This window comes from Dipteris shenzhenensis, chromosome 3, assembly GCF_047967505.1.
Source record: "Dipteris shenzhenensis isolate YYH24624 ecotype China chromosome 3, Dip_SZ_1.0, whole genome shotgun sequence".
In the NCBI taxonomy this organism is placed as follows: domain Eukaryota; kingdom Viridiplantae; phylum Streptophyta; class Polypodiopsida; order Gleicheniales; family Dipteridaceae; genus Dipteris; species Dipteris shenzhenensis.
This window is the reverse complement of record NC_141598.1, coordinates 19,478,495-19,550,583: the sequence shown is the minus strand read 5'-3', so window position 1 is coordinate 19,550,583 and position 72,089 is coordinate 19,478,495. Positions and strand designations below refer to the sequence as shown.

Below are 72,089 nucleotides of genomic sequence, written 5' to 3'. Positions count from 1 at the left end.
ATCGAGAAGGCTAGGGTGGAATCTATTGAAGCCGTATGCTTGCTTGAGAAGCACTTTCCCTCGAGCATTATGACAACTCAAGTCCACTTGCTTGTGCACATAGTTGATGAGGTGGCTATTGCAGGTACCGTTCATAGTCGATGGATGTTTTTTCTCGAGCGGTTTATGAAAACTTTAAAGGGATTTGTAAGACAAAGAGCAAGACCAGAAGCAAGCATGGCAGATGGATGGCTTGTGCAAGAGTCATTAGTATATATCAGAGAGTTTCTTGCATCCACGGATCACGATATGGTGCAAGCTTGGCATAACAAGGATGATGATCACATCGTTGGCGAGGTTCCCCAAGCAAAAGGGATTGAAAGAAAGATGAGCGAAGAGCAAATGGAGAAATTCAATAAGTTTTGTATCCTCAATAGCCCTGAGATGCATAAGTGGATTGAGAGATATGAAGTGGCCAAAGCAGAAAGAATAAATGCAAGGACGAGATTCAGAGTAATGTACAGGCGATCGCAACCATATCCATGGGATCTGGCTCTTCTCCCCACTCACATGTCACTTGATTGGCTACAACTGGCTCTACGTAAAGCCGAACGTGATGGAGAGACAATAAACGAGCGCGAGCGAGAGTTATCATTTGGATGTATGGTGCATGTAAGTTTCTTAACTCTTGATGTAATTAAGTAATTATTTGTGGCAATATGCGCTATAAAATAGATGCATCTTCATTGTTTTAATGATGCTCTTTTATAGTACAAAAAGTACAGTGCATTATGGTCATATGGACGACATTTTTGTGTGGAATGCATCGATTAAAAGAGAGTCACGTATAATTGTGGAGTCATGGCTAACTTCACACAAGATAGTCGAGCAAGTGCTTCGGATACCAATCTTCTCTCCTTAGAGTTGGATTATTGTGGAACCATACGCAACATCTGTGAAGTTGATTTCGGGCAATTTAGTATTTTCATTCTTGATGTAAAATGGTTTAGAACTATTTACAACGGTCCCCATGCAATAGTAAGAAAAGATAGTAGCGGTTTCTTTGCAATAGACTCCACCAAACATTGGACCAATGAAAGTGATACTTTTGTTCTTCCCGAGCACTGTGAGTAGGTGCATACTAATGATTTAATTAATCGAAGCTTTCGTTTTTAAAGATCCATTGATACATGTACTTGAGCATAATTATATATATATAATTGACGACATTTGGCACCCATCTTCAATATAGGTGGTTTTTCATCCGGATCTTTCTGATCCAAGATGGTGGTACGTGATCCAAGTTGCACCACGAAGTAAGAAAATTTTTGAAGATAGAGATGTGGATATGGAGATGCCACTACCAATGCCGGATCCAATTGATCCTGATGAATCTAGCGAAGAAGATGAAGATCACAATATGAGCCAAGTGGAAGATGCGCATAATGACATCGCACGGGAGGAAGATGGAGATCACGATATTGAGGAAGAAGACAATGATCATCAAGAATCACCACACTTTATTGAAGAAGATGATCAAGTACTTTTAGGTGAACGTACGATGCTAGAGTACAATGATCATATAGGAGATCAACTCAGTATAGAGTTGGAGATAAACTTGTTTGGCACCTTAGACTTGGCTCAAGATGAAACAGTTGATGTAAATGCTCTTAGTTGATTTTTTTTCATCTCAAACTTGGACATGAATATATGAGCTTCAAAGGCTTGATGTACATGCTCTCATATTTTTATTCTCTATGAGATCAAACATGTATGAAAATTTAAAAAAATGTCATTAGAAAAAACTAACTTTTAAGGCCTATATGAGTAAAAAACCTCTCTGGAAAACGTCGCTATAAAATAGTACATCAGTGTCACTATATAGCGACACTTAAAAGTCGCTATATAGCGACTTTTATAATAGTCGCTATATAGCGACGTTTACCTAATGTCACTATATAGCGACGCTTTATGGGATGCGCTTTTCATACCGATGATTAGCGCCCCGCACGTGCTAAATGTCAGTACGTAAACATCACACTAGGATCCGTGTGTAGTAGTGTTTGTAATTGAGACTATGTTTCTTTCTAGTATATCCCGAACAACCACCATGCTGGTTTTATTAAATTATTTTTCTAAATCCCAAATGGTAAATCCCATGCTTGTTTTTAGTATATCCCAACAGCCATAACGAATCCACACATCCTACAAATCCATTCATCTTATAATAATAGAAGCAAACCACTGCATTGGTGGCTGTCAATATCCTACTAATAACCAACCATCATGCTGGCAATAACTTATCCTGCACTACTACCATGCTATCCATACACTACTACCATGCTATCCTAAAATTGGTTGCACAGTGCTATACTAAAATAGTCCCCTTTAGACTGTTTATCATTTCGTTAACCATTAGATTTCATCCCATGCTTGTTTTTAGTATATCGCAACAACCACCGCACTGGTTTCCTATAGCAAATCTACACATCCTACAAATCCATTCATCTTGTAATAATACAAGCAAACCACCATGCTGGTGGTTGTTAATATCCTAGTGCAACCAACCACCGCACTAGTGATAACTTATCCTGCTATACTACCGTGCTATCCCTACACTACCACCATGCTATCCTAACATTTGTTGCACTTTAGACTAGTTATCATTAACCATCATATTTCAACCACCGGGCTATTTAAAAAATTTAAGTACTAACATGGAAGCAGGTCGATACAAAATTAGGTATTACGATCACCATGAGAAAGTCCACAAGTCCAAGAAATGTCTATAAGATTTTGTGGCTGAAGGAAATTCCAAGCTCCCAACTATCTTCTCAGCCCTCGAGGGGTGCACTACTCAGAAACCTTATGTATCATGTGCGTTCAAGAGGTATTTAAAAAACCCCTCAACTAAAATTTTTGACTCAATAAAGACACCCTCTTTACTTGTGAACTAGGTGGTTTTTTTCTAAAGTTGAATTAAAAAACCCCTTGTTCTTGTAATTCTGTTAAAATTTTAAAAAAAGTTAAATTAAAATACCCCTCCTTTTGAATGCACGTAGTACACTAAAATTTATGACATGAACAGTATCAATCTCTCTATAGAAAGCATCTCCCAGTTCTTTAGGCTAGTCTGATGCATAATGGTAGACCTCTTCACACCCTCGAATTACACACTGCTTGCTTGACTCTATTGACTTATATGCCCATAGTAACTCCTCCTTTCACTGGGGGTCCTCTTCATCCTGGTCTTTGTGCTCTATACATCTTCATGTGCCTCTATCATATCATGCCAAAAGAAACCTACACCATGATCTTGACAAGTATCTTAAAGGAGCATGAAAAAAATAGCTAGGGAAATTAAAATTCACCGTCTCTGCTAGCTACTCCAACTAATGCATCCACCACTAAAGCATGTCCTCCTTGCAGTAGCTATTTTCCTCCTTCTCTGAGACTATTTCTGTGAGGATGCCATCCAACATCATTTTTAGATAGAATAAAAGCATTCCAAAAGTATTTGGGTATGCCATATATTCGTTGTATGTGGATCGATAGTGGGTGGATCAGTGTACAGAGTTTTAGGGCGAGATTTCATAATGGGCTCTTAGTTGTGTCTACACTGAACTTAAATAGGGAGAGAGTTCATTGAGCCAGAACTTCTTAATATTCAGTCTCATGTTAGTTTGGTAATCAAAATCTTTGAGTTCATTGAGCCCGACCTTCTCAATATTCAATCTCATGTTAGTTTGGTAATCAAAATCTTTGAGTTCATTGAGCTCGACCTTCTCATTCTTCAGTCTCATGTTAGTTGTCCTAATTGAAATATTTCGTCTCACATTAGTTGTCTAATCAAAATCTTTCATCTCACATTAGTTGACTAATTGAAATCTTCACATTAGTGATCTAATCACAATCTTTCATCTCACATTACTTGTCAAATTAAAATCTTTTGTCTCATTATTGTCAACGCGTTGGTGTGGATCAAAGGACAATATCTAGCCACATAGCTGAGAAAACATTGCCCAAGTAAACTCTGAAGAATATTAACAATTCAATAGATTACACATAGATTACATAGATTATATCTCAAAGACCCCTTTCCTTCAGATTATATATCAAGGACTCGTTGTTGAGATCCTTGATTGCAGGCTCAGCCCTCCTTGCTCCTTTCCAGAATGGGACTAGTTCCTTCCTGTAGGGGCCCGACCCCTCCCTTCATGCCGCTTCCTCTTTCCTTGATTTGAGCTTCTTGGTTGTAGGCTCGACCTTTCTTGCTCCTTCCTATAAGGGGCTAGTTCCTCCCTTTAGGCTCCTTTTTCTTGTAGTCAGGCTCGGTCTTATCCTTCTTCAATTTGAGCTCCTTGTCTTTTGTATCTTTTGCCTAAATGGCAAATTGAGTTGCAGCATCTACTTTTTTTTCGTAGATAGCTATAGTAGCAAGCAGGCACATTTGATCTATCCATGACTTGGGCAATGGCAAATAGCATTCTCTACATAGTGATTTTGCATGCACAAACACCCGGGTGGTAGCACATAGGCCATCGGATATAGCAGCCATCTATGATGGGGGTATGGCAGACCATGAATGTCAGACGTTGCTGCATAGTAAGACAGGCATGCAATTTAATTATTGCGGTCATCAATACCATAGTCTTGCTTTGTACATGATGAAGTTGCTTCTTGATTCCTTCCTCATCCTAAGGCTGCGGATATTCTCCTCCACTTTTGCTCATCTTCAAGAATCCCTCAACATCTATTGAAGCTGCTTAAATTGCTCAAAAACATCTTCATGGGCAGTTTCCAAGACTTCCACTTTAGATTGGAAATCTCTCAAGATGACAGATTGCTTTTCATAACTGTCAAAAGCCACGGTAAGTTCGTGCATAGCCCTATCGTAATCTTCTTGTAGGGTCTTGTAGCTTACTCTTTAGACTTCCCATAGTGTTTTGAAAAAACAAGATGACAGCTATCCTTATCTACACTAGTTCGTGGCTAAGTTAGTATGCCACCTTAGTTAGTTGAGTTTGGTTTGAGACCCACATATAGGGTTCTTCTATTTCTTTGTACTAGTGTTCTTTTGGCTTTCACAACTAAGAAGAGGAAAACTGTTTTCAGCCTCCACCTTTGTGTGTATTCCCCCATTGTGCTTGTGAGAAAGCCTCAAGTGAGACTTCCCTCTCTCCCACTATCTTCACATGGTATCAGAGCCTTGTTCGTGGTAAGGAGCTCAAGAAAGAAAACCAAGTTCGCAGTGTCCTGGTAAGAGGACTAGTGTTGCTTTCCTTTTTCGAGTTTGGGAGCAAATCTCCGCAGGTAGCACAGCCGGAAGTGCAAGAGTGCACTGTCTCAGATTGAGATGCCCTTCGCGGTGTGGCGAGAGGGCATTATATGCTCTGGGATTAGGCGAAGCCCTCGGTGACTTTGTTTTTTTGATTCGAGGTCATTTCGGGGCCCGTTTTGGAGGCGGAAGTTCTCCGCAGGCACTCAGAAAAAGGCCCTGTTTTTGCTGTGCGACCACTGTTCTGCAGGTCGGTGAAAAGTTGCTGCAAAAATTGCATCGTATGCCTATGCGCAAAGATATTAGGAGTTGCAGAATCATCCTTATTGCCTGTTGATGCAAAATCGTCACTAGGAAGTGACTGTGTGGTCAAAAAAAAAAAACCACTTTCGTCAGGTTTGCAGATTTGCCCTTGGGAGGCAAAAGCTGTGTTTTTTGCAGTGACAGAATATTTTGCAGTGTTTTGTAATGGCGTCTGATTCTCTTTCATAGATTGTAACTGAAAAGCTTGACAAGAACAACTTCCAAGCATGGAAGTTTAGAATGACAAATTTCCTTATGGGAAAAGGCTACTGGCAGTTCATTACAGGAAATGAAGAAGAACCAGTTCTTCCTAATGTTCCCAATCAACAGGAAATGCACGCATTTAAAGGATGGCATGAGAGAGCCAGAAAAGTTATGTAGTGGCTGTCTATCAGTATTTCAGATTCAATGATTGTGCATATTCAGGATGCAAGTACGCCAAAGGTGGCATGGGATACTTTGGCTAAAATGTACAGCACAAATACGCAGGCCAGGAAAATGCAGGCCAGGAAAATGCAGCTCAAGCAGGAGCTGCACAATGTGCAGAGAGAAAATATGAGCATCAATGACTACCACATGAAGGTGAAGAAAATTGCAGATGCACTTGCTTCCATTGGGTCACCAGTGGATGATGATGATTTAGTTTCTGTGACCTCGAATGGTCTAGGAAAGGATTATGCACAGTTCCGGACATCCATTGCCGTCCGTGAAAAATTTCCTGATTTTGAGGAGTTGATTGCTCTTCTAATTTCTGAAGAGCAGAGAAATGGTGGTGCATCTTCTTCAAGAGGAACCTCAAAAGAAACTGTCTTCTACTCAAATGCTAGAAGGGGTAGAGGCAGAGGTAGAGGAGGCCGATCTGGAGGCCGTGGTAGAAATCAGAATATGCAGCAAACTTAAGAAAACCAGTCCTATGCAGGAGGACATGGTAACTCTAGAGGCAGGGGGAGCCAAAGAGGTCGTGGTGGATGGCAGAGAGGCCAAAATGAAAACAGCAATGTTGAATGCTACTACTATGGTAAAATGGGGCATATGGCTAAAGACTGCTACAAAAAGTAGAATGACATTATGAATGGAAAATTGTAGCAAGGCAATTATGCATCCTCTAGTAGACAGGGTGATGACAGAAATGAACATTTATTTATGGTACAGCATATGACAAATTTTGTGACAAGTGCAGAAGAAAGCAATGATGTGTGGTATGTTGACTCAGGTGCATCAAACCACATGACAGGTCATGCTGAATGGATGCAGGATGCAAGGAAAATGGAAAAACCAGGATTTGTGGAGACTGGTGATGATACTGCACATCCTATTGTGCAGATTGGCAAAATTCCTTTGTCTATGCAGGATGGGAAAAAGAAATACTTGTCTGATGTATTTCATGTCCCGAACATCACCAAGAACCTGGTTTCTGTTGGTCAAATGGTTGAGCAGGGCTTGCAAGTCAGATTCAATCCTCATGGATGTTTTGTTGAGGATATGAAAAATAATGGTCGCTTGATAGCAAAAGGAAAGAAGAAAGGCAGGATGTTTACGCTGGATGCGGACATGCCTGAATTGAGTGCAGCAATGTTTGCACATGGGACCGATGTAGTTGCAGATATTGATATCTGGCATAAACGCATTGGTCATGTTAATGTACGACTTAAATCAATGCAAGCCCAAAATATTGTTGCAGGATTGCCTAAATTCAAGGTTGCAAAAATGCATAAGGTGTGTGAAGCCTGTCAATTTGGAAAACAGGCAAGGAAACCATTTCCTAAGGATGTTCAAGAGAGTAAAAAGCCATTGGAATTAATCCACTCTGATGTGTGGACTACTAAAGCTGCATATATTGGAGGTTGTCACTATTTTGTCACATTTATTGATGACTTCAACAGAAAACTTTGGGTGTATTTTATGAAAAAGAAAAGTGAAGTGTTTGGGCACTTCAAAGCTTTTAAAGCTATGGTTGAAAAAGAAACAGGCCTGCAAATAAAATGCCTAAGGTCAGATGGAGGGGGAGAGTACCTCTCAAATGAGTTTGCAAGGTTCTTGCAGGAGCATGGCATAAAGCAGCAATATTCATGCAGTCATACTCCACAGCCAAATGGAACTACAGAAAGGAAAAACATGCATATTGGAGAGGTATCTCGGGCCATGCTAAATGAAAAAGATCTACCAGATTATTATTGGGCTGAAGCAGTTGCTACAGCAGTTTATATAATGAACAGGACTCCCACTGTAGCAATACATGGCATGACGCCAGAGGAGATGTATACTGGTAGGAAACCAGACATTTCTCATTTGAAAATTTTTGGTTGCATTGCCTATGTTCATGTGCCAGATGAGTTGAGGTCCAAGTTGGATCAAAAGGCTGAGAAGTGCGTCTTTATTGGTTATTCTCTACAGCAGAAAGGGTATAGATGCTATAACCCTTCTACACATAAGTTCACAGTGAGCAGAGATGTTGTTTTTGATGAGATGAGCAGCTGGTATAAACCAGTAAATGTGATGATTGATGTAGATGCACAAAATGGTAATGCTACACAAAATTCATAGCAACAATCACAAAATATCAGTGGACCTGCAGTGTCCTCTAGCAGTGGTTCACATACTTCGCCATGGACAGGTAGATTGAGATCAGGAGAATCTCCTCAAAGCAATGCAGATAGTGGTATGCAGGTATCACAAAAAGGAAAAGAGAAGGTAGATCAGCCCATGTTTGATGTGAATGCAGGTCACTCTTATGTGGATGGTGAATCCAGTGGCTCAGAGCAGAGCATTGATGATGAGTTGGGTATTCCTTCTGTTGTTACACCTGGAGTAAGGAAGACCAGGGATGTTTTGAGAGCACCTGGAAGTGAGCCTATTTTGCGCAAGTCTACCAGGGTTAGGTATCCTTTGGATAGGCTGAAATATGATGGATTTACAGCAGCCATTCACTATGTCTATATGGTCAAAGTGATACAGGAACCAGAACCCACTTCTTTTGAGCAAGCCATGGGAAATGAAAAATGGGAGGAAGCCATGGATGAAGAAATGGATGCCTAGGATGCAAATGCTACATATGGGAATTGGTGCCTTTGCCTAAAGACAAGAATGCAATTGGCTGTAAGTGGGTTTATAAGATCAAGCACAATGCAGATGGTTCTGTTAATAGATACAAGGCAAGATTAGTTGTCAAGGGGTATGCACAGACATATGGAATTGATTATGAAGAAACTTTCAGCCCGGTTGCAAGGACGGCAACCGTAAGAGCAGCCATTGCTATGGCTGCATCAAAGGGATGGTCTTTACATCAGATGGATGTAAAGAATGCCTTCTTGCATGGTGATTTGCAAGAAGAGGTCTTTATGGAGCAGCCAGCAGGTTATGTTCATGCTATTCATCCTAAGTTTGTTTGCAGGTTGAAGAAAGCCTTGTATGGCTTGAAGCAAGCACCTAGAGCATGGTCTGACAAGATAGGACAGTATCTTGTCACTATTGGCTTTCAGATTTCCAAGGCAGATTTCTCACTCTATGTGAGAAAAACAGAGAAAGGGATTATGCTGCTTGTCATTTATGTTGATGATTTGATCATCACAGGTGATAGTGATGAAGATATCCTTCATGTGAAAATGCTATTGAGACAGAAGTTTGAGATGAAGGATTTGGGAGAGCTGCGTTATTTCTTGGGCATTGAGGTGATTAGATCACCAAGTGGGATATAGCTCTTACAGAGGCAGTATGGACTGGACATGCTGTCCAAATATGGGATGACAGGCTATAAGCCTATTTCAGTTCCTTTGGAGCAGAATGTGAAGCTGAGCACAGATGCACGTGAGCTTCTGGAAGACCCTACTATGAACACTTATTTCATTAATTTTGGACTTGTCAATGTACAAATTCATTTTTACATATACTTTTGGACTAGTTTTCAGATAAAATTTAAGAAAAACCCAATCTTCAAAGCACATATAAAAACATAAAAACAAGCATTTTTTTATATATTTTTTAAGAACATGAAACTAAAATTATAAAATTTAACGCAGCCTACATAAGTTACATGAAAAAATAAGATTCGGTTGTTGTAAACTCTCTTAATATTTAATGGTGTTAATAAACACCTTCAAAAGTTAAGCCTGAGATTTTCAAGACTACATAAGTTACATGAAAAAATAAGATTCGGTTGTTGTAAACTCTCTTAATATTTAATGGTGTTAATAAACACCTTCAAAAGTTAAGCCTGAGATTTTCAAGACTACAGCCATTCAATTTGATGAATTTTCTATTGTCAAGTCCTTAGCCTAAATTCAACCCATTCAAGAGCTGAGCTCATCTCTTCCTCATCGATGTAGTTAAAATTATAGAAGAGAAGTAAGGATTGATGAATTTTCTCCTGCATAACACTTTGTTTGTTCCGAATGGCTTGCGCTTCCTCGGGGGAAAATCTTCCATAACGAGCCACACGCGAAGATATCTCACTTTGAAAGTCTATCAACTCTCTCCTATATGACTGCAATTTATCTATTTCAGTAGTAGCCATACTTATTTTTCTTTTCTCTTCCTTCTCTAAGCCCTTCTGACAAGCAAAGTCATCCTTCTCGTACTGGGTTAATGGAGCTGGATTTTGCTTTCTCTCCTCTCTCTTTCCTTGGTTCTCGGCAATCCATTCTTTGAGGCTGCTAATGGCTTGCTCGACAGAATCGATTACCTTAAAAAGATCCATAATGGCTGCAAGATGAAAGGAGTATGCTTGAGAAGAGGAGGTAAGGTTGCGGGCAAGATGGAAGGAGCAAGCTTGAGGAGAGGAGTAAGGTAAGAAGAGTAAAGTGGAAGAAGTGTGGAGAGGAGTAAGGTAAGAAGAGTAAAGTGGAAGAAGTTTTTGCTGCGGGTGAGATATAGAAGACGAACGAGGTGAGGAAGGTAACGAGAGTGAGGAAAGATATAGAAGACGAACGAGGTGAGGAAGGTAACGAGAGTGAGGAAGGTAACTAGAGGAGGTAAGGCAAGATGAAAGGAGTATGCTTGAGAAGAGGAGGCAAGGGTGCGGGCAAGATGGAAGGAGCAAGCTTGAGGAGAGGAAGGAGCAAGCTTGAGGAGAGGAGTAAGGTAAGAAGAGCAAAGTGGAAGAAGTGTCTGCTGCGGGTGAGATATAGAAGATGAACGACTACTAGGGAATTTATAGAACTACAGATGCAAGACCGTAATGCGAGATGACTAGATGCAAGATCGTAATGCGAGACATTATAAAATAAAATGATGGGATGCAAGACCGTAATGGGAGACATTTGAGACATATAAGATAGTGATAGTACATTGAAATCTATAAAATAAAATGATGGAACACAAGAATGATATAATTAATAGAATCTCATCATGAGATATTCTTTTAATATAATATAAGTTAGTAATTATTAGAATCTCATCATGAGATAAATTCTTTTAATATAATATAAGTTAGACTTGTTGTACATAATAAATGATAGATTTTGAGTACATTGAAATCTATAAAATAAAGTGATGGAACATAAGAATGAATTCTTTTAATATAATATAAGTTAGACTTGCTGTACATAATAAATGATAGATTTTGAGTACATTGAAATCTATAAAATAAAGTGATGGAACATAAGAATGATATAATTATTAGATTCTCATCATAAGATATTTATTGTACATAATAAATTAGACTTTCAAAAAAGTAAAACCTAATGTATTGTAATGAATAAATATCATAAAATATCCTAATGTATTGCAACATTTAACATAAGTTTTAAAAACACTATCATTAATCAATACAAACAAGATAAAAATCTTCAAGGACTCACGTTTCTTTCTACATGTTTTACAACTGAATAGAGTCTGATGAGTCCTCTTGAGGCTGTGATTCTCTAAGAGTACATTGAGTCTCTACTTGTGTGGATGGTGTACATTGAGATTCTACTTCTGGTGCAATCGGGATAGACTTAATCTCTTCCTCCTTTACAAGATGTGATGTTGTAGATGCACATTGAGTCTCCACTTCTTGTGTAGGAAGAATGCATTGAGTCTCTAATTCAAGTGTAGACTGTAATGCTTCTACTTGAGGCTGTGATACAGAAGGAGACTGAATTGTCTCTTCTTTTTCTTTGGCTCCCTCAGGTTCTTTATTGAGTCCATCATGTTGTTTCCCAATGATAGCAGTTAGATAGTGAACAGTCTTAGCCACAAAATCTTGTAGCTCGAGCTTGGTATATGCTTCTATGGAGACATGTTCAAAAATTTCATTGAGATACAACATGAAGTTGTAGGCAATTCTCCACCCACTACTAAACATGTCTTTTTGCTCCACTACGAGGCGTGTCTGGAAATTTGGTTGGTCTTGATGCTCCCTGATTTTCATAATCGCAGAAACTAACTTGTTTGCAGACCTGTCCATCATGACATATGACAAAGTGAATTTGTGTAGTAAATAGTAAAATGCATGTTCATAATGATATGATAAAAGAACACTTACCTGAACACCCCGTGAAAGCCTGTAATTGAGTTGACAAACCAACAATGGTTGTCATCAAGGTCCCATACTATCAGGCTCCAATGTGAACTACATCACCAATAAAGAGCGATAAGATTTATCACAATATTAAGTATTAATTGACACAATATTATAAATAAGAGAGTAAAAGAAAGATTGAGACCATGCTTACTTCTCATAATATGGCATAAAGACAAGTAGTATGCCATCCAAGTCTAAAGGTTATAGAATTGAACAAACATCATCTACTGTCTTCTTGGTATCACTAAGTACAGCTGAAAGAAGAGAATCGAGCATACAGATGCGATTCTGTACTGATCTAGGAAAATGAGATATAACCATACTGCAGCAATAAATAAACAAATGTTAGAAGCAGATTGAATCAAATGATTGAAGTATCAAGTCAAGAGATGTTCATATCAAACCTGAGGATGGCCATCATGACTTTGTCATTAGCCTCTTTCAAAGGGTCGGAGAGGATTGTAACTTCCTCGCTACCAAAAGTCAAAACACGAGGTTGCTTGCTAATGATGACCTTAACCTCAGAAGAGCTCCCCATTTCGTCCAATACAGCGGTTACATCAGGACAACTTATGGGCGTAGCAACCAATGTTTCCTCTCGATGCTCCACCACGTTATCAATAAATGCCTTAATGATAGATGACATAAATGCATATAGATGCAAGTCTGTATATGTGGACAATGAGGTTTCACCGCCTCTCAAATTAAAAATTTGAGCAAGGAGCAAAAAGCAGTTATATCCAACTCTCCACCCACAACTGTGGTCATCATTCTGCTTCGCTGCAGGGCATGTTACATACTCTATTTGATCTTCCAAGTCACCCTCCATTTGCATAAGTGCATCTATAGCACTTACCAACTTTCGAGCAGATCTACACATCAAAATAGAAAACATAAATGAATGTGCGCATTGCATAGGATGCATCTCATTGACATAATTATGACACAAGTAGGTTATACTTACTCTGACACACTGCCATGGATAGATGCTATTGAATTGACAAAGAAGCATTGCTTGGCTAAGATATCCACAATTACCAAGCTCCAATGCAAGCTGCATTATCAATTAAGAATAATTATTATTTGATATAATCCTCCACAATGTAAGAGATAAGCTAGGTAGGGATTGATACTCACTCCTCGTGATATGCGGTAAAGATAACTCGTGCCGCAGTCAAATCAATAGGTTGCAACCACTTAAAACATCATCTATGGTCTTCTGCTTATTGCTAAGTACACTAGAAACAAGAGGATCGACCATATATGCACATCTTTGTATATATAGCGGAAGGTATTGTAAAACCATACTGCAATAAAAAGAAAAGAATATTAGTTCATTTGATCCAATGGAAATACAAAAGCATAAAGTCAGAAAAAAGTTTGTGTCAAACCTGAGGATGGCTATTATAACCTTGTCATTGACCTCTTTCTTGAAGTTTATGAGGATTGAAATGTCCTCTTCATCGAATATAAAAGTAAGAGGTTGTTCTCGAACTTGAAACCTAACTTGAAATGACTTCTCCATTTGCTGCAATGTATGATTATTTTCTAGAGTCATCCGATGGATAGTCAGAGCAGCTTTGCTTTCTTGAGATGAGCTTTCTATATTCTCTGCTCCAGCTATGTCCTCCTCATCCTCCTCCTCTCCCTTCTCCTATAAAAGGATAAAATAATTATGAGATTCAAAATTTTAAATTAATTATAAATTTAAAAAGACCTTTAAATGAATAAACAAAATTAAACATAAGTCTTCATACCTCTACATATCTTCGTGGTCTTTTTATGTAACCTTCAGAGGCAAGGTCAGTGTCATATCCATCTTCTTCTGCTTCCTTGCTATCGCTGGTGTCCTCACTATTATATCCAGAGCTTTGATCATTTTCATCATCTTTCTTGCTCTCATCATACATGATCATCTCTATGTCATCCTCTTCATGTGAGATCGGAACTTTCTTATCAAACTTTATTGTGAGAGAAGCCACGGTATCAAGGTATTCCAAGCAAGCAGGGCTCTCAAGTCCTTTTCTGATAAGAGCTTCAAACAGATGTCCCATTCGGCACAATGTGACTTCCCATCCGGACGGTAGCAAAAATTCCATCATACTAATTAAAAGATCAGCACTTTTTGCTGGCCTTTCATAGTGATTTGCGTTGCGATGGAGGGGACTTGGAGCTTCATGCTCTTCCAGCAGTAGTTGCAATCTCTTTGCATTCCCTCTTATATTGTTTTGTAAGGAGTGATCATTGTAAGGGCTCTTCATGCACAAGAAAAAGGTTTCTAGACTCTATATCTTGAGACCGCATTCTCTCTTGTCCCTTTTTCTTGAGTATATCCCATTGTAAATCTTGAGCTCATTGCCATATTGTTTTTCTAGGGTAGCAGACATTTGTTCCTCGTCATCTTTATCAGCAAATATGACTATATTACATTGTCCCACTCTACCAATGGTGGTATGTAATATTCTGTCAAGGAGTTGACGGATGTCATCCGGTGATATTTCATAGATATAGAAAAGCTGAGGTCTCTCCCAAGCAGTGTCGTCGGACAAAAAATCACTCAATGAAACTCCCTTGCACTCAACACTCTTTCCAGACTCTGAAATGATTTCATGTATGAAATAAAAGCCCTTGTTCAAAGTTTTTTCTTTTCTGAGAGTGTGGTTATTGATGACTTTTTGTGCATATGCATACACATTTTCCGGAATGTCACTTCTCATAGAGGGAGTAATTTCAGATCCATCATCTTCTACCTTCACCCATTTATGCGCCCAAGCCTTCTGTTTAGCTGACGGTAAAGTTGATGCCATCTGCCTCACAATGTTATGATCAATTTTACATTGGCTAATTGGAATATTTTTTCTCCCAATAAATATTCAATTGCACTCTTTACTGCATCACGCTTGACCTGTTGGATGATGCAATCTTCCATGCAATGATCTTTATCCTTTTTGCCAAAAAACCATTCTTTGGACATTAATTTCTCTGCAGCAAGACTTGCGTATTTGTCTGGTAGGTTTCTTAAAGGCCTCCACATCCGAGTTGTCATCTCTTTTTTCTCAATCTTCTTTGCCTTCTCTTTAATCAATGATGGAGCCTCATATGTAACATCTCCTTTCTCACATGCAAGACACACATCTTTGATCTGATGAAAAACTTCATCACTACAGAAAAGTATGCTTGTGTAGTCTTGATACCTATCCCTTACTGTCTTGAAGCTTGTAATCACCTCTGCTCTTTCCTGCTTTCCCCTTGGTACAATGGCACTCAAGCATGTGTAGAAGTCAACAAGATTATCCGCTTCCACTTTAGTTGCAGTTCTTTTGAGAGTGGTCAAAGGAGAATTAAAAGTTTTCCATATGGTCCTAGCTTTGAGCAACATCTCTGAAGTGGAGGTGATTTTTCGTAGTGCATAAATGTCATGATTAAGTCTTTCCGACTCAATCAAATATTTTTTCTTGTTCTTGAAGATACAGATGCATGCAGAATAGTAGTGAAATTGAGGCACACTCGTGAAGGTTTGATAAGTAATTTCTCCTTTCTTGTATGCATCTCTAGAGCGCTCATTACAAGCATAGGCATAGTGCTGACCATCTATTGCCTCAAATGTACAATGAGCTAAGAAATTTCTCTTGGCATCCCTTATATGTCATTTTGTATCATTCACTGAACTCTGTCCTTCTTGAAGTGAGGGAACTTGTTTTCTGAGGAACTTAGTGAATTGCATCTCAAAATCTATAGGCTGAGAGAAATTGATGGATTGACTATAATCTCCCATGACTGGCCAAAATGTTCTTGGACGGAGTACCAAATTAGAAACAACTGGTTTTTTTCCATCAATCAAAGCCTGAAAAATCTTTTCAGCATAGGCTGTATCTAAGGTCCTGCTGTTGGTGAAGACACTTGCTTTGACCACTGTTGAAGCATGTATAACTTGAGTCTTCTGGCCCCATATATATCCTGGATCCTCATCTGTCATTCAAGCAAAGATTTAGGTTCTTCATTGATAACATTTCTGCTTCTAGATCTGACTCCATTTCAAGACCCTCCGCATCCTCTTCATGTTCTTCCTCTTCTCTTCTTTGCCCTTTCTTTGTATATGAACGACCTCTTTTTCCAGTTATAGGACTTGGAACTGTAGCTCGTGAAGTACTTGCCTTTTGCATTTGACGTCGAGGTTTATTTTTCAGGGGCTCAATGTGAACTGCTTTAGATCGCCCTACTTCTTCTTCTATTGCCTCAACTTCAGGTATACTTAAGGGCTTCACTTGTTCTGTTATTCCATCAACTTCATGAGTTACACCATCTAAGTGAGTAATACCATGAACAAGAGATGTGTGTGCATGTCCTATCTTATCTGATGCATGTCATGTCTCACTCAATTCAATTTCTGTCTGAGATGCATGTGCATGTCCGGTCTCCACCAATTCAATTCCTATCTCAGATGTAGATCCCTTATCCCTTGTAAGCATCCACGTGTACAAGACCCTCATCCATTGCTACAATGTGTTCTGTCTCATCCACTCCACTTCCTCTCTCATTTGTATTACCATGAACCAGGTCTACATGGCGTGTCTCATCACTTCCTTTCTCATGTGTGGATTCTTGCACCTTAGGTCCCTCCAATGAAGTTGAACCTTGTTGGATGACACCCTGAAAGTATTCAAGGATAATCTTTGACTGCATTTTTCTTGCTTCCTCAATGGGAAATTCCTCCCACACATGTTGAAGGATCTCCAATGCAGGAACCAATTCAGGAAATCTAGGTGCTTTTGGCGGCGGCATCACAAAGTGCATTGCATCTTTCTTAGAAAGAAGAAACGATCTGTTGCTCATTCTTGACTTTGTGTAAATCATCATTGTACTGTTGTCTTTTTCAATTTTTATTCCTACTAAGGTGCCCCCTTGAATCAAATTGCTCTTTGAGAAAGATACATTTGATGCGCACTCATCTTTCTCCAACTCTCTCTTTGTCATCACTAGAATGAGATTTCCTTTACTTAAGACCAAGGACCATGCTTTCTTTGTTGTGTCAACAACTGTCCAGTTTGTGAAGTCCTTTGGGGCATAAATTCTTCCATTGTATTTCAGTGTCATACCATTGACAAATGCTGTAGCCTCAAGATCCATCCTGTATTCAAGCACAACACAAATTTTAAGTACTTTGACAAACTACAATTACTTTGAAAAATCAAAAGTACAATGAGTCCCATTAATACACCTCAAGTTTTTATTCTTCCCAATCATATAAGTATCAATTTCATGCTTTGGGAATAGCCTAAAAGGCTTTACAAGGCTTAGAGCATAAATGCTTTGGGAATAGCCTAAAAGGCTTTATAAGGCTTAGAGCATAAATGTGAAAAAAAATAAGGATTTACAATGATCTCTGAATACAAATTTGAAGTCTGTCATATATAAGTGCAAAATGCTCTGTCAACTCCCGCAACTGATATAAGTGTAAAATGCTCTGTCAACTTCCACAACTGTAATCTGTCATGTCCACTCATACAACTTTCAATCATCTTGAAAGTTTAAAAACCTTAATCGTTGCTTAAATGGTAGGGTTGTTGTGACTGTGAAACCGAATGTGAACGAATGGACTGACTCCGATTAGGAACTAGTCGGGAAACTTTGAGCATGGCTTTGATTGGTTTTTTTGGAGTTCTCTCCTCTAAGGACAAACTAATCTATGCTAATCTAGACTACACCAACCGTCGAAGCGAAGAAAAGCAAGAAATAATTTCTTTTTCATTGTTCTTTTTAATATCCTTAGGTTGCGAATTAAAAGCAAAAAATAATCTATTTTCCATTATTCTTTTTAATACACTAAGGTTGTGAGTTTAAAAAAGATAAAATTTATATTTTATCTTTTTTAAACTCACACCCCTTTCTCTCTCTCTCCCCCCCTTCTCTCCCCCCCCTTCTCTCTCGCTGCCGCCCCCATCCTCCCACCCCACCTTCCCCATTCTCACTCCCATGCCCATGTCCATTCTTTCACCTTCCCCATTCCCACTCCCACTCCCACTCCCATCCTCCCACCCCTTTCTCTCTCTCTCCCCCCCCATTCTCTCTCGCTGCTGCGGCAGCGGCCCCCCCCCTTCTCTCTCTCTCCCTTTCCCTTCTCATTTTAAAAAAGATAAAATTTATATTTTCAAAAACTAATTTACTTACAACTCATAAGAATTGAACATTCACATTAATAAGAAGTTAAAATCTTAATAAATTTGAATTTAAATAATAAAAACTATAAAGTAGTTTAACTTAAAGTTTATGAAAAAATAACATAAAATAAAGAAAACAAGACTTAAAATTAAAAATTTAATATTTACCTACATTCACATTAATAAGAAGTTAAAATCTTAATAAATTTGAATTTAAATAATAAAAACTATAAAGTAGTTTAACTTAAAGTTTATGAAAAAATAACGTAAAATAAAGAAAAAAAGTTTTAAAATTAAAAATTTAATATTTACCTAGAAGGATATATTAATTCTCCCTAAAAAGAAATAAATTAAAGTAATAATAACGAATGTAAGTTAAACTACTTTTAAAATTTTAATTTAAAATGTAATAAAATTAAAATTATACTTTTTATATTCCAAAACAAAATGCATTATAGTCTAAATTAAACTAGTAAATTAAAAATGAAAGTGAAACTCATTTTAAATTCAAAAACAAAGAAAAATTTAAAATTCAAGTTTCTACAAGTTTTGCTTTTAGCATACATTTGTCTTTTCACATCCACGCGTTTGTCTTTTGAAACACAAGGTTGTCTTTTATCACAATTTTCACATCCACGCGTTTGTCTTTTGAAACACAAGGTTGTCTTTTATCACAATTTTCAAGTTTTCACACGTTTATCTTTTCAAACACAAGGATTCATAGTTTAAAAAAAGGTGGGAAATTTGAAATTCTAGTTTCCACACGTTTCTCTTTTCAAACACCAAGGTTTATAGTTTTGTTTGTTTAAGTTTCGACTAAATCACACACCAATCTCCTCTAATATGCCTCATTGATCGTAGCTCCCAAATTCTTCCATCAAAACATCTCTCCTTTATCTCTTCTTGATCGTCGCCCACTCAATTTTTCTCCTCATTGGTAAGATTTTTTATCTCGATCGTACTTTCTCTTGTGCCCTTCCTCTCCAAATTTTCATCAAACACCAAGGTTTATAGTTTTGTTTGTTTAAGTTTCGACTAAATCACATACCAATCTCCTCTCATATGCCTCATTGATCGTAGCTCCTTTATCTTGTCTCGATCGTCGCCCACTCATTTCTCCTCTTCATTGGTAAGATTTTCTATCTCGATCGTACTTTCTCGTGTCCTCCCTCTCTAAATTTTCATCTCTCTCACTCTTCTCTCTCTCTCTTTCCTCTCCGCTCTAGTCTACATTTCCTCTCATCTTAGTCTACTCTCTCCCCTCCTCTTCATTTCCCCTCTCTCTCTCCCTTTCTCCTCACCTTTTCCCCTCCTCTTCATTTCCCCTCTCTCTCTCCCTTTCTCCTCACCTTTTCCCTCTCTCTCACTTGCACTCCCCACTCTCTCTCTCACTTGTCGTGACCTCCCCCCCCTCCCCTCTCTCTCTCTCCCCCCTCTCTCCCTCTCGCTGCCGTGGCAGCGGCCTCCCCCCCTCTCTCTCTCTCTCCCCCCTCTCTCTCTCTCTCTCTCCCCCCCTCCCTCTCTTTCGCTGCCGCGGCAGCGGCCCCCCCCTCCTCTCTCTCTCTCCCTCCCCCTCTCTCTCGCTCTCGCATCTCCCCCCTTCTCTCTCTCCCTCCCCTCCTCTCTCGCTGCCGCGGCAGCGGCCCCCCCCCTCTCTCTCCCCTCCCCTCCCCTCCCTCTCCCCCCCCTCTCTCTCACTGCCCCCCCTTATCTCTCTCCCCCCCTCCTCTCTCACTGCCTCGGCAGCGGCCCCCCCCTCTCTCTTCCCTCTCCCCACCCCTTCCCTCTCCCCCCCCTCCCCCTCTCTCGCTGCCGCGGCAGCGGCTCCCCCCTCTCTCTCTCCCCTCCCCTCCCCTCCCTCTCCCCCCTCTCTCTCTCTCCCTCCCCTCTCTCTCGCTGCCCCCCCTTCTCTCTCTCCCCCCCTCCCTCTCTCGCTGCCGCTGTCGTGGCAGCGGCTCCCCCCTCTCTCTCTCTCCCTCCCCTCTCTCTCGCTGCCCCCGCCCCCCCCTTCCCTCTCCCCCCCCTCCCCCTCTCTCGCTGCCGCGGCAGCGGCAGCAGCCCCCCCCTTCTCTCTCTCCCCCTCCCCTCTCTCTCGCTGCCCCCACCCCCCCCCTTCCCTCTTCCCCCTCCGCCTCTCTCGCTGCCGCGGCAGCGGCAGCAGTCCCCCCCTTCTCTCTCTCCCCCTCCCCTCTCTCTTGCTGCCCCTGCTCCGCCCCTTCTTCCCTCTCCCCCCCTCCCCCTCTCTCGCTGCCGCGGCTCCCCCCTCTCTCTCCCCCCTCGCCTCCCCTCCCTCTCCCCCCTCTCTCTCGCCGCCCCCCCTTCTCTCTCTCCCCCCCCTCCCTCTCTTGTTGCCGCGGCAGTGGTAGCGGCCCCCCCTCTCTCTCTCTCCCTCCCCTCTGTCTCGCTGCCCCCGCCCCCCCCTTCCCTCTCCCCCCCTCCCCCTCTCTCGCTGCCGCGGCAGCGACAGCGGCCCCCCCTTCTCTCTCTCCCCCTCCCCTCTCTCTCGCTGCCCCTGCCCCCCCCTTCCCTCTCCCCCCCCTCCCCCTCTCTCGCTGCCGCGGCAGCGACAGCGGCCCCCCCTTCTCTCTCTCTCCCTCCCCTCTCTCTCGCTGCCCCCACCCCCCCCTTCCCTCTCCCCCCCCTCCCCCTCTCTCGCTGCCACGGCAGTGGCAGCGGCCCCCCCCTTCTCTCTCTCCCCCTCCCCTCCCCTCCCTCTCCCCCTCTCTCTCGCCGCCCCCCCTTCTCTCTCCCCCCCTCCCTCTCTCGCTGCTGCGGCAGCGGCAGCGGCCCCCCCTCTCTCTCTCTCCCTCCCCTCTCTCTCGCTGCCCCCCCTTCTCTCTCTCCCCCCTCCCTCCTCTCTCGCTGCCGCGGCAGTGGCCCCCCCCTCTCTGTCTCTCCCTCCCCTCTCTCTCGCACCCCCCCCTCTCTCTCTCCCCCCCCCGTTCCTCTCTCGCTGCCGCGGCAGCCCCCCCCCTCCTCTCTCTCTCCCCTCCCCCTCCTCCCTCTCCCTCCCTCTCTCCGCTGTCGCGACAGCCCTCCCCTCCCTCCCCCCTCTCCGCTGCCGCGGCAGCGGCCTCCCCCTCCCCTCTCTCTCTCCCCCCCCTCGCGGCTTCCCCCCTCTCTCCCCTCTCTTCCCCCCTCCCCCTTCTCTCCCCCCTCCCTTTCTCTCCCCTCTCTTTCCCCCCCCTTCTCTCCTCTCTCTCCCTCTCTCTTTCTCTCTCTCTTTTGCTGCCGAGGCAGCAAGACTCTCTCTCTTATATTCTCTCTCTAAAAATCTTTCCTTCACTTTTCTCTCTCTATAATAAAATTTCAAAGAATACAAATTTTAAAAAAAGTACCTGGAAAAAAGTTGAAATCGATGCTTGTGCTTGCTTGTGCTTGCTTTTGCTCTTCCTCCTCTTTTTGCTTCTCCTCTTGCTCTTCCTTGTTGAAATGAGAGAAACAATGAGAGAAGGAGAGTATATATAAGAAAAACTAGGGTTTTAAGTGCTTCTCTCTCATTGGTCCTTCTATAACATTATCTCCTCTCCCATTGGCCTCTCTATTAGATTATCTTCTCTCTCTCTCCCACCCACTCCCATCCTCCCACCCCATTCCCACTCCCACCCCATTCCCACTCCCACTCCCTCCCCACCTCCCCCATTCTCACTCCCACGCCCACGCCCATTCTTTCATCTTCCCCATTCCCACTCCCTCTCCCACTCCCATCCTCCCACCCCACCCCACCCCTCCCACTCCCACCCTCACCCCACCCCCACCTCTCCCATTCCCACTCCCACTCCCACTCCCATTCTCCCACCCACTCCCATCCTCCCACCTACACCTCTCACTCCCACTCCCATCCTCCCACCCCCACCCCTCCCCCCCCATTCCCACTCCCACTCCCATTCTCCCACCCTTATCCTCCCACCTCACCCCTCCCACTCCCTCTCCCACTCCCACTGCCACTCCCATTTTCCCACCCCCCCACTTCCCCCATTCCCACTCCCACTCCCATTTTCCCACCCCCCCCACCTCCCCCACTCCCACTCCCTCCCCCATCCTCCCACCCCACCCCTCCCACTTCCACCCCCACCTCCCCCATTCCCACTCCCATCCGCCCACCTCACCCCTCCCACTTCCACCCCCACCTCCCCCATTCCCACTCCCTCTCCCACTCCCATCCTCCCACTCCCACTCCCCACCCCTCCCACTCTCACTCCCATCCTCCCACGCTCACCCCACCCCCACCTTCCCCATTCCCACTCCCTCTCCCACTCCCACTCCCATTCTCCCACCCCCACCCCCACCTCCCCCATTCCCACTCCCTCTCCCACTCCCACTCCCATTCTCCCACCCCCACCCCCACCTCCCCCATTCCCACTCCCTCTCCCACTCCCACTCCCATCCTCCCACCCCCACCCCCACCGCCCCCATTCCCACTCCCTCTCCCACTCTCCCTTTCTCCCACTACCACCCTCCCACACTCCCTTTCTCCACTTTCCCACTCTCCCTTTCTCCCACTACCACCCTCCCAACTATCAATTCCACTATTACTTATGAATTCTAATTAAAACTATTACTTAAATAAATGATATTACTTGAAAACACTCATAGGATTTAAGGTTTAGGATTTCGTGGTTTGGGTTTAGGATTTGGGGTTTGGTGAGTTAGGGTTTAGGGTTTAGGGTTTAGGGTTCAAGGTTTGAGGGTTAGGGTTTAGGGGTTAGGGTTTAGAGTTTGGTGGTTTAGGGTTTAGGGTTTGGGGGTTAGGGTTTAGGATTTAGGGTTTAGGGTCTAGGATTCAGGGTTTAGGGTTTAGGGTTTGGCGGTTAGGGTTTAGGGTTTAGGGTTTGGGGGTAAGGGTTTAGGGTTTAGGGTTTGGGGGTTAGGGTTTAGGGTTTGGGAGTTAGAGTTTAAGGTTTAGGGTTTAGGGTTTGGGGTTTAGGGTTTGGGGTTTAGGGTTTAGGGTTTGGGGTTTAGGGTTTTGGGTTTAGGGTTTAGGGTTTGGGAGTTAGGGTTTAGGGTTTTGGGTTTAGGGTTTAGGGTTTAGGGTTTAGGGTTTAGGGTTTGGGGGTTAGGGTTTAGGGTTTGGGAGTTAGAGTTTAAGGTTTAGGGATTAGGGTTTAGGGTTTAGGGTTTGGGAGTTAGGGTTTAGGGTTTAGGATTTAGGGTTTAGGAGTTAGGGTTTAGGGTTTGGGGGTTAGGGTTTAGAGTTTAGGGTTTGGGGGTTAGCGTTAAGGGTTTAGGGTTTAGGGTTTAGGGTTTAGGAGTTAGGGTTTAGAGTTTAGGGTTTGGGGGTTAGGGTTAAGGGTTTAGGGTTAGGGTTTAGGGTTTAGGGTTTAGGGTTTGGGATTTAGGGTTTAGGGTTTAGGGTTTGGGAGTTAGGGTTTAGGGTTTAGGGTTTGGGGGTTAGGGTTAAGGGCTTAGGGTTTAGGGTTTAGGTTTTAGGGTTTGGGAGTTAGGGTTTAGGGTTTGGGAGGTAGGGTTTAGGGTTTAGGGTTTGGGAGGTAGGGTTTAGAAGTTAGGGTTTAGGGTTTGGGGTTTAGGGTTTAGGGTTTGGGAGGTAGGGTTTGGGGTTTGGGGGTTAGGGTTTAGGGTTTAGGGTTTGGGGGTTAGGGTTTAGGGTTTAGGGTTTAGGGTTTGGGAGTTAGGGTTTAGGGTTATTATTGGTTAGGGTTTAGGGTTGTTTTGGTTTAGGGTTTAGGGTTTAGGGTTTAGGGTTGTTATTGGTTTACGGTTGTTATTGGTTAGTGTCTAATTAAATTTTCAAACACGTTCTGGATTTTTAAATCATTAATAAAGGAGATTATTGAGAAGAGACTAATGTTCTTTATAATGGTTGTTACAGCTTGTTTGCAAAGGAAACTCACAAAGGAGATGGCTACAAAATTTATTCCAAGGATGGAGGTGATTTTATGTTGCAAAAGAGAAGTAGTTGCATTTGCTACAATCCATGAAAGTGATCCAAATTCTATTTGTCACTTTAGAAGACTTGGCGAAGATAAGGTGGCGGTTATCGTATCAAGGATTCTTAGTGCACATGTTGAGCTAAAGCATAAGTGTGGGGATATGGAAATCCTTGGAGATGTTATGCCCTATAATACTTCCAACAAAGCATTTATTGCATGGGACAGAGATGAGACATCCAACACATGTCATCAGGAATACAAAGTGCATATCTTTGGATTTTACAGTGAGAGATATTTTACAAATGTTATCATTTACAAATAAGTATGTAGCAGAAGGTCAAGTCTTGGGATTTGAACAAGTTGAACACTGGACATTTGCGCAGATGAGAATTCAAAAAGTTACTGATGATGGTATGGATGATAACTCAATGTCATTGGATGGTCCCTACTATGAGGTAGGTAAGGATTTGAGATGGAGCATGCAATTTTTAAAGATTGGAAAGACTCGGCATGTGGTTTTTAATGATAAACATAATGTATACTACAACATCAAAGAATTGAAAGAATATGCCAATGTACCAAGCTCTATTCCTTCAGAGATGGATGATTCCAATGCACTCAACTATAGCACTGACGTCTTATCAGAAGTCGATGAGTTCATTGGTACCGAGAAAGAAAAATATTTCACAAGTGATGCCTTATCCGGGGTGGATGAGTTCATGCACATTGAGAACTTGGGCAAAGATGTCAAAAGTGTTATATCTTCAAGCATGGATGGCTTCATGGATACTGATAAAGTTCTTGGAGTCAAAGCAGGTAACTATGGAATTATGGAAATCATGCACGATAGTATAATGAGTGATGTTCTCTCTAGAGTAGAGGAGTTTCAAGACTATGGAGTTATGAAATCCATAGAAAGTGCATCAATGAGCGATGTTCTCTCAGGAATAGATGAGTTTGAAGATCATTCTGGACACTCTATCACCACTGACTATGGAGTTATGAAATCCATAGAAAGTGCATCAATGAGTGATGTTCTCTCAGGAATAGATGAGTTTGAAGATCATTCGGGACACTCTAATGCCATTGTGACAAGTGGTTCTATGATTGTATCAAAAGTAGGGATGAGATCAACAAAGGACTATTCGGTGTTTGACTTTGATTGTGAACTTGTAAATGTTACAAATGGTTTGACGAATGTATCAAAAGCAAGGATGACATCAACAAAGGAATATTCAGTATTTAACTGTCAGAGTGATAAGATCAAGGATGCAACATCTCATGAAAACAACGTGACAAATAAATCTTACAAGGAGAACTACACAAATCCAAATAAGAATGTACAGAAGGTCCAAAAACGGACATACAGATGCATGAAAAGACAACGAGTGCAGGCAGATCCAGAAAAGCAACCAAAGAGAATAAGAGTAATGAATGAAGATGTTATGCTAAAAGCAATGCGATCTACATGCTGTAAGCATACATGTATGCGATCCATTAACTTACATGACATCAAGGGTTGTAGAGAACATGTCTGGCAAAGGAAAGGAAGCAGAAGAAATGAATACCTACTCACGAGATTGTCTTGCTTTCTTGTAAATGATAAGAGAAGGCGAAGTTCAGGACATCAAATAAGGCCTCTTATAAATGGGAAAAGTATATGCAATAATGCATATTGCATTATTACAGGATTATCACATGGCACATATTGGAATTTGGCTAATAAAGCAAAGTATGGAGTTAAATTTAACATTCATGGAAACATAGGAAGGCCCAAAACAAGAGCCTCAACGGTTGCGGCAACAACAATTTTGAAAGATTACATTTATGAAAATGCTTTACCGCAACCCCACCTATCAGAAATGCATCTTCTGATAGGTTTGACCAAAAAAGAAGTATTTAACTCTATTGGAGAAACACAGAGGCAAAGAGGGCATGCACCGGCATCTTTTCATACTTTGTATACTCTTTGGAAAAAAAGCTTTGGACATATTAAAATCCCAAAGAGGCAAAAAATGTCAAAGTGCAACAACTGTGATGATCTAAAGCGAGCACTTGAGAGTGCAACATCTCTAGAACAAAAAGAAGCTTACAAAAGAAAGAGAGAATTTCATCATGGACTTGTTCGACATTCTAGAATAAAATATGCATTTTGGAAGGAGCAAGCTATTTCTCACCCAAATGAGTACATGTGCATTATTGTAGATGGTATGGATCAAAATACAACAACATTACCTCGATTCGTTAACACTCCACCTAAGCTACAAGGCAAATACTTTTTAAAGACACATCTATGTGGATGTTAGTGCACGGATTTAAGTTTTTTGCAGACATATGGATTGATTCCTTGCATCGAGCTAGACGCATACTCAGGTATGTGAAGTCCACATTGCAGTATGGACTATTTTATGAGGCTTGGGTTCAGATACAGTTGCATGGATACACTGATGCTGATTGGGCTGGTAGTATTTCTGATAGACGATCTACCAGTGGATATGTGTTCTCTTTTGGGAGTGCTGCAGTCACTTGGAGCAGCAAGAAACAACCTGCAGTTGCCTTGTCGAGCACAGAGGCTGAGTACAGGGGTGCAGCAATGGCTGCATGTGAGGTAGCTTGGTTGCATAAGCTACTCTATGATATGCATCAGTCTACAGATGGGCCAGTTGTCATTTATTGTGACAACATGAGCAGTATACACTTGGCAAATAAGCCAGTCTATCATGCTAGAACAAAGCACATTGAGGTGCATTATCACTATGTGCAGGAGAAGGTTTTACTAGGTCTTATTGATCTAGTCTATCTCAGCACAGAGGATCAGGTAGCTGACATATTCACGAAGGCATTGGGCACAGAGAAGCTGTGCAAGTTCAGAGACCTGCTTGGTGTGCAGGAATTGGGATTGAGCTCGAGGGGGAGTGTTGAGATATCGAGCTCCACTCGCGATATGCCAGGGTGACCGTTGTGCATTTATGTCACCGACTTGTTAGCTACAGATGCGGTTGGTACACTGCCCACGAATAATAGTTGGATGACAGCTATCCTTATCTACACTAGTTCGTGGCTCAGTTAGTATGCCACCTTAGTTAGTTGGGTTTGGTTTGAGACCCACATATAGGGTTCTTCTATTTCTTTGTACTAGTATTCTTTTGGCTTTCACAACTAAGAAGAGGAAAACTGTTTTCAGCCTCCACCTTTGTGTGTATTCCCCCATTGTGCTTGTGAGAAAGCCTCAAGTGAGACTCCTTCCCTCTCTCCCACTATCTTCACAAACCTCACCGTGGATGCTACAAATTGCTCCACCGTGGCTGCTCCAACTTGCTCCACCGTGGCTGCCCTTTGCATCCTTCTTGACCTAGGGAGCTTCCTGTCTTCTCCACCCTGGTTGCTCTCTGCCCCATCCTTCCTAGCCTTGCAGCTCTCTCGTAGTTCTTGCATCACGTTTGCGGTTTCTGCATTCTCCCTTTTCATCTCCTCCATCGTCTGGTCCTTTTCAATGTTCAATGCATTATGCATGTTGCAGAGCCGTTTGTGAAGACACTCCTTTTCGACTCTCTAATCTTCAAGATCCTTTCGCATCTTTTCTAGCTACTCCTTGTCCACCATGTCCCTCTCATTTCTCACTTCTTCGAGCCTATCTCGAAGCCCTTCATGCGCTTCTTTGCTTCTTCTCTTCTATGCCTTTCCATGTCAACCATTTTTGTAGTGGCCTCAGCTTGCTCTTGTGGCTCCTCTACCTTGGCTTTTGCACCTTCCCTGAGACTTTTCTCAAGTTGTGCTACCTTTGTTGCATCGGTGACTTTCTCTTGTAGAAAAGTCACCTTCTGAGACATCTGCTTATCATATTGCTCAAAAATCCCTTTGACGGTAGATGCCATCAGGTGCATTGCAACTCCAATGGACCAAGATGAAAATTGGGATTTTCCATCCATGTAATTCTTTAGGTTGGTTAACACGCTCTTGGAGATCGCCTTTGAGAGAGATACATCACTCCTTTCTATTGCTCTACTCTACTGCTTGAACCTACCAGAACTTCATGGTTCGTCTCGTATGAGGAAAGAAGTGAATGGCCTTCTTCAACACATCTTGGAGGTCTATTGGTAAGCTCGAAATCTTGATTCCAGCATCTTTACTAATCTAAGCATTGGGGTATACATCTAGAATATCCTGTCTCTTCCACTACTTCTCAAAAAAGTGTGCTTGCAAACTGCCTCCAGAAATTCCTACAGCATTTTCAATCACGCATTCATTGATGGTAATCTTTTGACCTTGATAGACTAGTTGCCTCTCCTTCATGTTCAGCTCCTGTACCAACTTGGTGAAGTCTTGGAGAGCATCCAAATTGGGCTTTTGAAGAGTGAGAGAGGAGCTACCATATGTCATGATCTCAAGATCAAGGGAGGAGAACTGTGCTGTAGAGCGGGAGGAAAGATTGTGTGAGAAGCTCCTGGACTGTGCAGGGTCCATTATGAGAGGGAGTAGAAGTTGTATGAAGAGTTCAAGGGAGATGGAAATCATCGAGAGGGATAGAAGATGAAACAGTGAAGGAAATGGAATAGTGGAGGCTTGAGCTTGCATTCCGAGCGCAAGGGAGAAAGAAATAGTCTTGAAATAGTCGAGAGGGATAGAAGATGAAACAGTGAAGGAAATGGAATATTGGAGGCTTGAGTTTCCATTCCAATTGCAACGGAGAATGAAACGGTCAAGAGGGATAGAAGATGAAATGGTTAAGGGAATGGAATAGTGGTTTGTAGCCTAACTACACTGTCAAGGTGAGAGACACCATGGTGGTTGTAGCCTGACTACACTGTCAAGGTGAGAGCCACCACGGTGGTTGGCCCAAATTTTGATTAATTCAAGGTGGCAGTACTGACTTGAATGGTAACATGAGTGATTAGAGGTGGTGGCATCTAATATTCCTAGCGACGTCTGTGGTGGCGGCTCCGAGCTAGCAGTTAATTATTAGCCACCGTAGTGGCCTATAATTACTCAGCTTCCAGTTACCACCACTGGGCTTGCATGCATGATTACACGAGTGCACTAGATTTCCAGTCATCAAGCTTGCATGCTTAGGAGAGTGCTAGAGTGCATGGTAATGAGGGATTAGAGGTGATTAGGCTTCATGATTTACTTTTGTGGGAATTGCTGCCATCATCCATGTCTATCATGGCTACGATTGAACCAACCATCTAGCCATCAGCCACGCCTATCATGGCTACGATTCCACCATGCTGGCAGTTAAAATTACTAGCCACCGCTTACCCACCACTGGGCTGAAGCATGCATGATCACTATGAGTGCAATAAAAAATACCAATCACCGGGCTCGAATGCATAGTAGAGTACTAGAGTGCATGGTAATGAGTGATTACAACCACATCTGTTGTGGCTACGATTCCATCGGGCTCTGGTAGTTAAAACTACCAGCCATTGCATCGAGCTTAAGCATGCATGATTAGTATGAGTGTAGTAAAAATTACCAGTCACTGTACTCGCATGCTTAGTAGAGATAACTAGAGTGCATGGTAATGAGTGATTAGAGCTTTGTGATTTATCTTTGTGGGAATTACTACCCGGTGGTGGTGGCTCTCATTAGGCACGTTTGTTGTGGCTAAGATTCCACTGGGCTGACAGGTAATTACCAACCACCAGAGTGGCCTGCTCACCCACCACATGGCATCTGCTTCATGATTACCAGCCTATATGGGGTGGTGCCTAATATTCCACCACGGTGGCCTGTAATTAATATGGATGGAACCATGGGCTCCAGCCACCATAGTGGAGCCATAGTGGCTCTAAATTTATAATATATACAAGATCCGTGGCATTTGGCATTTTACTACGTTGCTCTTATGTGCCCCTGCTCTTCTACTTTGCTCCACACACTCTGCTACTTTGCTCCACACCCCTCCTCTAGCTCTTTTTCGCCCCTGCTCTACTTTGCTCCATGCTCCCTCCTCCAACTCTCATCACTCATCTACTCCCCTACTCATCTGTTGCTCACCCACTCATCTTCACCATGCATACTATCACCCCCCTTTGATGCTATGTGATCCCAATGTTATCTGCCTTCTCATATAAGGTGATTACATTGCACTCACCTGGAGTAGAAATGTTAGCACTAGTGGAGTCCATTCATTTCCATAGTCGATTCCCCACACATCTACATGTCACCACCTTAGATGACATGCTTAACTCTGGCTTCTTTATGGCTGTGTTGTATGGGCTCCCCCTAGATGTCGACAAAGGCCTCAGTATTTTCACAGCAGATTACTCTCAACTTGTTGGGGGGCCGTAATCTGAGTCTTGGCAGTGTGCATGGTCTTCATCTTCTCCATCGTATCCTCCTTTGGCTCCTTAAAAATTTGTAATGCAACAAGCTAGACTGGTGGAAAACTAAGTTGTATAAATTCCCTCTTGCTCAAACAAGGCTCTCACCATGGCTGATGTAATCTTTTGGCCTCTAGGGCTCTCAATGAGCTTTTGGCTCATTAGATGTAATGTTTTGGGCTCTAAGGCTCTCAACAGTTGTTGCTGAATTTTTATTACATTTATGTAATCTCTTTTTGTTCAATGAGAGCATCTCAGTATGCACTATTGTTAACTTTTATATTTCAATGGTTATGGTCGCTAGCTGTAATCTTTTGGCCTTTAAGGCTCTCAGCAATCGTCAAATTTTTATAAATGTAAGATCCTCTATTCCATTTTTGCTCGGTATAAGTTGTGTTATTGGACATAGATGTACATTGTAATCTCTTTTGCTCGATTTTCACTCGATGCATTGTAGTTGATTATCTGGATGGCACCATTGGGCCTCCAGTCACCGTGATGGCTCGGAATACTTTTGTCCTCATTTATATTTATTGCAACAAGGACTAACATACCAATAAAGTAGGACTAATTCCTTGGTGCTCATCATCATAGACCTCCTCCTAGAATATGTAAAAATAGGTAACAGAGCTATAACTCCAGGAACCAGTGCGGTGGTTGCTCCAAGACAACCTTGAATTCTAGGCGATGACATGTCATCATGCCAAAGACTGCGCAAAGGCAGCAATGCTAAGAAATATAGATTTCCTCTCATTATTATGCAAAAACCAGCACGGTGGTCTCTCCAAGCCAACCTATGATTTGCATGGGCAAAGCTGCAGCAAAAGTTTGCATGATGACAGGTGGTCAGGCTAGAGATTATGCTGTGGCGGTGTTCAAAATGATAGATTGCTTCTCATTATTACGCCAAGAACCAGCGCGGTGGTCTCTCCAAGACAACCTTGAATTTTAATGATCTGGATGGGCGCGGTGCCCAGTGATAGGTGGCAAAGCTGCAGCAAAACACTGTGTGATGATAAGTGGTCAGGCTAGAGACTACGATGCATGATTTAGTGTAGAGCTATCATGTGTCAAGCTCTACGATGTCAGAATAAATAGATTGTGTCTCATTATTACACCAATGCAGCATCATGACGTCAGGAAACTTTTTGGCAAGAGTGCGAGTCTATGGAAAATTCAAATTTTCACCCACGAGCATGTCGCGTCACGGCCCCAAAATGGCCCCAAAAATAGTTCCGCGATTGGCTATGCCCAAGCAAATGTTAACCCTAGTAGTGCACCCCTCGAGGGTGCAGCCAACTGAGTGGGAGAAGAGGGAGAGAGATGAGGGTGAGGGTGAGGTTGAGGGGGTCAAGCAGTTGAGAGGAAGAGGAGGGAGCAATGAGGGGGGTGAGGGAGAGGAAGAGGAGGGAGTGATGAGGTGGTCGAGCAACTGAGCGGGTGAGAGAGAGGAAGAGGAGGGAGTGGGTCAGGGAGGGAGAGGGGCGATGTAGCATTTGAGGGAGATGGAGTTAGGGAGAAGAGGTAGTCGAGAAGTTGAAGGAAGGGGAGAGATAGATAGAGAGGCAATGGGGGATTGACAAAGGGAGATTAATTTTTCATAAGGTTGATTTTTTCCATGGTTTTAGGGGCCTTTAAGTTACCTTAATCTTCACATCGTGCAAGAGGGCGGACTAATGCTATTCAAATTTCTATTTTAGTTTCATTGGGGGGACATACTTACTCGGGGGGGTCACTCATCATATGTAACCCTATCACGTGAGTTCAACAGAAGGATATTTTTTATTTCTAAAATTTACAGAAATAAATATACATAAGGGACTATTTAAAATAGTTTTGGAAAAAATTTACAGATTTGTATAGAAAAGGGGTACATTTTATTAATGAAAAAATTTACAGATAAGGGATTTTAAATATAGGCCTTGAACGCACGTGATATAGAGGGTTTATACATAGTGACCCCCCTGAGCATACTTAGTTGAATAGGTTGAACTTTTATTTGTTTTGTGACTTTGAATGATGCTCGAGGGTGCACCACTAAGAAATCCTAGGTATCACGTGCGTTCAAGGGGTATTTTAAAAAAAAACCTCAACTAAAAATTTGTTGGGATATATCAAGGTGTATGCCTCAGGCACACCTTGGTTTCTATGTGTGAGTGCTAGAGGCACAGTTAGGTGCCCATAAGCACAGTTAGGTGGTGGTAAGCCACATAGGATGATTGAGAGAATCTAGGAGCAGATTGAGGAGATGATTGTGGAGCTCTGAAGTCATCAGTGATGTTAGTGAGCATGTAAGAGGTGCCTACATAAGGACCTCACTCTTCTTCATTCTATATGCAAGTATTATGAATTTGTGTCCACTCTACTCTTTCCTTTCAGTTTACCAACATGGTATTAGAGCCATTTGATCCCCCTTGATCCCGTTTCTGCCACATCATCATCTTCTACTCCACCTTCTTCTTCACCATCTCTTCCTCTTCTTCCCAAAACTTGCTTAAGCGTGTTCTCCTCCGTTTCTTTGCCATTCTCCATGCCCTTCCTGCTGGAGATACAGCTCAAAGGGGAGAACCCCTGGCTACAAGGAATTGAAGAATCACTGCCTCTGCTTGTCGCCATTTCACGTAGATCATCGACCCTTCTTCCTGCATTTTCTCTGAGAATGCGCCATGCTTCTCTAATTCCTTTCAGAGGGAGCTTCTCCATCCTAGAGCTATCTTGTGCTGAAATCTGAGCAGCAATGGCTGCATATTCAAGCTGAAAACAAAGAAAAACCAGTCGAAAATGGAGAAGCAAGCTATGGCGCCCTGACGCGATTTTGTGCCCCTTCTCCTTAGTGGACCTTCTGTGGTATATAAGCTTTCTTTTGACTCAAAAACCCCCTTTTCCTTTGCTCTGGAGAGTGAGATACAAGCCCTCCAAGTTCAATCTTTTGATTTTGACAGTTTTGACAAGTTTTTGAAAGTGATGCTACATAAGATGCTACTCTAGCATTTCTGAGTTTTTGAAGTTTTCAATAACATCAGTACAACTGTGGCTTTAGCTTTGCTTTGAGTTGCTATACGTGGTTTTGATTGGAAAGCTTTCATTTTAGCCACCTCTATCAAGCATGTAAGAAAAAGCATCATTGATTGAATTTTGGTCACTAGTCTTTACTACATTAAATGCTTATATTTGGAAGCCTTTCAGTTGTTATTCTAGCCTTGTAAGAGAGGACACTGCCCAATACCTAGGTTAGACCCTCTCATGGCTACCATATTGAATATAGATAAGTTCAATGGAAAGGGCTTCCACACATGGCAGATGAAGGTGAAATTTGCATTGATGAGGGAAAACCTTTGGGGACTTGTCAAACCGACTTCAACTTCTTCTTCTACAGCCTCCAATGCTGGAGAATCCTCAGCTCCGGCACTCCCTTCAAGGGATCCCGCTAGAGAGGAGAAAGCATATGGTATCATTGCTCTTGCTTTAGGAGATGATTATATTCATCACATCTCTTACTTAGAGTCTCCTTAAGAAGCTTGGCAGAAGCTTGACATGATTTTTGGTGCTAGCTCTCACATCTCAAAATTATCTCTTAAAATCTCTTTCTTTGAATTGAAGATGGTTAGTGGCACTCCTTTGGCAGCCCATGTCAATTACATGTGGAGTCTTATGACTCAACTTGCTTCTATCAACTCTCTATCACTATAGATGATGCTATGGCAGTGTTGCTTAAGAGTATGCCTGAAGATTATGATCATATTGTTACCACTTTGAAAAATCTTCCTAATCCTAATCTTGAAGGTATTATCTCTGTTCTCCAAGAAGAAGAAAGGCACATGGAGCTCCGGAAAGGCAATGACACAGCTTATGCTATAAAAATCCAGAAGGGCAAGTTTTCACCTTGCAATCATTGTGGGAAGACAAATCACCTTTTAAAGGACTACTTCAAAATCAATCCATGCAAACACTGTGGCAAAAACAATCATCATGAGAAGTTTTGCAGTGCCAAAGCAACTTCAAAGACAGAAAATGTCAATCTACTTTAGGTTGATGTGCCTCCACAAGATGAGGCATCCTTTGAAGATTATGCATTTTAAATCATCTCTATGTATGCTCCAGATCTCTCTTTTTTGAGTCAAGGTACTCAGCCTAGACAGTCCTCCAAAATGAATGAAATAAACTATTGTGTTTTGTGTGTTTTGTAAACACCTCTGGTCACCTTATGATGTAGGCCATGTGTATCTGTTTTGCTCCATGGTACCTCTTGAAATTGTGTGCATGTACATGCAGGGGAGATAACCATTGGAAGGTCTTTTTGTATCCCTTTTGTTTACCTTACACCCATGGGAACCCTTGCTAGCTTGAGATCCTAGCCATTGATAGATCCATGACCACCATGAGATGGCATGAGACACCTTGTGCTAGCTGTATCCTTGACATAGCCTAAGGCATTCCCTTGAGGGGGGGTTTGTTGGGATATATCAAGGTGTATGCCTCAGGCACACCTTGGTTTCTATGTGTGAGTGCTAGAGGCACAGTTAGGTGCCCATAAGCACAATTAGGTGGTGGTAAGCCACATAGGATGATTGAGAGAATCTAGGAGCAGATTGAGGAGATGATTGTGGAGCTCTGAAGTCATCAGTGATGTCAGTGAGCATGTAAAAGGTGCCTACATAAGGACCTCAAGTGCTCTTCTTCATTCTATATGCAAGTATTCTAAATTTGTGTCCACTCTACTCTTTCCTTTCAGTTTACCAACAAAATTTTTCCCCCAATAAAGCAACCCCTCTTTACTTATGAGCTAATGGATTTTTTCCTAAAGTTGAATTAAAAACCCCCTCCTGTTATTGTAAACCTATTAAATTTTTTCCCAAAGTGGAATTAAAATACCCCTCCTTTTGAATGCATGTGGTACACTAAAATTTTGGGAGGTGAACCCCTCGAGGAATGATGCCTATTCAAGAAGGGATATACATTAACAAATTTTGTTATACAATTACACAACTTTTTAAAAAGATCTTCAAATGGACCGTAAAGTTTTCTTAAATTTAATAAGGTGAAATCTTTGGATGTATAAATAAACAAAATGCATCACTGTATAAATTTAAAGTATGTGGCAATCAAGCATGTAAAGCTTAGTAAGAAGAAAGGAAAAGGGTGGGAAAATAGCTAAATGTGTTTATTAAAAGAACGGGAAAGTATAGTATATAAGTTTGGAATATAAGTTTTTAAATTCTTAAAGCCACCATAACCATCAAGGCTTGATTGATGATATCCATATCATATTGTAAGGATTAGCATCCAAAATCCATTTCCGTGCATCATACCCGCATCATAATTATATAACTAGGGTGCCGTGTAGGCTGTCTAAGGGGAAAGGTTGAATGAATGAAGAAATCTTTAAATCACTCGATTTAAATTAGCAATGTTTTAAATTAAAATGAGAAAAGTATGTGGAGAATATTTGAATTGTCGTTATATCACTTAGCATTGTTCTAGGCTATTGTTGATGGCTCTAATTTGCATTTCTTTGTATCAAACGTCCTACTTATAGCTAGGTGTTGTTTCTCGATAATCCTTTGTGTCATCATGATACTAAATGTTTGTATCATAAGATGTGAGTATAGAAATTAGGTTGTGTGTTCAAAATAGACCAAAATTACTCAAGAAGAAACTTGAAATGATGTAGCAAGTTTGTTCTCTAAGAAATTTGTAGATGTAGTGAAGATTGTCATGGTTGAAAACTATGCTTTTGTTGGGATATCTCAAGGTGTATGCCTCAGGCACACCTTATGTTTCTATGTGTGAGTGCTAGAGGCACAATTAGGTGCCCACAAGCACAGTTAGGTGGTGGAGAGCCACATAGGATGATTGAGAGAATCTAGGAGCAGATTGAGGAGATGATTGTGGAGCTCTGAGGTCATCAGTGATGTCAGTGAGCTTGTATGAGGTGCCTACTTAAGGACCTCACTTTTCTTCATTCCATAAGCAAGTATTCTGAGTTTGTGTCCACTCTACTCTTTCCTTTCAGTATTCCAACATGGTATCAGAGCCATTTGATCCTCCTTGAGCCCATTCTTGCCACATCATCATCTTCTTCCTCTTCTTCTTCTTTACCATCTCTCCCTCTTCTTCCAAAAATTTGCTTGAGCTTGTTCTCCTCCGGTTCTCACCCATTTCCCACGCCCTTCCAGCTGGAGATCCATCTTGTTGGGGCAAATTTCGGGCTGCAAGGAATTGAAGAATTTCAACCTCTGCTGGTCGCCATTGTACGATTTTCGTCGATTCTTCTTGCTACGTTTTCTCTGCGCCTGCTCCTTCTTTCTCTAATTCCTTTCAGGGAAAGCTTCTCCATACCTAGAGCTACCTTGTGCTGAAATCTGAGCAGCAATGGCTGCATATTGAAGGAGAAAATAGAGAAAAACCAGTCGACTTTGTTGAAGAAGGAGAAGGCGACCTGACGCGTTTTTTCGCCTCTTCTTCCCAGAGGTTCTACTGTGGTATACCAGCTTTCTTTTGCCTTAGAAAGCCCCCTTTCTTTTGCTTTGAAGAGTGAGCTATAAGCCCTCCAAGTTTAGCTCTCTAGTTTTGACAGTTTTGACAAGCTTTTGAAAATGATGCTACATAAAATGCTACTCTAGCATTTCTGGTCTTTTGAAGTTTTCAATAACTTCAGTACAAGTGTTTCTTCAGTTTTTTTTTGACTTGCTAGACCTGGTTTTGATTGGAAAGTGTTTATTTCACCCACTTCTATGAAGCATGTAAGAAGAAGCATCATTGTTTGAAATCTAGTCACTACTCTTTGCTACATCAAGTGCTCATATTTTGGAAGTCTTTCAGTTATTTTTGCCTTGTAAGAGAGATAGACACTGCCCAATATCTGGGTTAGACCCTCTCATGGCTACCATATTTAATCTTGAGAAGTTCAATGGAAAGGGCTTCCATACATGGCAAATGAAGGTGAAATTTGCATTGATGAGGGAGAACTTATGGGTACTTGTCAAACCGACTCCTACCGCTTCTTCTACGGCCTCCAATGCTGGACAATCCTCAACTCCGACACGACCGGCAAGGGATCCAGCAAGAGAAGAAAAAGCATATGGTATAATTGCTCTTGCTCTAGGTGATGATTATATACACCATATCTCTGACTTAGAGTCTCCTTCGGAAGCTTGGCAGAAGCTAGACATGATTTTTGGTGCAAGCTCTCACATTTCTAAACTATCACTTAAAATCTCTTTCTTTGAATTAAAGATGGCAAGTGATACTACTTTAGCAGCTCATGTCAACTATATGCGGAGTCTTATGACTCAATTAGCTTCTATCAACTCTCCTATCACTCCTGATGATGCTATGGCAGTGTTACTTAAGAGTATGCCTGAAGGATTTGATCACATTGTTAGCACTTTGAAGAATCTTCCCAATCCTAACCTTGAAGGCATTATCTTTGCTCTCCAAGAAGAAGAAAGGCATATGGAGCTAAGGAGAGGCAATGACACTCCTTGAAAGGCCACACTCCAGGAACCTGATTTTCCATTGGGCTTTGATGATGCCTGCACTTCCTGCACTGCAAAAGAGATTCCATGGTGTTCTCATCGATGCCCCACATAGTAGCAAAAGAGATCGAGGAATGAAAGGATTCATGGCTTTTTGCATCAAAAATCACGGTGGTAACCAATCCATGTGATCGCCTCTGCATACCACACATATATGGCACGTTTGGTGATTGAAATCCGTCGTGGTCCCGTCCAAGGATTGTGTCCTCTGGTTCCCAGCCATGGAACTTTTCAGAAGACTTTGAAGGCGTTTACTCTCCTCATCCACATGACTATCTCTTGAGAAGATGCCGCTTCTATAGAGGATTGCATTGAAATCATCTAATTCTCAAGAGACAACACTTTTGATGCCTTTGCCTTTCTCAATATGCAAGAATTCATCCACTCCAGAGCAGGCATTGCTTCTAAATTCTTTATCTTTCTCGGTATCAATGAACTCATCCACTCTAATAAGATGTCACTTTTGTACTTGAGTTCATTGAAATCATCCACGTCTAAAGGGACAAAGCTTGTCTTGTAGGCATATTCTTTAAGTCCTTTGAAATTGTAGTATACTCTATCTTTGTCATTGAAAACCACATGTCCCTTTTTAATCTTCAAAAATTACGTACTCCATCTCAAATCTTTTCCTTCCTCATAATAGGGACCATCCAATGACGTTGTGTTATCATCCATACCATCATTAGTAACTTTCACAATCCTCATCTTCGCAAATGACCATTGATCCCAATGTTCAAATCCCAAAACTTGACCTTATGCTATGTTCTTATTTGAAAATAATATCATTTGAAAAATATCTCCCACAGCAAAACTGCAAGCAGCAGGAGGCAAAGTCTGAGCAAAAGGGTTGCATAATTCATGGATGCTACACTGATAAGGCCCTCACTTACAATAGTCTGATCACAAAATTTACAGCCATGAAGAGCAATTCCAGCAGGATTTAATGGAAGAATTACACTCAAATTGGAATTTTCAGAGAGCTTCATTTTCAGAGACCGTAGTGAGTTTCTCCTCAATAAATCAAATAGAGAAAAGCCATCACAGCAAAAAATAATGCACATTTTAGACTGTTCGATTTTTCTAAGATCAACGCCTAAGACGGTGACATGTGGTTCATGGAGAGACTTCAAAACCAAAACATGCCTCTAGGCTGCCTACCGTAACAAGAAAACGGATGCACATAGGATAAACATAAACAAGAAATAGATAAATAAGAAATTGTAGATGTACCTTGTAGAGTATGGTATGTGTACATTTTTTGAATATTGTGAATCCCTAACTCACTGCACTCTACTGTTGCTTCTACGTTTTGTGTTTACACATTTTTTGTAGTTTTATCATCCCAATATTGATAGTATTCATTTTTGGAAGGCAAATATGTATGGAAGGATGATGTAATATGGGAAAAGTATGTATGTGAGAGTTGTAGACTTTCTAGTAGGCTATAATTTAATACTTTGTAATTTACATGATTCTCTCATTTGGATGGGAAAATAATGGCTTGAAGATAAGGAAAAGGCACTTTGCTGCCCATATGCGCGTTGGATTGAGCATAGGGCCAATATGGCCTTTTGTTTTGTTTTATTTTTTTTGGGAGGGCTTTTTGTCACCATATGAGGCACTTCCAAAAATTCTAAAAATGCCTAATTTCTACTTTGCCCAAATTGCATAGTTGCTAAGGGTACCCAGATGGGATCACAAGACAGGAAGGTGCAGAGTGGAAGATATGGAGTCGATCCTTCTAGTGCTACTAAGTCTAAGTTTCCTTGCGATATTCCAAAGGCAAGTGTTTTCTGCCCAACCAGCTCAAGCTGGCACCCTTTGCCGTTGCCTCCCGTCTTCTAGCTGTTGGCCAGACCTCGCTTCCTGGAACACCTTCAACTCTTCGATCGATGGACTCCTCCTCATGCCATCCCCTCCGGCTTCTCCATGCCACTTCCCTCTCACGAACTCCATCGCTTGCCACATTGCCCAACTCAATTGGTATAATCCATTCTGGCGTGCCGATCAGATCGGGGCCATGCAGCATCCCAACTGGGAAGCCGACGGCGATCGCAGTTGTTTGATCGATTCGGACCCCGCTACTCCTTGCTGTCAAGGAGCTGTTCCTGTGTATGCCGTCGAGGCGTTACAGCCCTCCCACGTGCAGAATGCTGTGTTGTTTGCGGCCCAGCACAACCTTCGGCTCACCATCAAGACGACTGGTCACGACCTTCTTGGTAGGAGCACCGCATCAGGATCGTTGAATGTATGGATGCATCGCCTCAAACGCATCAGATTCCATAATTCTTTCATTGCCGACGGATGTAGCGCCAGTGGGAGTGCTGGGGTTTCTGCGGTGACAACAGAAGCTGGGGTGCAATGGCAAGACCTGCACAGCGCTGCGAAGGCAGAGAATGTAGTCTTGGTTGGTGCAATGGCAGGCTCTGTGAGCACGGGAGGAGGATATGTTCAAGGGGGAGGGCACAGTCCGCTGTCTCCCTTGTTTGGTCTTTCTGCGGATAACGTGCTGCAGTTTCAAGTAGTTACGGCTGACGGAAGGTTAACTACAGCAAATTCGTGCAAAAACCAGGATCTGTTCTGGGCTCTCAGAGGCGGTGGGGGTGGAACCTTTGGGGTAGTGGTCTCTGCAACGCACAAAACCTTTCCTCAATTGAGCAGTGTCATGGGTGTTACATATATCGCTCGGACGAACGATTCCGGCAGCTTTGAGGGCTTACTGACGAAGCTAGTTGAACTCCAGCCCACCCTGTCCGACGATGGGTGGGCTGGATATTCCTTCATAGTTGCAAGCCCCCTGCAGCTGACTCTCTCTTACTTGCTTCCAAATTTTGATCCTTTTACGTCCCCGCAAACTGCCTTTTCTGCCCTTTCCGCGTATGCTACTCAACACCCTGCCATTACAGTGATCAATGAATCGGTGCAAATTTACTCATCGTTTCAAGATTGGCGTACTTCAGTCCTTTGCTCGTGGAACCCGGGCATTTGCTCGGATCCCACCGGTTCTAATACAGCCCTTTCATCCAGGCTGTTCCCCAAGGAAACATTGGAGAATTTCGCAGCCGAGGTAACTCATGCGTTCATGGAGATTCTCTCAAGTGAGCAGATCAACGCCATCGTCGGTCACCTCGTTGGAGGAGGAGCGGTTGCAGATACAGAAGGCAAAAAAAACTCCGTTAATCCTGCTTGGCGTAATGCGGTGTGGCACGTAGTCCTGTCAGCTTCCTGGACTGACAATGCAGGCACGGCGGAGAAGGAAGCGAAATTTCAGAGTCTGACGAAGATGAATTGCCTACTCCGTGATTTGACTCCCGGTTCAGGAAGCTACTTAAACGAGGCCGATTACAACGAGCCGAACTGGCAGCAATCGTTCTTCGGCAAAAATTACGATCAATTGAGGGTGATCAAGCAGCGAGTCGATCCTGAGGGTTTGTTCACGTGTAGGAAGTGTGTAGGCAGCGAAGATTGGAGCGACGACCTGAATTGCCGCCTTGCTGACTATAAGCGTGCCGGAAATTAGAAGTTAGAGTGATTTCTGCAAGCAAGGTAGAACAACGGATGTGATTTACAACAGAATTCCGTGTGCATTGCGATTCGCCGCAATTGTTGGGATTGTCCTTGGCTTTTTGTGAGCACTTATAACTTTCTACACGTAACGTTCGGTGAATTGGTTAGGAATGCCTTTCAGCTTTCGGCTTTGAGCTATTGTTGTTAGCTTATCCTGAAACAACAAGCATCTATCTATTTTCTAAAGTAGGTGCAATCAATATTCCTAGTTCAATCGGACATACATGAAATGTTATTGTATCTATTGCTAAAGTAAATGTAATCGATATTGTCTTGGATTACATTTTTAGTTTGTTGGTTGCATTTATTTGGTTTTGAAATCTTTTTCTCTATTAATGAGGGAGGACTATTGAAAACATTTGGTTCGTTGGATCATGAGATTGAATATAAGCCAATGGATGTTTTCCAAGCAGCTGAGTGAGTAATTGCTTTTGGCGTCTCCTTCTCACAACCTCGTGCCCCTTGCTCTCATTCTCAGCGACCCCATCTCACCAACATCTCCAACAACCCCGTCTCACCAACATCTCGTGAGAAGCACTAGCCCAACAACTATACTCAAATGCACTCTCTTCTCTCTCTCTCCCCTCCCCCCATGGCGGGTTGACAATCATTTGTAAAGTCGTTCCTAAGAAAGAAATCTATGTCGTTACCGCTCGGATTGTTCAATTTTTGTAACTAATCCCTTCATTTTCATCAATCGCAGCATTCATTGCTTCCGAATCCATTTTAAATTCATTCCTAGGAATGTAATCTTGTGTTGTTTGCATCTTCGATGTGCGCCTGAGCTCAAATGGTGCAAATTTGTTTCAATCTTTATTGGCATTTACTGGTAATCTACTCATTTTTCCGTTGCACAGGTTTTTGTCTCTCTAATGAGCCATCTTCCAAGCTAATTTTGGCATATAACATTGATGGAGGCATGTGAGCTCATAGATTCAATTTTCCTTAGAAGAAGAGCCATAGATCGGATGGCTCACATGATGTTTTAGTCGATCGCGGCCTTTGAGGTGATTATTTTATAAGGGTCAGTTTGGAACAAGGTTCCTTAAACACTATTGCAGATGAAGTGAGAACTATTTCATAGAAACGAGAACTAAATGGAATATTCTTTTTATATCATTAAAAATTGCCATGTTTAACTCATTTTTGAAAAACTGGCTTCCTATCATACATCCCAACAAAAAGAACACTGGAAAAATGGAATTCCCGACTTGGCTGGATTTGCATGAATACATTAAATTGAGCACATTCTCCATTAAACTGATGTACACACAAGGAAGAAAGTTAACATGATTGAAATTTATCATATCAAAATAAAAGAAGAAGCTACCCATCATACTTTCCGCATATTTTTCTCTCCTCATCAAGAGCATATTTTGTAATTCTTGGATAATGCCATCGTGTATTGCATCCTCATCTATTTGTGAAAGTTTAAATTTGATCTCCATCTTATGACAAAGGCATCTATCAGTCATCAAGAAAGTTGATGCTATTATGACTCATAGCTCATGATAGAAGTTCATGATGTTATCAAGTTATGTCATAAGTTGGAGAAAAATATAATATGAAAATGGGCAATTAGAGCTATATTCATGCCAGGATTATTGCTTGGTAATTGTATGGTATATGTGTTGGTTGGATTGAATTTCCTTCTATAAGAAATTTTATTGTAGATAATGACTCCCTTACATTCCCCCCAATTTTGGGGTGCATTCAAATTTAAATTAGAATAAAGTTCCAAGACTCCATTGTAGAGCCACTTGTGCTCTAAATTTTGAGCCAAAAATCTCTCAAAACGGAGTCGTGGTTCAAAACTTGTCGTCATTTTACTATTTCTATATTAGTTATGACAAAATTCGATGATGTTATTGAATTTTGTCATCACTTATGACAAAATTCAATGATATCATCGAGTTTTGTCATAAATTATGACAAAAATCGATGATATCATCAAGTTCTAACAGAATCATTCCAAAATTTGATGATATCATCGACTTTCATCATAACATTTGCTACAAGTCGATGCTGTCATCAAATTTAGGGTTCATTTTAAGACGTGGCTCGATGATATCATCAAATTATGTCATAATTTACAATTTTCAAAAGGGTTTATGGTACTTTTTGGGCAAAAAGCGAGCTATGAAACCATGTTCAAAATTAGCTTTTTTGCAAGTTTTTCTCTCTTTTTCGCAAGCTTTTCCCCTGGTCGACTCTCGTAGAGATTCACCAACGATCTTCCAAGCTTGATTTTTTATCTTAGCCACATAAAAATTGCCTATGATCTTCCAAGCCTCTCTTAGAGAGTTACTTGTGATCTTCCAAGCCTGATTTTTATCTCAGCCATGTAAAAATTACAATTAATCATGATCGAGTGTAAGCGTTGTCATCAAAGCCTAAATCTCCCCTTCATGATAAGGCTTATGAATTTGTTGGGCTAGAGCATGAAGCTATTAAGGAAACTAGAATAGGTTCAACTATTGTACAAGAAGAGACATTGCTACCACTATTGATAAGACATGCATAGATTGTGTTGATGTTTAGTTAGACATTTGGTTTTTCATATAAATTTTGATATATGGACATATTTTAAGATATTTAAATGATTTGGTTTCCTATTTGTCATATGGATTTACCATTTGGTACATATTTCACATGTACTTCATTTGGTTTCTTTGTTATAATGTAAATAACAATATCTTTCATGTTCATTTGATTTTGAATTAAATTTCTATACTATGAGACCAGTGATGATGAAATATTAGGGTGACTTTGTGGATGTAAAATATTTCTTGCAACCTTTAAAATAAAATTAAGAATCTAGCACATGTTTTGAAGATGATATTCATGTGTAGTCAAGTATTAAAGCCTAAGTATATGTATCTAGTTTATCGTGAAAATTTGTGTTGCATAAATTTGTGCCCTTTTGTAGAATTGATTGTTTTTGGAGATGGACCAATGAGAAAACAAAATAATTTTGAAAAGTGGCCAATAATCCTAGGATTTTGAACGGAATATATTTTTTGAGAAGCCATGCAATGTTCTCACTTCATCTGCAATAGTGTTCTTACCTTTTTGTGAACATTTATAAATTTATACACGTAATGTTTGGTTGAGCTATTCTTTTATGTCAACTTGAAACAAGAGAGCATGATTTCTCTATCTCTAGACCTCATAGTTTGCGCCTCCTAGTTCATTGGGACATACATGAAATGTTATTGTATCTATTACTAACAATATTGTCTTGGATTACTTTTTTGTATGATTCGGCATTGGTTGAATTTATTTTGTTTTGAAATAGGAACCTCTATAGTAATTGATAACTTATGTATACAAAATGTGGTCACTCCAGTAGGCCTTGATTGTGCTTGACATGAGGGAAATGCCCTCAAGAGTCATTTCCTAATATGCCAAGGGTCCACGGGAGGCTGTTAGAATTATTTGTTATGAATGGTTTTTTGCGACCTCTATGTTTTGTGCATCTTCTCGCTTGGATAGTGACCTTTGAATCTAATTCCAAGATGATTTTGACATGGGATGTTGATGGAGGCGTGTGAGCTTATAGATTTGTTTTTTCTTAGAAGAAGAGCCAAAGATCAAACACGCTTACATGATCTTCTGGTCGACTATGATCCTAGACGTGACTATTTTGTATGGGTTGACTTGTGATTTGTATAGATTGTTGTAGGATTTTCTTTTGGAAGATATAGGTGCATGAGTTTCGCCTTTTTAGGTAACTCTTGCTACATATCGATGAGATGTCGATGCTTACAAATGTCGAATAATTTGAGATTTTTGGTATCATATCTCTTGTATAGATAGTAAAAGTGTATTAAAATTGTATGCTTCTGTATGATATGTTGCTCTAATAAAGGTTTCTTGGCCTGAATTTTTTTGGAAATGTGTTGTGATTAATTCAAGCCCAGTTGTGGCTATTGTATTTTGGGAGGTTTGACAAAGTTTGTTTTTCTAGAAGGGTGATGTGCTCATCTTGTTAAAGATGGCTATTGGTGTAGAATGTTTTTCTCAGTTAATGTAGATGGCAAAGTCTCTAGTTCTTCTTGCATTAAGGAAAATTATATCTGATGCTTGAGGGTTGTAGTCATTATTTAGTCCAAGATGGTAGGATGCTAAGGATCATGTGTTTAGGTTTGTATAATAGTGTTAGTCTTGGCCAAAAATTTAAAGCTCGGTATATTCAATTCCCAAGATTCCAAGCTAAGGAGCCTTTGCATTTCATGTTTAATACATGTGGCTATAACAAAATCACCGTTTTTTAGTGACTTTTTGAGGTATAAATTTCTTTATTGAGTGTACTCTTGAACAAGTATATAAGATTCCATCTCATGGTTGGCTAGTTAGATCAAAGATAGCCACTACAACCATTGGCTCTATTTTTGATGCAAATTACATTGGGATTTTTTTTTTCAACACTATTAAACTTCGATATTAGCCTCCATATTAACCAATATTCCAGTAAAAAAAGCACTTCTATTTCTATCGATAGTGTTGTTTCCAATGCTTTTTTCGATGATAATATTGACTCTTGGACCAATTTTTGATGCTAATATGGACGAAAGGGTGATGTTGTTAGTAATTCCCAAAGCATTACCGATGGTTTTTTTTTGGGGCAAGATTTTTTTCTGATCGTGACTAGATTTAGGCCGTCGTAATAGCAGTGGTCGTCGTTGAAGATCAAGGTTGAAGATCTAGATTATGGTCGTCGTCGAGGCATCTTGGGCTTGCTTGTAGTGTGGGTCGACTACTGTAGCACTTGGCGAGGCTTGGCACGATGGAGAGGCTTGGAGCGGCTATTGAAGAGAAGCCTTAGTTGGAGATGCTCCTTTGTTGAGTGCTTGTTGATGAAGCAGAAGGTCGGCTGTTGGAGAGGATGTTTGATCTCTAAGGGTCTCTCAAAATGAACACACTCTCTCTCACAAAGGCTTCTCACAAAATCTCAAAGCTCTCAATGGACACTCAAGAATCCACCTGGTTTATGAAGTGAAACTATCTCATGGACATAATCGCACAAACTCTCCCTAACATCAAGATAAGAGTGTGCCACTTACTCTAAACTACCTAGGCTTGTGGGCAACCTATGCTCTGATACCATGAGAAAGGTCCAATATATGATCGCCACTAAGCCTAGTGCACACAAGATCAGCAGAAGAACTAAGGAGGCTTAAATAAAGACATGAGAGGGAGATAGCAAATCTATATCTATTGCAATGTGTTTGTGTTCTCAATAATACATGATAGGCCTGTTATATAGAGAGTGCCCTTTGAATAGTGAACCATGTGGGATCCTCTCATCCACATCTCTCCTTGTGGATATCCTCAATCCACATCTCCACATTATGTAGTCCACATCCTAGGGTGGCTACTTTAATACATTCCTTATCATATGCCTTTGCCCTTTAATCTATGTGCTCATGGCACCATATCTCAACACAATGGCACCCTAGGAGATGCCTCGGAGGATAGCATGGGGGGGCACCTCCAAATTGAAAAAACTCCTCAATCATAAAAGTAACAAACAGTGGCAGTTTGAGTGTAGTTTGCATGCCACAAGATGAGGCCTTGAAGATTAAAGCATTAATTGAAGACATAGAAAGAAGAAAGGAAACTGCAATTTGAATGCACTGGCAATTGTGCAAAAGACAATGGAGGAAGCAAAGATTCAGAAGATGAGCAATGAGAAAGTTGGTGCAACCCTCGGTATTTTCAAAACACAGGTTTTTTCATCACAAGCCAAGCTAGCTTTCTTGCCTCTTGAAAATTCCATTGACAGATCCAAACTTGAGGTGCAGATAGCAACAACTTAATCAACGTTGGAGTTGTTGAGATATCGAGCTCCACTTGTGATATGCTAGGGTGACCGTTGTGCATTTATGTCACCGACTTATTAGCTATAGATGCGGTTGATATAGCGCCCATGAATAATAGCTGGATGACAGCAATCTTTATGTACTCTAGTTAGTGGCTCAGTTAGTATGCCACCTAGGTTAGCTGAGTTTGGTTTGAGACCCACATATAGGGTTCACCTATTCCTTTTGTACTTAGAGAGTTCTTTTGGCTTTCATAACTAAGAAGAGGAAAATTTCTTTTAGCCTCCACCTTTGTGTATATTCCCAATCAACAGGAGTTGCAAGCATTTAAAGGATGGCATGAGAGAGCCAGAAAAGTTATGTACTAGCTGTCTATCAGTATTTCAGATTCTAGGATTGTGCATATTCAGGATGCAAGCACGCCGAAGGAGGCATGGGATACTTTGACAAAAATGTATAGCACAAATACGCAAGCCAGGAAAATGTAGCTCAAGCAGGAGTTGCATAATGTGCAGAGAGAAAATATGAGCATCAATGACTACCACATGAAGGGGAAGAAGATTGCAGATGCACTTTCTTCGATTGGGTCGCCGGTGGAAGATGATGATTTAGTTTCTGTGACCTTGAATGGTTTAGGAAAGGATTATGCACAGTTTTGGACATCCATTGCCATCCGTGAGAATTTTCTTGATTTTGGGGAGTTGATTCCTCTTCTAATCTCTAAAGAGCAGAGAAATGGTGGTGCATCTTCTTCGGGAGGAACTTCAAAAGAAATTGTCTTCTACTCAAATGCTGGAAGAGGTAGAGGCAGAGGTAGAGCAGGCCGATCTGGAGGCCGTGGCAGAAATCAGAATATGCAGCAAATTCAAGAAAACCAATCCTATGGAGGAGGAAGCGGTAACTTTAGAGGTAGGGGGAGCCAAAGAGGTCATGGAAAGGCCAAAATGCAAACAACAATGTTGAATGCTACTATTGTGGTAAAATGGGTCATATGGTTAAAGGCTGCTATAAAAAGCAAAATGACATCATGTCTGAAAAATTTCAGCAAGGCAATTATGCATCCTCTAGTAGATAGGTTGATGACAGAAATGAGCATCTGTTTATGGTGCAGCACATGACCAATTCTGTGACAAGTGTAGAAGAAAGCAATGATGTGTGGTATGTTGACTCAAGTGTGTCAAACCACATGACAGGTCATGCAGAATGGATGCAGGATGCAAGCAAAATGGAAAGACCACGATTTGTGGAGACTGGTGATGATACTACACATCCTATTGTGCAGATTGGTAAAATTCCTTTGTCTATGCAGGATGGAAAAAAGAAATACCTGTCTGATGTATTTCATGTCCCAAATATCACCAAGAACCTAGTTTCTATTGGTCAAATGGTTGAGCAAGGCTTATAGGTCAGATTTAATCCTCATGGATGCTTTGTTGAGGATATGAAAAATAAAGGTCGCTTGATAGCAAAAGGGAAGAAGAAGAGCAGGATGTTTACATTGGATGCCGACATGCCTGAATTGAGTGCAGCAATGTTTGCACATGGGACCAATGTAGTTGCAGATATTGATATCTGGCATAAACGCCTTGGCCATGTTAATGTAAAACGACTTAAATCAATGTAGGCCCAAAATATTGTTGCAGGATTGCCTAAGTTCAAGGTTGCAGATGTGAAGCCCCTCAATTTGGAAAATAGGCAAGGAAACCATTTCCTAGACATGTTCAAGAGAGTAAGAGGCCATTAGAATTAATCCACTCTGATGTGTGGACTACTAAAGCTGCATCTATTGGAGGTTGTCATTATTTTGTCACTTTTATTGATGACTACAGTAGAAAAATTTGGGTGTATTTTATGAAAAACAAAAGTGAAGTGTTTGGGCATTTCAAAGGTTTCAAAGCTATGGTTGAAAAAGAAATAGGCTTGCAAATAAAATGCCTAAGTCAGATGGAGGGGGAGAGTACCTCTCAAATGAGTTTGCAAGGTTCCTGGAGGAGCATGGCATAAAATAGAAATATTCATGCAGTCATACGCCACAGCAAAATGGACTTGCAGAAAGGAAAAACAAGCATATTAGAGAGGTATTTCGTGCCATGCTCAACAAAAAAGTCCTGCCAGTTTATTATTGGGTTGAAGCAGTTGCTACAACAGTCTACATAATGAACAGGATGTGTATGTTGCAGCCACAGAGGGTTGCAAGGAGGCTATATGGCTTGATCGGCTAGTGGGAGATTTGGGGATTCATATAGGTGTACCGACATTGCATAGTGATTCCATGAGTGCTATTCAGCTAGCACGGAATCCGGTCTTTCATGCAAAGACCAAACACATTGAGGTAAGGTACCATTTCATCAGGGAGGTACTTGAGGACAAGTGCATAGAGCTTGTCAAGGTCCATACAGATGATAACCCTATAGATATGCTGACGAAGAGTCTACCTAGTCAGCGGTTTGAGTATTGTCGTGTATTGATGGGCATTGGATAGTATGCTCATTGGTTGTTCTCCCTTAAAGGCACATTGTCCTTTAAGTGGGAGGTTGTGGGGGTTAAAGGTCACTGTGCCTTAACCCCAGTTATGTACAATACTCAAACACATATATAAATGAATGAAAAAGAAGATTAGGGTGGTTCTGCACCCACCAAAACTTGTGTGGCTCTCTGTTTCTCTCTCTTCCTCTTCCGTTCTTGCTTCCGCCGTTGAGAGCACTCTCAACTGGTATCAGAGCCCGAGTGATCTAGCTGAGCGTGCGTGAATGCTTGAAGCTCAGTAGCTCTGTGGGAGGAAGGAGAAGCTTTGTGGGAAGCTTTGTGGGTGACTTTACTTGCATCCGAGTGTGCAGAGACCTTGGAGGAACCTTGGAAAAGTCACTTTGGCTTTACGAAGTGGTTTTGAGAGCCTGTTAAGAGCTTTCAAAGAAAAAGTCGTTTTTTGAGCTTTTCCCTGTTCCGTTTGATGACAGACTCCGTATTGACTTGTAGAGGCAACTATTGCTTGCTTTTGGTGTCCGCATTACTTCAGGAGCTTGGAAACACCTTCATTCTTGAATCTGGGATCATTTCAGTGGATTTCTTACTCACTGTGTCAGTTCCTACGTTTTTTGCCCGGGTGTTGGAACTCAAGTTTGGAGCAACCATTTGCAGATCTGTCAGTTCGGGTGGACTCAGGAGGCCCTAAAGCTTCTATGTTGCTCATCATTCGCACTCCGGTGGAGTTTACAAACAGCTCTGTTTCAAAAAACGTTTTTCAGTCCGTGTGTTGGACCCAGTGATTGAGACCACGGTTTCCAAAACCGTCTATCCCATTGCGTTCCGAATGCCCAAAAACCCCTACCTATCAGTTCTTACGTGATTCGGTGGAGCATTTTTAGAGTTAAAAATCTCTGTGTATTCGATTTCGTCTCTCTGTTATGCATTTTTCATTCTAAGGTTTTGAAACCTTAGATTTATGCCACATGGCAGTGGATAAGTGTTGACTCCCATTTCTCACTCATCGATTGGGATTTTGGAGTTCTGGCAGAAGAGAGATATTTGCAGATTTTCTTGCTGAGTCCAATTATGCAATGGCGCCCATGTTTTGAGGCATCTCAGGTTCTATTTTCAGTAGCGCTCATTACCGTGGGACTATGATTTCTTGAGCATACCTTATGCAGATCACTTTGGTTGCAGTTTGAGCAGTGTGTGCGCTCCTTCGTGGTGTGCATTGGGTTGTAGTGGATGATTTATAGGCCATTTGGATGCATTGCGATCCTTATTGGATGCGCTGATAAGCCCAAATTGCCTTGTGGGATGCTATTTTTTATGGACGCTTTGCACATGGATGCTATTTTATGCTGAGGGACAGCTTTGACACATTGTTGGTGATGCACTGATAGTGCTATACTCTCTTGGATGAGACATTATTGATGCATATGCCAGTGGACAGTGTTTATGCTTGAGTCATTTGGCACTTATTGGCATTTTCTTTTGGGCCAGATTTGCTCATATGGATGCATAGTATATGCACATGAGTCAGATGCTTTGAGCTTTGAGTTTTGGTGATATTTCAATCTATTGTGGCATACACATTTGGGTGCACCTAGTATTTGGTGTGATTCTCTCTTGCAGGTACTAGCATTTGGGATTTTGTTTCATTTGCATCATGGCATCCTCTTCCATGTCTGAAAAGGAGTTTAACATTAAAAAGTTTGATGGGACAAACTTTTCTTTGTGGAAAGAACAAATAAGGGATGTGCTTATTCAAAAGAAGCAGATTAAACCCTTGGCAGGGATTGAAGCTAAGCCTGCAAATATGTCTGAGGATGATTGGAATGAGTTGGATGCATTAGCAAAGTCTACTATTAGACTTCATCTTGCAGAGTCAGTTTATTTCACAGTAGTAAATGAGCAGACTATGGAAGATTTGTGGAAGAAACTGTGTGCCACTTATGAGAAGGAAACTGCCTCTAATAAAGTTTACCTCATGAAGAGGTTGTTTGAGCTGCAGATGAAGGAAGGGGTCTCCATTGCTTCTCACTTGAATGAATTCAATATTATTTTCAGCTAGCTTCAGGCTCAGAAAATGAATTTTGATGCGGAGACTAAGGCAATATTTCTCTTATGTTCATTGCCATCCTCATGGGATACCTTCCGTACAGCTGTCAGTAACTCTGCACCTGGTGGAGTACTGAAATTTGATGATGTTGTGGGTAGCTTGTTGTCCGAGGAGATTAGACGGAAGTCTATGGATGGCAACAAGCAGGATGCAGCCTTAAATGTGCAAAGGGGTAGATCACAGTTCAGGGGGAAGTCCCAAGAAAGAGGGAAGTCTCATAGCAAATCCAGGGCACGGAACATTGAGTGTTACCGTTGTGGCAAGAAGGGCCATATGAAAAAGGATTGCTACAAGCTGAAAAGAGAGCAAAAGAATAAGAAAAAGAATGCAAATTGGGGTGCAAATCAAAAGGAAGAAAGTCCAAGGGAAGACAAAGCAAAAGTGAAGATCGAGGAGATCAATGCAGTCACACATGATAGTGACAATGACGTTCTCTTCATGTCTAGTTTATCTGCAGAGTTGCTTACCACTTCAGATGATGCATATTCCCAGGATTGGATTTTGGATTCTAGTGCTTCATTCCATGTTACTCCCCATAGGGAATGGTTCTCCACTTATGATAGTGGAAAGACAGGTTGTGTGCATCTTGGAAATGACTATGCATGTGACATAGTGGGAGTAGGTGACATAAAGTTTTCTTTTGCAAATGGGTCTGCATTTGTTTTGAAACATGTGAGACATGTGCCTAAGCTGACCAAGAGTCTTATTTCAGTGGGTCAGCTAGATGATGCTGGTTTTCACACCACTTTTGGGTCTCAGAGTTGGAAAATTCAAGAAGGGCTCTATGCTTTTGGCCAGGGGTGCCAAGTGTGGGACTTTGTATCCCTTACATGTATCAGGGGTATTTGATCATGTTGTTGCAATAACCGAGCAGCCAAGCACTTCTTTGTGGCATTGCAGGTTGGGGCACATGAGCCAGAATGGAATGAAACTCTTATGCCGTTTGGGTTATGTACCGCATTTGAGTTTCTCTGATTTTGAATTTTGTGAGCATTGTCTCTATGGGAAGCAGACTAAATCATCCCATAAAAGAAGGGGAAAGAAAGAGTTTGAAAAGCTTGATTTAGTGCATTCAGATGTATGCGGTCCCATGCCTACATGGTCATTAGGTGGGGCTGATTACTATGTGACATTCATTGATGATGCAACTAGGAAAGTGTGGGCTTATGGTATAGCTCGGAAGAGTGATGTGTTCCAGATATTTCAGAAATGGCTGGCCTTGGTTGAGAATCAGTCAGGTAGAACGCTTAAATGCCTACGGACTGACAATGGTGGAGAGTATCTCTCTCATGACTTTCAGCATTTCTATAATACTCGTGGGATTAAGAGGTAGCTTACATCCCCTCGTACTCCAGAGCAAAATCCAGTTGCAGAAAAGATGAACCGTACCATTCAAGAAAGGTTGCAATGCATGCTTTCCAATGCAAGTCTTTCTGGTGGTTTTTGGGCTGAGGCAATGAAGACTGCAGTGCATGTGATCAATAGATCACCTAGTAAGAGTTTGGATGGTGGTATTCCTGAAGAGGCATGGAGTGGCAAGAAGCCCTCTTACTCTCATTTGCGTATATTTGGGTGTGAGGCATATGCACATGTGCCAAAAGAGCTTCGAAAGAAGCTAGATCTTTCTAGGAAATGCATCTTTCTAGGTTATGGTGAAAGTGGCGAGATGGGCTATCGTCTCTGGGATCTAGAAGCAAAGAAGATCATACGCAGCCATGATGTGGTCTTCAATGAGAAGAAGATGCATAAGGCACCCATGAGGGATGTGGAAATGAGGAGAATCACTTTCCAGGATGTGAATCCACCTGCATATGTTGATAGACAGCAAGCTGTCCATGCACCAAATGTGCAAGAAATGGTACCACCAAGTACTCCCACAGGTATACAATCAAGGGTAGATGATGGATCATCTATTGGTGGAAATGATGAGCCAAATGTGGCTGATATGCAAGTGGGACAGCAAGCTGAAATGCTCTTGAGAAGATCATCTAGAGTGTCTAGACCGCCTGATAGGTTTGTTCCAGGGGTAGACTATGTGATGCTTACTGATTGTGGGGAGCCTTCTTGCTACAGAGAAGCTATGATGCGTGAGGATCAACGCAAGTGGGAGTATGCTATGCAATCAGAGATGAGTTCACTTATGAAGAATAAGACTTGGAACTTGGTTTCTTTGCCACATGGAAAGAAATCATTGCCATGTAAATGGGTCTACAAAATGAAGGTCACAGGTGATGATGTGCCTAGGTACAAGGCCCGTTTGGTTGCTAAAGGGTTCAAGCAAGAGAAGGGTGTGGACTTTGAAGAGATATTCTCTCCGGTTGTGAAGATGACCACACTTAAATGCATGCTTGGACTAGTGGCAGTAGAGGATATGGAGCTTATGCAAATGGATGTCAAGACAGCTTTCTTGCATGGGGATTTGCATGCGGAAATTTACATGGTGCAGCCGGAAGGCTTTGAAGAAAAGGGCAAAGAGCATTTAGTTTGCAAGCTGAAAAAGAGTCTCTATGGTCTTAAGCAAGCACCTAGAGAATGGTATCAGAAGTTTGATGCTTTCATTCGGTCCTAGGGTTTTAGAAGGAGTGAAATTGATCACTGCCTCTACACTAAAAGGGCTAAGGATAATAGCCTGATAATCCTGGCACTATATGTGGATGATATGCTATTTGGCTAGCAAGAATACTTATGAGCTAGATGCATTAAAGGCCAAGTTGCATGAGGCCTTTGATATGAAGGATTTGGGACTTGCAGGTCATATTCTTGGTATGCGCATCACGTGTGATTGGAGTAGGAAACTCCTTTGGCTTTCACAAAAAGAGTATGTTACAAAAGTATTGCAGCGTTTCAATATGGAGGGGGGGAAGGCAGTGAGTACTCCATTGCCTCCATATGTGAAACTGAGTCATACAGATAGTCCCAAATCAGAAGAGGAGAGGGCCATGATGGCTAAGGTTCCTTATGCATCAGCGGTTGGGAGTCTTATGTATGCTATGATAGCTACTAGACCAGAAATTGCATTTGTAGTGGGAGTTGTTAGCAGGTATATGGCTAATCCAGGAAAGAGGCATTGGGAGGCAGTTAAGTGCATCATGAGGTACATGAAGGGTACCAAGGAGATGTGCATTTGCTTTGGTAAAGGAGACATGCGTGTACTTGGGTACACAGATTCAGACTAGGCAGGGCATGTGGATAGTAGGAGATCCACTTCTGGTTATGTGTTCACCTTTGCAGGTGGTGCAGTGTCGTGGATGTCTCGTGCATAGAAGTGCATTGCTTTGTCTACCACAAAGGCTGAGTATGTTGCAGCCACAGAGGGTTGCAAGGAGGCTATATGGCTTGATCGGCTAGTGGGAGATTTGGGGATTCATATAGGTGTACCGACATTGCATAGTGATTCCATGAGTGCTATTCAGCTAGCACGGAATCCGGTCTTTCATGCAAAGACCAAACACATTGAGGTAAGGTACCATTTCATCAGGGAGGTAATTGAGGACAAGTGCATAGAGCTTGTCAAGGTCCATACAGATGGGTCCATACAGATGATAACCCTATAGATATGCTAACGAAGAGTCTACCTAGTCAGCGGTTTGAGTATTGTCGTGTATTGATGGGCATTGGATAGTATGCTCATTGGTTGTTCTCCCTTAAAGGCACATTGTCCTTTAAGTGGGAGGTTGTGGGGGTTAAAGGTCACTGTGCCTTAACCCCGGTTATGTACAATACTCAAACACATATATAAATGAATGAAAAAGAAGATTAGGGTGGTTCTGCACCCACCAAAACTTGTGTGGCTCTCTGTTTCTCTCTCTCCCTCTTCCGTTCTTGCTTCCGTTGAGAGCACTCTCACAGGACTCCCACTACAGCAATACATGGCATGATGCCAAAGGAGAGGTATACTGGTGGGAAACCATATATTTCTCATTTGAAAGTTTTTGGTTGCATTGCCTATGTTCATGTGCCAGATGAGTTGAGATCCAAGTTGGATCCAAAAGCTAAAAAGTGCATCTTTATTGGTTATTCTCTGTAGTAGAAAGGGTATAGATGCTATAACCCTTCTACTTGTAAGTTTACAATGAGCAAAGATGTTGTTTTTGATGAGATGAGCAACTCGTATAAGCCAGTAAATGTGATTGATGATGTAGATGCACAAAATGGTAATGCTGCACAGAATTCATAGCGGCAATCACAAAATATTAGTGGACATGTAGTGTCCTCTAAAAGTGGTTCACATACTTCACCATGGACAGGCAGATTGAGATTAATAGGAGGATCTCCTCAAAGCAATGTAGATAGTGGTATGCAAGTATCATGAAAAGGAAAAGAGAAAGTAGATCAGCCCATGGTTGATGTGAATGCATGTCACTCTTATGTGGATGGTGAATCCAGTGGGTCAAAACAGAGCCTTGATGATGAGTTGGGTATTCCTTCTCTTGTTACACCTGGAGTAAGGAAGACAAGGGATGTTTTGAGAGCACTTGGTAGTGAGTCTATTTTGCGCAAGTCTACCAGAGCTAGGTATCCTATGGATAGGCTGAAATATGATGGATATACAGCCATTGACTATGCCTATATGGTAAAAGTGATACATGAACCAGAACGAACCCACTTCTTTTGAGCAAGCCATGGGAAAAGAAAAATGGGAGAAAGCCATGGATGAAGAAATGGATGCCTTGGAAGCAAATGCTATATGGGGTGCCTTTGCCTAAAGACAAGAATGCAATTGGCTGCAAGTGGGTTTATAAGGTGAAGCACAATGCAAATGGTTCTGTGAACAGATACAAGGCAAGATTAGTTGTCAAGGGGTATGCACAGACATATGGCATTGATTATGAAGGAACATTCAGTCCGGTTGCAAGGATGGCAACCATAAGAGCAGTCATTGCTATGGTTGCATCAAAGGGATGGTCTTTACATTAGATGGATATAAAGAATGCTTTCTTGCATGGTGATTTGCAAGCTCTTTGCAAGAAGAGGTCTATATGGAGCAGCCACTAGGTTATGTTCATGCTGTTCATCCTGAGTTTGTTTGCAAGTTGAAGAAAGCCTTGTATGGCTTGAAGCAAGCACCTAGAGCATGGTTTGACAAGAGAGGATAGTATCTTGTCACTATTGGCTTTTAGATTTCCAAGGCAGATTTCTCACTTTATGTGAGAAAAACAGAGAAAGGCATTATGTTGCTTGTCATTTATGTTGATGATTTGATCATCACAGGTGATAGTGATGAAGATATCCTTGATGTGAAAATGCTATTGAAGCAGAAGTTTGAGATGAAGGATTTGGGAGAGCTGCGTTACTTCTTGGGCATTGAGGTGATTAGATCCACAAGTGGGATATGGCTTTTGCAGTGGCAGTATGGATTGGACATGCTATCCAAATATGCGATGACAGGCTGTAAGCCTATTTCAGTTCCTTTGGAGCAAAATGTGAAGTTGAGCGTAGATGCAAGTGAGCTTCTGGAAGACCCTACTATGTACAGATGCATAGTAGCAAGTTTGATTTATATAACTATTACCAAGCTAGATTTGAGCTATGCTATTGGTTTGGTAAGTCAGTTTATGCAGACTCCAAGGAAACCATATTTGGATGCGGCTAGACGCATACTGAGGTATGTGAAGTCCACATTGCAGTATGGACTATTTTATGAGACTGGGGTTCATATACAATTTCATGGATACATTGATGCTGATTGGGCTGGTAGTATTTCTAATAGACGATCTACTAGTGGATATGTGTTCTCTTTTGGGAGTGCTACAGTCACTTGGAGTAGCAAGAAACAGCCTATAGTTGCCTTGTCGAGCACCTAGGCTGATTACAGGGGTGCAGAAATGGCTGCATGTGAGGAAGCTTGGTTGCATAAGCTACTTTATGATATGCATCAGTCTACAGATGGGCCGATTGTCATTTATTGTGACAACATGAGCAGCATACACTTGGCAAATAACCCAGTCTATCATGCTAGAACAAAGCACATTGCGGTGCATTATCACTATGTGTGGGAGAAGGTTCTAGTAGGTTTTATTGATGTAGTTTATGTCATCACATAGGATCAGGTAGCTGACATATTCACGAAGGCATTGGGTGTAGCCTGTGCAAGTTCAGAGACCTGCTTGGTGTGCAGGAATAGGGATTGAGCTCGAGGGGGAGTGTTGAGATATCGAGCTCCACTGGTGATATGCCAGGGTGACCGTTGTGCATTTTTGTCACCAACTTGTTAGCTGTAGATGCGGTTGGTACATTGCCCATGAATAATAGCTAGGTGACAACTATCTTTATGTACTCTAGTTAGTGGCTTAGTTAGTATGCCACCTAGGTTAGCTGAGTTTGGTTTGAGACCCACATATAGGGTTCACCTATTCCTTTTGTACTTAGAGAGTTCTTTTGGCTTTCACAACTAAGAAGAGGAAAACTGTTTTCAGCCTCTACATTTGTGTATATGCCCCCATTGTGAAGAGAAAGCTGCAAGTGAGACTCCTTCCTTCTCTCCCACTCTCTTCATAGGAGTTTCTTAGAGGATGATCATATGACTATGATACGCTGTCCTTGATTGAGGTGCTTTTATCAATTTTTGGGTTTCTTTATTTTGATTGTAATATGTATGTGTATATAAATTAATTGCCTCTTCATGCATTCTGTATTGTAGGTTGATGTGGAGCTATAATCTCACTTGGTGAAGGAGTTGGAAGGGCAACATGCATTGCTTCTGGAGATGCTCCACCAAGTCAAGCAAATTGCCAAGTTTGCCATTTCCCATTTGCTCCTTCTATGGTTACTAGTCATGCAGACAACCTAACTCATTTAGGAAACTGTGTTGATTGTGAAATGTCTTTCAATGTAGAGGAGACCTTGATGCTAGTAATGCTACCATGCAAATACACATTTCACGCCATTTGCTTTGTAGCTGCATGGTCTATTGGTGGTGTATGCAGATATCCCAATTGTACTATGGCAATTCCAATGACTACACATTCCAACGTGGCTTGGAGAGTAAGTAAATACATAATTAAATTTCCTTACATATAATAGTTAGCATTTATTCTATTCTTTGTAGCATCGATTCCATGCTGGTTAGCACATGTTATATATGCTAGTTAGCACTTGTTCATTAGCACATGTTCAAGGGTCAACATTTGCTTGGGTGTAGCCAATCATGAAACTATTTTCAAGACCACGACGCGACGATCTCCCGAGTGAAATTTTGATAGCATGGACCCATGCTATCACCAAAAATTTTCTCAACATCATGATGCTGCACTGGCATAATAATGAGACACAATCTATTTACTATGAACACTACAAAGCTCAACACACTACATCTCTACACTACATCGTGCATCTCTATACTTCTTTGCACAGTGCAGTCTCTGGCCTGACCACCTATCATTGCACACCCTTTTGCCGCATCCTTGCACTGGTTCTTAGCCTAATAATGTAATGTAATCTATCATTTTGAACACTACCCTGCAGCGCAGTTGACCACTTGTCATCACGCAACCTTTTGCTGCAGCTTTGCCATGTACCACTAGTAAGCATGCCCATGTAGATCATAGGATGGCTTGGAGAGACCACTGGTTTGGGTATGAAACTTTTCACAAGCCTTAATCTATGTGAGCCTTAAACTATGTGGGTTTAAGATTCATAAAAGCTATTATGCCCATTGGGTACAATTTGAATCGATATGATAGCATATTTCCTTGTTTTTTCCATCCATCATGCATGTGCACAAAAAGACATGCATCGGTGTTATTCTACCCATGTAAATGGTGTCGGATGGGCATGATACTTTGCACACGCCTTAAACTAGGTGATTTCAAGGCTTGTGCAAAGTCTTATTCCCATTGCAAGCCATTTTCATGGATATGCTTTTTTCCATTCATCATGCATGTGCATACAAAAACATGCATCAATGTGCTTCTACCGATACAAATGGTGCCCGATGGGTATGATACTTTTTATGACCTTAAACTAGGTCAATTTAATACCCCTGCAATGTATCATGACCTTTGGGTACCATCTTCATGGATAGAAGCATGCCGATGCATTCGTTTGATGCCCATGCATGATCCATGGTGAAAATTAAGGAGATATCCTACCTGATTCGCATTAAATGGTATCGAATACACATAAATTTTTAGTACAAACTTTATGTTTCCTCTATCAGTTTCTTGGCATAGCTTAACATTCCTTTAACCATCAAATTAGGATTATGTGGTTTGCCAATCTATCATATTTTTTAAGTTAATATTTATGGCTTTATGGATGCTAATATGGAGTCTGGCACATTTTCCAAACAATGTATCGATCGAAATATTGACAAAATAGATCATTTTCAAGAGTTTTGACATTATTCATGCATATTTTTCCTTTTTTTTCATCATTCATAGATTATGTAATAAAATAGAGATGTAGTACTAGGCAAGTGTTCCCTATATAGATGTCTGTGTGTAAGTAGGTTCACATGCTATGTTATTTATGCTTGTAAGCACATCTCAAGAGGTGGTGTAACAAGCATACAAGTTAGCCCTCCTGCTATTCTACACGTATTTTTATGTTCCAATAACAAGTCATTTGAATGATGATCAGTGGCACGTGAAGTATAATTGAAGATGGGTCATGGGTGGTGGAATGAGTACTTTGACTGTTGCTTCTATCAACCTTTTCATGTGTAGAAACCATGAAGTGAGCAAGAAAGATAGCACAACCGGAGCACAAGAGGAAAATAGTAGACCCGCTACCTTCAAGCATGTTTAGAGAAGAGGAAACAAATATAAAAACAAAGCAAGACTCCTCAGGAAGTATCTTCCGTCACTCAGTCTCAGTCTCTCTCTCTCTCTCTCTACCCCCCCTTTGTATTTGCATCTCTCTCTTCACTGTTTGTTTTTGCATGGGTCTCTTTCTTGGTTGTTGATGTTATGTTTTTGCATAACAAGGTAGAAGGCACAAAAGGTGGATTATCCAACCACGACAGAGGAATTTTTTGCCTCATGAAAGAGGATTTTCATGCACAATACAAGCTAGACATAGAAGGCCAGGACCCAAATCTGTTAAAGGAAAGTGATGTCTCAAACCTATCTTAGAACACGAATGGTTGTTTGTCTTTGATCACAAGAAAGAAAATTGAGCATACCATATTAAGTGCAATGGTATTCAGCCAACACTTTTTGAGGATGTGATGATTTTTTTCAACAAGTTATACAAGAAGAATCCTACAAACATAAAAGTTGGAGTTGCTTTTGCAAGGCCATACGTGCTTCAGTTTAGTCCTACAATTTTGAATGCAGGCAAGGCCATGCATTTTGCTTGGGTTATTATTGCTGAGTACAACAATGAGCTAGGAAAAAGGGGGTGATGAGGGCTATTCTTGGTGTTTCCGCCTCCACTCGTTTCTGCAAGTGGATTATTGGACAGAGTCTACGGAATTTGCATTTCATGCTTTACATGTAAATCCAATTTCCAAATACAACAAAACCGTCACACTATTAGGCTTCTCTTTCGATGGTTAATTCTCTACTTTATTTATACAGCAAAACGGATCTGGTCAATGCGAGCATCATCAGGCTTTATTCTTCTATGATGTTGCTACTGAAGGGTACTTTTGTATAATATCATCTTGTGCACTGCAAATGATCATTACCTTATATTGGAAGTGATCTTAGAGCATCATTGAAGCAATGTCAAAAATCCTGTCATGTGCTGCACAAAGTTATATATTTTTTGGTGATTAGAGCTTTTTGTTTCATAACTTATAGAGTGTAAGAACAGACCATTTTTTAGCGAGCGTCTCATGTCAGGCAAGTAAGCTACTTCCCTAGTGTCTCTTCTTTGATCAAGATCTCTCTCTCTCTCTCTCTCTCTCTCTCTCTCTCTCTCTCTCCCCCTCTCCCCCTCTCTCTCCCTTTGCCTCCCTCTCCCTCTCTCTCTCTCTCTCTCTCTCTCTCTCTCTCTCTCTCTCTCTCTCTCTCTCTCTACTAGTATGGGAAGTAGCAACCTACAAATCAATGCTCGACATACATTAATCAACAAAAATGCTTAGTGTGAGTTACATTTTAGAGAATTCATTTTCTTAGGCTATCCATGTGGAGATCTACATGTCTCTATAAAGATGAAAAAACCCCCATATTAGCCTATAATGGCCTTCAAGGATCTAAATGGTCTTAGCATCGTGATCTAAATTTACCCCTTCTATTTTGTCATATCCACCAGGAAGGCAAGGCAATCGTGCAAACTACTCTATATGTCATGCCTGAGAAAATTGCAGGAAGCCCATCTTTCATGCTACTGGAGCTGCAAAGCAAAGAGTACATGAGTGGCTATTCCTCTTCCTTTAGTTAGAGCATCTATAGGGAAACCAAGTGGTTGATTACAGAAAACTACTCACTTGTGCAGGGATAGTTGGCGCGATTTATCATAGATGAAGCTCACTGTAAGAAGAAGCTCAACCAGGGATTGTACTCCCAAATCTGTAGTTGATTGGAGGTGCTAGCTATAGAAGAGCGTGGGGTAGAAGAGATGCATCATGGCATAAAGAGTGAGAGCACAAGTGAGGCAAAATCCATGTATTAGAATGAAGAATGTCCTCCATTTTATAGAAAGAGAGGATAGTGTAGGCACCTCCCCTATATCAGTGGCAATCAACCCCTACATCAGTGGGACTAGCCTAAATCAAAGGAACCTCCCATGTGGGGGCCTTTGGCTTACATCATCACTTAGGTCACATAGCACTAGATGTGCTTCTACAACACACACACACATGTGACTCCCCTAGATGCACACATGCACCTTAGAGCAAGCCCTTGACCATACTTATCCCAACATACCCCCCTCAAGGGTTTGCCTCTTGCAATGTCAGTCTCATAGTTTCTCATGCCATCTCATGGTGGTCACACATGGCCATCTCATGGTGGTCAAGGATAAATCTATGTCTAGGATCTCATGCTAGCAAAGGTGCCCAAGGGTCAAGGTTTACAAAACTACAATAGACCAAACACATATCACATGGCCTACATAATATGGTTACCAGAGGTGATTTACAAAAGACAAAACACATAGCATTCTTTTTGGAGTACTACTCTAGGTAGAGAACCTCAAAAATTGACCAAGTGATGATAAACAAAAATTCAAAGACAAGTTGCTCAAAAGGCAAAGTCCTTCTCTTCTACCACAAATTTGGATGCTTCATTTGCTGATGGAGTTCTCTCTTCAACCAGATTTGTCATAGTCCTTTTTTTCTCATTGCAAAACTTCTCAGAGTGATTATTCTTACCACAATAAGAGCAAGGGTTTATTCTATAACAATCATTCTCAAGATGATTGTTTTTCTCACATTGTTTACAAGCCTTGTACCTGCTCTTTGAAAACTTCACTATAAGTGCTTTTGTGTGCATTTTTCCCATTCTTGAAGTGTTCTTTCTTTCTTCTTGTAAGGCACTGATGATGCCTTCTAATGAGGGTTTAGGAAGATTCTTCAAAGTAGTAACCACATAGTCAAAGTCTTGAGGCATGCTCTTTAAAAGCACTCACAACAAGACAAAGCACCCATAGACGTGCACACAGACGCGTTTACTGAACTAAATAAAAAACTTACAGGTGCATCTATTTGCGTGTCTATTTTTGCATCTGGAGACCCGCATCTACCAATGTGTCTATATAGCAGATACACGCACGTATAGACGTGCATTTAGACACTTAAATAGATGCTTTTATAAACGCATTTATAGACGCAAAAATAGACGCTTGTCGAACAAAATAAACGCATTGGTCATGTTAATGTACAGTGACTTAAATTAATGCATGCCCAAAATATTGTTGCAAGATTGCCTAAGTTCAAGGTTGCAGAAATGCATAAGGTATGTGAAGCCTGTCAATTTGGAAAATAGGCAAGGAAACCATTTCCTAGACATGTTCAAGAGATTAAGAGGCCATTGGAATTAATCCACTCTGATGTGTGGACTACTAAAGCTGCATCTACTAGAGCCTATCATTATTTTGTCACTTTTATTGATGACTACAGCAGAAAAGTTTGGGTGTATTTTATGAAAAAGAAAAGTGAAGTGTTTGGGCATTTCAAAGCTTTTAAAGCTATGGTTGAAAAAGAAACAGGCTTGCAAATAAAATGCCTAAGGTTAGATAGAGGTGGAGAGTACCTCTCAAATGAGTTTGCAAGGTTCCTGCAGGAGCATGGCACAAAGCAACAATATTCATGCAGTCATACCCCACAGCAAAATGGAGTTACAGAAAGGAAAAACAGGCATATTGGAGAGGTATCTCGTGCCATGCTCAACAAAAAAGACCTGCCACATTGTTATTGGGTTGAAGCAGTTGCTACAACAGTCTACATAATGAACAAGGCTCCCACTATAGCAATACATGGCATGCCTCCAGAGGAGAGGTATACTGGCAGGAAACCAGATATTTCTCATTTGAAAGTTTTTGGTTGCATTGCCTATGTTCATGTGCGAGATGAGTTGAGATCCAAGTTGGATCCAAAAGCTGAAAAGTGCATCTTTATTGGTTATTCTCTGCAGCAGGATGGGTATAGATGCTATAACCCTTCTACTTGTAAGTTTACAGTGAGCAAATATGTTTCTAATGAGATGAGCAGCTCGTATAAACCAATAAATGTGATTGATGATGTAGATGCACAAAATGGTAATGTTGCACAGAATTCATAGCAGCAATCACAAAATATTAGTGGACATGTAGTGTCCTCTAGCAGTGGTTCACATACTTCACCATGGACAGGCATATTGAGATCAGCCCATGGTTGATGTGAATGCAGGTTACCCTTATGTGGATGGTGAATCTAGTGGCTCTGAAAAGAGCCTTGATGATGAGTTGGGTATTCCTTCTGTTGTCACACCTGGAGTAAGGAAGACAAGGGATGATTTGAGAGCACCTGGTAGTGAGCCTATTTTGTGTAGGTCTACCAGAGCTAGGTATCCTATGGATAGGATGAAATATGAGGGATTTGCAGCCATTCACTATGCCTATATGGTCAAAGTGATACATGAACTAGAAACCACTTCTTTTGAGCAAGCCATGGGAAAAGAAAAATGGGAGAAAGCCATGGATGAAGAAATGGATGCCTTGGAAGCAAATGCTACATGGGAATTGGTGCCTTTGCCTAAAGACAAGAATGCAATTGTCTGCAAGTGGGTTTATAAGGTGAAGCACAATGCAGATGGTTCTGTGAACAGATACAAAGCAAGATGAGTCATCAAGGAGTATGCACAGACATATGGCATTGATTATGAAGAAACTCCGGTTGCAAGGATGGCAATCGTAAGAGCAGTCATTGCTATGACTGCATCAAAGGGATGGTGTTTACATCACATGGATGTAAAGAATGCTTTCTTGCATGGTGATTTGCAAGAAGAGGTCTATATGGAGCAGCCACCAGGTTATGTTCATGCTGTTCATCTTGAGTTTATTTGCAAGTTGAAGAAAGCCTTGTATGGCTTGAAGCAAGCACCCAGAGCATGGTCTGACAAGATAGGACATTATCTTGTCATATTGGCTTTCAGATTTCCAAGGCAGATTTCTCATTTTATGTGAGAAAAATAGAGAAAGGCATTATGGTGCTTGTCATTTATGTTGATGATTTGATCATTACAAGCGATAGTGATGAAGATATCCTTCATGTGAAAATGCTATTGAAGCAGAACTTTGAGATGAAGGATTTGGGAGAGCTGTGTTACTTCTTGGGCATTGAGGTGATTAGATCCACAAGTGGGATATGGCTCTTGCAGAGCCAGTATGGACACGGGGGATTCACTAGTAGTAATAAGGAGACATCACCTGCATGCAATAAATATATGAAAAATCCCCTTATCTACCCCCTATTTACGGGACCTTACCTTATAAAATGTACCTTCCTTCCCTTATATAACCCCCCTCCCTTACACTCACGTGGTACCATATGATAAACCCTAGTGGACCCCTCGGGAGTATGGATTGGACATGCTATCCAAATATGGGATGATAGGCTGTAAGCCTATTTCAGTTCCTTTGGAGTAGAATGTGAAGTTGAGCGTAGATGCAGGTGAGCTTCTGGAAGACCCTACTATGTACAGACGCATAGTAGGAAGTTTGATTTATATGACTATTATCAAGCCAGATTTGAGCTATGCTGTTGTGTTGGTAAGTCAGTTTATGCAGGCTCTAAGGAAACCGCATTTGGATGCAGCTAGACATATACTGAGGTATGTAAAGTCCACATTGCAGTATGGACTATTTTATGAGACTGGGGATCAGATACAGTTGCATGGATACACTGATGCTGATTGGGTTGGTAGTATTTCTGATAGACAATCTACCAGTGGATATGTGTTCTCTTTTGGGAGTGCTCCAGTCACTTGGAGCAGCAAGAAACACCCTACAATTGCCTTGTCGAGCATAGAGGCTGAGTATAGGGGTGCAACAATGGCTGCATGTGAGGCATATTGGCTGCATAAGCTACTTTATGATATGCATCAGTCTACAGATGGGCCAATTGTCATTTATTGTGACAACATGAGCAAAAAACACTTGGCAAATAACCTAGTCTATCATGCTAGAACAAAGCACATTGAGGTGCATTATCACTATGTGCGGGAGAAGGTTCTAGTAGGTTTTATTGATCTAGTTTATGTCAGCACAGAGGATCAGGTAGCTGACATATTCACGAAGGCATTGGGTGCAGAGAAGCTACGTAATTTCAGAGAACTGCTTGGTGTGCAGGAATTGGGATTGAGCTCAAGGGGGAGTGTTGAGATATTGAGCTCCACTCATGATATGCCAGGGTGACCGTTGTGCATTTATGTCACCGACTTGTTAGCTGTAGATGCGGTTGGTACACCGCCCATGAATAATAGCTAGATGACAGCTATCTTTATGTACTCTAGTTAGTGGCTCAATTAGTATGCCACCTAGGTTCGTTGAGTTTGGTTTGAGACCCACATATAGGGTTCACCTATTCCTTTTGTACTTAGAGAGTTCTTTTGGCTTTCACAACTAAGAAGAGGAAAACTCTTTTCAGCCTCCACCTTTGTGTATATTCCCCCATTGTGTATGTGAGAAAGCTGCAAGCGAGACTCCTTCCTTCTCTCCCACTCTCTTCATAGGATTTTCTGAGAGGACGATGAGATGACTATGATATGCTGTCCTTGATTGAGATGCTTTTATCAATTTTTGGGTTTCTTTATTTTGATTGTAATATGTATGTGTATATAAATTAATTGCCTTTGCATGCTTTCTGTATTGCAGGTTGATGTGGAGCTATAATCTCACCTGGTGAAGGAGTTGGAAGGGCAACGTGCATTGCTTTTGGAGATGCTCCACCAAGTCAAGCAAGCTACCAAGCTTGCCATTTCCCATTTGCTTCTTCTATGGTTACTAGTCATGCAGACAACCTAACTCATTTAGGAAACTGTGTTGGTTTTGAAATGGCTTTCAATGTAGAGAAGACCTTGATGCTCTTAATGCTACCATGCAAATACACATACCACGCCATTTGCTTTGTAGCTGCATGGTCTATTGGTGGTGTATGCAGATATCCCAATTGTAGTATGGCGATTCCAATGACTGCATTCCAACCTGGCTTGGAGAGTAAGTAAATACATCATTAATTTTCCTTACATATAATAGTTAGCATTTATTCTATGCTTTGTAGCATCTGCTCCATGCTGGTTAGCACATGTTATATATGCTAGTTAGCACTTGTCCATTAGCACATGCTAGTTAGCACATGTTCAAGGGTCAACGTTTGCTTAGGTGTAGCCAATCATGAAACTATTTTCAAGACCGTGACACGATGACCTCCAGAGTCAAAATTTTTAATTTCGCATGGACCTGCTTTATCTCCAAAAAATTTTTCAACGTCATGATGCCACACTGGCATAATAATGAGACACAATCTATTTATTCTGAACACTACAGATCTCGACACACTACATCTCTACACTACATCGTGCATCTCTATACTTTTTTTCATAGTACACTCTTTGGCCTAACCACCTATCATCACACACCCTTTTGCTGCATCTTTGCGCTGGTTCTTAGCCTAATAATGTGACACAATCTATCATTTTGAACACCACCCCGTAGCACAGTTGACCACCTATCATCATGCAATCTTTTGCTATAGCTTTGCCATTTACCACTAGGAAGCACACACATGCAGATCATAGGATGGCTTGGAGAGACCACCATGCTGGTTTTTGCATAATCATGAGACACAATCGATCATTCTAAAAATTGTCTCAATGCATTCTCTTGTGTGATGACCTATCATCGCCCAGAATTGAAGGTTGTCTTGGAGCAACCAATGTGCTAGTTCTTGGAGTTATAGTTCCATTACATATTTTTACGTATTACAGGAGGCGGTCTATGATGACCACCACATTTAAAAACAGAAGGAGATCTATGATAGCCACCATGCTAGTTCTTGGAGTTATATATTGGTGTACCAAGGAAAATGTATTTCCTTGTGTAACCAAGCAAATTGCAATTGATGATATGGCCCTTGAGGGCTCCCCTTTAGGGGCAAGAGGCATATCGACATGCCATATCTGTTTAGTGGCATCCTGGATATTGTATAATGCATGTGGATATGGCCCTTGCCCCTAGAGGAGATGAGGAGGAGACCCCTTAAGGGCCATATCCTTAATTGCATTTTTTGATAGTTTAACTGTATTTTTCTAGATGCATCTCCATGAAACCACAACGGTGGTTTGTTGGAGCTATTTAAGCACTATTTGGTCTTAAACCAAGTAAATTGTAGTCCTACTTTATTGGAATTTTAGTCCTTGTTGCACTAAATATAAATTAAGGCAAAAGTATTTCGAGCCATTGTGGTGACTGGAGGCCCAGTGGTGCCATCCAGATAATCAACTACAATTCATCGAGTGAAAATTGAGCAAAAGATATTACAATGTACACCTACATCCACTAGCAAGTTATATAAAAATTAACAACTTATACTGAGCAAAAAATGAAAAGAAGATGTTACATTTATAAAAATCACCAATTGCTGAGAGCCTTAAAGGCCAAAAGATTTCATCTAGCAAGCATAACCATTCAAATATAAAACAATAGTGCATACTAAGAGCCTCAAATTGAACAAAAAGAGATTACATAAATGTAATAAAAACTCGGCAATTGATGAGAGCCTTAGAGACCAAAACATTACATCCAGGCATGCGTCAATTTTACGAGCAAACACCTATGAGCTGGTTTATCCAAGCGTGTTTTTCAAGAGATTTAAAAAATAGTATTTTTTTAGGAAACATGGTATTTTCACTTTTATTTTATACAGACTAGTCACTCATTCATTTTTACATAACACAAATCTTCTTATTCATAGACATCCATTTGTACCCTTGTTATTACCTTAAAAAAGTGTTGAAAAATAATTCCTTTAAGAAACATCCCTCATAATCACTCTCAATGTAATAATATTATGCATAAATAATTACTTATTAAACACATTTATATCATATGGCAATATCGTTCTATTGTTTTTATAGTATTAATAACAAGATATTTATGGACATGTTTTTAAAGAAGTTTAAATTACTATAAACAAGTATTAACTTGGGCTTAAATATCACTTTCATAAAATACATGTAATATTTAATACTATATATGCAATATTTTCCAAAATATAACCCCATAGATATGCTCAAATGGGGTTTTCTGATCAATTTGAGTGGCTGAATGACTATATTTGGACATTGGATGTGAAAGTTATGTCACTTTTAAAAGTGATGTCCAAGGTAGTTTCGCTAGTGAAACTACCTTGGAAGACTACTTCAAAGGGGTTTCGCTAGCAAAACTACCTAGATGGCTTGCTTCAATGAGTTTTCTTTGGAGAAGCCCTTTCATGAAGATAGGTTGAGAGAGATTTTTCAATGTCACCCCCTATTTAGTAAAAGTTGTAAGAAGGATCATAAGGGAATTTTCATGGAAAAGTCTACTCTACATGTGGGTTTCTTCAAAAGCCAGCCCATTCTGTTCTCACCATTCCCAAAGATTCATGTAAAGATTCGTGTATAAAATAGGTATTGCTATAATAATTTGCATATTTCTAAGTGAAACTATGTTTACTTTCGATCCATTTTTGCCATATTTTTGCATAGTTGGAAGCTTTTTTTTTCCTTCGCTCGGACGCTCGGAAGATTTTGCTCAGAAAATGCTCGTCCCTTACATCCAGTAAGCCAAAAGATTATTGAGAGCCTTAGAGGCCAAAAGTTTATATCCAGCCATTATTGGGTGGTTATGAGCCTCGTATGAGAAAAAATTTGTACAACTCAGTACTACCATCAACCCAGCTTGTTGCATTAAAATCTTTTAGGGAGCCAATGGACGAGATGATGGAGAGGCTGAAGACCATGCACATTACTAGGACTCAAATTACGGCCTGCCAACAAGTCGAGAGTAATCTACTATGAAAATCTTGAGGCCTTCATCGACGTCGAGGGGGAACCCATACAGTACAGCCATAAAGAAGCCAAAGGTGAGCATGTTATCTAAGGTGGTAACATGCAGATATGGGGGGAATTGACTGTAGAATGAATGGTGTCCACTAGTGCCAGCATTTCTACTCTAGGTGAGTGCAACGCAATCACCTTATATGAAAAGGCAGATAAAATTGGGATCACAATGCATCAAGGGGGGCTGGTAATAGGCATGGTGAAGATGAGTAGGTGAGCATTAGATGAGTAGGGGAGCAGATGAGTGACAAGAGTTGGAGGAGGGAGCATGGAGCAAAGTAGAGAAGGGGCGAAAAAGAGCTAGAGGAGGTTGTGTGGAGGAGCAAAGTAGCAGAGGGTGTGAAGCAAAGTAGCAGAGCACGGGTGGATGAGAGAAACGTAGTAAAATGCCAAATGCCACGACCTTATATATTATAAATTTCGGACACATGCGTGGTTGGAGCATGGGGTTCCATCCATATTAATTGTGCAGGCCACAGCTGTGGAATCTTAGGCACCACCCGAGACAGGCTGGTAATCATGAAGCAAACACCTCATGATGGGTTAGTAGGCCACTCCGATGGCTAGTAATTAAATGCCAACCTAGTGGAATCTTAGCCACCACAGATGTGGTGGCTAATGAGAGCCACCACCACTAGCCAGGGCAATAATTACCACAAAAGTAAATCATGAAGCCTAATCACCTCTAATCACTCATTACTATGCACTCTAGTACTCTACTCTCAGCATGCAAGGCCAGTGAGACTGGTAATTTACAGCACTTGTAGTAATCATGAATGCAAGTGAGTCATTGTGGGCCATTGCAGTGGCTTGTAATTAATTGCTAGCCCAGTGGCCACAGATGTGACTGATAAGATCCCCCACCATCGGGTAGCAATTACCATAAAAGTAAATCATGAAGCCTAATCACCTCTAATTACTCATTACCATGCACTCTAGTACTCTATTGAGCATGCAACCTCATTGATTGGTAATTTACTACACTCATAGTAATCATGCATGTAGGTGAGTAGTATTGTGGGCCACTACTGTGATGGCTGGTAATAATTAACTGCCAACCTAGTGGCCATAGATGTGGCTGATGAGAGCCACCACCACTAGGCATTAATTACAACAAAAGTAAATCATGAAACCTAATCACCTATAATCACTCATTACCATGCACTCTAGTACTCTACTAAGCATGCAAGCCCAATGACTGGTAATTTACTGCACTCGAAGTAATCATGCATGCAAGCCCAGTAGTGGTAACTAGAATGTGAGTAATTGGGGGCCATTGCAATGGCTGGTAATTAACTTCTAGCCTAGTGGAATCTTAGCTCCACCATAGACGTGGTTGGTAATCTTAGATGCCACCACCTCTAATTGATCACTCATCACCAGGCAAGGTAGTACTGTCACCTTGAATTAATCAAAATTCGGGCCAACCATCGTAGTGGCTCTCACCTTGAAAGTGTAGTTGGCTACAAATGTAAGCCTCCGGTATTCCATTCCCTAAACTATTTCGTCTTATATCCCTCTCGACCATTTCTATCTCCCTTGCACTCTTCTTGCAACTTTTATCCCCTCTTAGAATGGACGCTGCATAGTTAGGGAGCTCCTCACACAATCTTTGCTCCCCCTCTGCAGCATAGTAAGAGAGCCTCTCCTCCCCCTATCTTGAAATT

General features: G+C 41.3%; 1 protein-coding gene across 1 annotated transcript; it reads left to right on the top strand.

Moving 5' to 3' along the window:
• The first annotated feature begins 39,701 nt into the window (after positions 1–39,701).
• On the top strand, positions 39,702–41,495 carry LOC147903485 (putative FAD-linked oxidoreductase ARB_02478). The gene has a single exon (XM_087371828.1). It carries the CDS (start codon positions 39,702–39,704, stop codon positions 41,493–41,495), a length of 1,794 nt encoding a protein of 597 aa, XP_087227954.1.
• The last annotated feature ends 30,594 nt before the right edge of the window (positions 41,496–72,089 follow it).

Coding starts and splice junctions, on each gene's coding strand:
- LOC147903485 (XM_087371828.1), top strand. CDS start 39,702: ATGGAGTCGATCCTTCTAGTGCTACTAAGTCTAAGTTTCCTTGCGATA.